The sequence below is a fragment of the Leucoraja erinacea genome, chromosome 22 (assembly GCF_028641065.1).
Source record: "Leucoraja erinacea ecotype New England chromosome 22, Leri_hhj_1, whole genome shotgun sequence".
Classification (NCBI taxonomy): Eukaryota; Metazoa; Chordata; class Chondrichthyes; order Rajiformes; family Rajidae; genus Leucoraja; species Leucoraja erinaceus.
In genome coordinates this window covers 19,610,090-19,682,178 of record NC_073398.1, presented here as the reverse complement: position 1 = coordinate 19,682,178, position 72,089 = coordinate 19,610,090, and positions in this window count along the sequence as shown.

Sequence of the window (72,089 nt, the reverse complement as noted above, 5' to 3'; positions counted from 1 at the left end):
AACTGCCACCATAGTCAGGATCAAACCCGGGTCTCTGGCGCTATAAGGCAGCAACTCTACCGCTGCACCACCGTGCTGCCTCTAGGTTGGTTGTGCTCCTCAATCATGTGTATCACTTTGCATCTTTCTTTCCCCAATTTGAAAATGGTGGCTGAGGTGATTTGTTCAAATCGCTGGAACATTTCAGCAATTTCCCCAAGTTTTAATGTTGCTCACATGCCTGCTGTGCTTTATTTGTACATGGATTTGCACATTCGCCTTTCAGCTTCCATTGTGAGGGTACTATACTACTATAAATGTGATGATATGGAGATGACAATTGTTAAGAGAGTTTAAGCAGAAAGAAAATGAAAGATATTGTAAACAGCAATCTACTGAATGCTACATGAAAACATATCATTAGGATTGATTTAGTTGCACAAGCTGAATGACAAAGGATGAGCAGCAAAGTGGGATCAGAGAGGTCGGTACTCAGCCCTGGTGTTTACAAGAGAGTCTTTTTTTACTCTTTGTGCCAAAGAATTTAAGGAATTCCAGTTATTTGCTGTGGGAAATGTGGTTACTTTTGCCCTGATGTTGTTCCCCATGATATGATAGTGAATGTCCCAGTTGTGCGATAATTTCTCCAAATGTGACCAGATCTATATAATAATTTAGCTCAGTAGCGTTTTGCTAAAATAATAAACACAAACAACAAAGTTCGGAACATCTGTTGTCTATATTCGGAGAAATTGAGCTCAATTCCTTGATCTGGAACTTGATTCAACTTGTCACTGTAGTACTGAACTGTATGAACCTTACATTAAAATCTTCAATTACCACTTCCAGTGAATTCGTAGCTTGCAGACTGCACAGTGTTTTTTCTTGAAACTTGCCATGGGCACTCCAGGAGGCTTAGTTAGATGTGTTTTTAAATTACAAAGTAAACAGTACAAACGCAAACACTGTTTGTGTTGTGCTTCTCTTTAGAAAAAATCAAGCTTTTGTCAATTCGCAATACCCATGAAAAAAAGGGAAAATGAAATAATTCAGTTTAGTTTAGTTTAGGGATACAAAACGGAAACAGGCCCTTCGGCCCACCAAGTAGATGCCTGTAGTGGCCTGGTCAAGGTCAGGAAAAGACCAGACGTCAGGCAGATTCAAAAGAAGCTTTTTAATTCCAACAGTCAGAGTACACACCACGACACCCTTGTCAGAACCCCTAGGGAGTGTCGTCAGGAAACCCCGTGGCAGACCAACGCCTCTGTCTCTCAATCGGCGAGGGGGATGATCCAAGGAGTGGCCTACCCCCCAGGGACCGCCACACGCCAACCATTGATCACACGTTCACACTAGTTCTATGTTATCTCACCTGTTCAAGTATTCCCGGCAATTTAAAGAGGCCAATTAATCTACAAACCCACATATATTTGTGATATGGGAGGAACATGAGCAAACCCACATGATCACAGGGAGAACATGCAAGGTCCACACAGGCAACACCCGAGGTTGGGATCGAGATCCCTGGCACTGTGAGGCAGCAGCTCTACCACCTGTGCCACCCCGGTACCACTGTGCCACCTGATGGGAACAAAGTGCATTGATGCAACACATGAAATCTCAAAGTATTCCAAGGCATGTTTCATTACCTGTCTTCTCTCTAGCTACTAGATGTTGACCATTCACTGTTGCGCCCAGTCCTCTGGTGTGCTATATTTTTACATTGTAAATCTCCTTTAATCTCAAAATTATCTAAATCTAAAAAAAGGAAACTGTCAACGCGGAAGACTTGAGTAGCCACATGGCTTGTGTCTGCCTCTCCTTATAAACCATTGGTAACACTGCTGTAGAAACCACGATGAAATAAATTACAAGACCATTCCCAACCTTGCTGCCATTGTTTTTTACGTGAGTCGGGACTCTAACTGGGTCATGCTGATCACCAAAATTAGATGCTTCCATCTCTGTAACGTTACCCCTATGTTGCAGCCTCGCATCATCTGCTGCTGAAGGCCTTGTCCATATCTTTTGTTGTTTTTGCTCCTATCTCCAAATACTTTAACATTTGGAACTTACTATCCTTATTCAAAAAGCTTGAACACATCCAAAACTGTGCTGTACCCTACCCCAGCACACATCAAGCTCATTTCACCATCACTTCGATAGTCACTGAGTTACAGTACTTTGCCTATGAGTATTTAACAACATAACTTTAATATTATGAATAAGCAAACATACAATTTAAGAGTAGTAGGCTCCCAGGTCCATTGAGCATGCTCAGCAATTAATAAATACTTTGGCTAATCAATACAGTTCCATATTCATACCTACTACAGCTTATCAAACATCTCTCAAAATATTCAAAGCCTCGGCCTCTGCTACATTTTGTGGAAGAGAGTTCCAAGGTCTCAACTGCTGAAGGGAAAGAAAAAAAATGGTTACCTCCAGCGTTTAAAATGGAGAAATCTCTTCTTGCTGCTGTTAGGCAAGAGGTTCAGACGCCTGAAGTCACACACCACCAGATTCTGGAACAACTACTTTGCTATAACAACGTGTAGGAAGGACTTGCAGATGCTGGCTTGAAGAGTGGGGTCTCGACCCAAAACATCACCCATTCTTTCTATCCAGAGATGCTGCCTGACCAGCTGAGCTACTCCAGCATTTTGTGTCTATCTTCTTTGGTACAGCAACCATCAGGTTTTTGAACCAATCTGCCCAACCTTAATCCTACCTCGGTAATGGAACATGTCTTGCACTAGTATGGACTTGTTTTCTACTCATGCTTTGCGCCCATGCCTTACTTTTGTACAGTCTTTTATAATTTATGCATAATTTACATTTTGTGTGTTGTCTGAATTTATTTACATGCAATGCTGTTGCAAATAAAATTTTCATTGTATCTGTACCTCACCGTACATGGCGATAAACCCCGATGACAACTCAACCTATTGTTTTTAAACAATTAATCAAAGCTCTAGATTCTCCCAGAGGAAACGTTTTCCTCTACATCCGTTCTCTCAAGGCTTCTGAGGAATTTTTATGGTTCAATTAAGTCCACTCTCACTCTGTTCCAGTGGCTTCAAACCTTGCCTGTCCAACCTTTCTTTCCTCTGTAGACAATTGACCCATTCCAGATATTAGATTATTTGTCCCCACAGTCGTATCAACATTGTAAGGTATACGAGTGCAAGCATGGATTCAAGGAATGAGTATACCATGTTGTAAGACTAGTGATTCACTATCACAGCTACCTCTGCTGATACTTGAGAGTTGATTGCCTTCAATAAAGATATGTTTCAGTGGCATTACCTGGTATGTGTTATCTTAGCAGAGGCACACTTCTCTGTGGATTGTCACTTTGTCGTGGTGGAGAATCTTGTGTGGATCCTGAAAGCGATGCCGTCTGGAACTATGCTCCTGGGAGGGCCACTCATGGCAGTAAGGTCGAGGTTGAGGTCTCTGACAAAGAGCAATCCAACCAAGACAACGGTGGAACAGGCGGAGGATGATGGCTGACCTTGGTGGAGCATCACAACGGCTGAGAAGGCTGGTGAAGGCTGCAGCAGAAAAGAGTTTAAAACTAAAACATAACCTATCCGTCCTCCAGAAATGCTGCCTGATCCGATGAGGTTTTTTTTTTGTAAACCAGCATCTGCGGTTCCACCTGTCTACAAAATAGTGTGGTTACGTGAGAATCACAAATTTTCCCAAAACAAAACTGCTGTTGGTGAGCAGTGCCTGCTACCCAGCTTACAAGACATGAATTTGGCAATGACTTACCACTAACAAGCTGGACTTGTCCCATTCCAAGATGCAGTTGAACATGGATTCAGCGTTAATATGCACAAGGTTTGTGCACCTACTTTAAGTTACCAAGTGAAGTTCAGTCAGTCCTTAAGATCTTTTAGTTCATTGTGGACAAATGCTACAGGGGATCCAAACGTATACATGCAAATGGCAGAATATCCTCAATGCCACAGGAAAGTACAGGAGTACCTGAATGCACTGGGAAAGCTCAGCATCTTACAGAAACACAATGTACAGCCAAACCAACACCATATGGTCCAAGATTATCGAATTAGGGTTAAGGAATCTGGGCACAGACTAGATAGGAAACGATGGTGACTATAATAACGTGAGCTTTGAGTTCCTAGGCATCCTTATCATTAACAACCTAACTTGGTCCCTTCCAACTGCTGGAGTGATTGGGAAAGAACATCAGTGTATTTACTTTCCTAGACAGCTGGAAATATTCAGCATGTCCACAGAATTCTCTCAAACTTACACGAGTGTGCTATAGAAAGTATTTTGATGGGATGCATCTCAGCCTGGTGCAGCAACTTCTCCGTTTTTGACTGTTTGAACCTGCAGAGAGATTAACCAGTGTAGGCTTGTCACTTACTCCAATCCAGTCCATCTTTACGGTGCGATGCTTCAGGAAGGCTGGAAGTACCGTCAAGGATGACTGTCACCCTGCCCATTTGCCTTCCTCTCTTCTGCCTTCCAGGGGAAATACAAATACTTGAAAGTTCAGATATCCCAACTAAGGAACTGGTGGTACCTGACTCCGAAACCAATCACCTCTTTTACTGCATACTCTTACTCTTATCTCTACCTTATTTAGTTATTCCGTTATTGTACTTCAATATTCTTTATCACTACTCAGATTTTGAGTATTATTTTGCATATTATTTTGCTGCTTTACACTCATTGTTGTATTTATTATTACTGTATGTATCATGTTTACTACATTCTACTTAAACTTCGCCCCCTTTGATCTCTCGTTTTCACAACATATCCTTCCATATCTCTCTGTCTCCCTCTCCCCTGACTCAGTCAGAAGAAGGGTCTCGACCTGAAATGTCACCCATTCCTTCTCTCCAGCGATGCTGCCTGTCCCGCTGAGTTAATTTGTGTCTATCATTGGTGTAAACCAGCATTTGCAGTTCCTTCCAACACATATCCTGTTTACACTTTGAACTTCATGTGAATAAGGAACTTCATTGCACCCTGGTGTATATGGCAATCAACTAATCTACCCTATTCTAACATTCCCTGCAGACACACTCACTGGGCTTTCAAGCTGTCTGATTATGGAACGGAATGGAATACTTTACTTTATTGTCACGTGGCAAGGCACAGTGAAATTCTTCTTCTCGACCCGAAACTGCCAACTCCTTCTCTCCATAGATGCTGCCTCACCCGCTGAGCTATTCCAGCATTTTGTGTCTACCTTCGATTTTACCAGCATCTGAAATTCTTTGTTTGTATGTCCAAAGTAAACGAATAGCGACCACCTATGGTGCTGACAACGTTACAAAGCACGCCGGCTTCTCCTTTTGTTCTCCCCCCCTCCCACCCCACTCCCCATACAAGGTCCCCATTGTCCATTGTTTCCCCTCCCGTCCCATTGTCCACTGTTCTTGCCCCCCCTCACAGCAGTCCCTCAACGCTCTCATCGACTGTCGACCGTGAGTGGACCTGCGAGGCATCGCCACCGCCGCCGCCGCGAGGCTTCACTTTATCCTGATGTCGTTCCTGAGTTCTGTAGATCGGTAGAGCCACACCGCCCAGGGATCCCCGCCATTGTGGTGCACACAACATCATCTTGAAACAGTGGTCGTGGTTTGCAGTACCGTTTACTATCAAAGCCTTACATGATTACTGCTAAGTCCCCGCTCGGCTGCTGTCAAAATTAAATGGTGAAGAGTGCTGTTTGCTGTTTCCAGCTTCACAAAGTAAAGCAAGTGAAGCTTTTCAAAGTGCTCTCCACGGGGAGCTCTGTAAAACTCTGAAACATAGGCTGTGCTCTGAAACATAGTTATATCTGCTGATTGCTTCTATGATTCTTTGATGTGTAATCATGGCAGCCTATCAAATTAGCATAAGCGTGGCAATTGCTGCTCAGCATTTTTTTAAGTGATTGCCTGTGGGGTTAGTGTTGGAGACACTATTCATCTCTACTTTGCAGTTGCCCTTCATCATTTGTTGCACAATCCCTGTTCAGGGAGTATTCATTAATACCCGATTTATACTGAGATGTTTTACCCTGTTCCTGGTATAAGGGGGAATGGTAGAAGCATAGGTATATGGACAGAGGAAGCTTGGTGGTACAGTACCCACAACTACATCTAGAAGTTCAGAATTGGAGAGTCCATGTTGCATGCAGCACACTAATACCCTCATTGATTAACAAAACGTGAGGAGCAGAGTTCACATGTTCACAAATTACAGGCATAGAATTAGGCCATTCGACCCTTCGAGTCCACTCCGCTCTGCCATTCAATCATGGCTGACTTCTGCCTCCTAATCCCAGTTTCCTGCCTTCTCCCCATAACCCTTGACACCCATCCTAATCAAGAATTTATCGATCTCTGGAGTAAAAATATCCACTGAATTAGCCTCCACAGCCCTCTGTGGCAATGAGTTCCACTGATTTACTACTTTCTAACTAAAGAAGTCCCTCCTCATCTCCTTTCTAAAAGAGCCCCCTTTAATTCTGAGGCTATGACCTCTGGTTCTAGACTCTCTCACCAATGGAAGCATCCTTTCCCCATCCACTCTATCTATTCCTTTCATTATTCTGTAAGTTTCAATGAGGTCCCCCCTCAACCTTCTAAACTCCAATGACTAGAGTCCCGGTGCTGTCAAATATGGCAGTGCCACAAACATCAATTAATAAATAACTCAATCATTTGGATTTGTTTCAGAACAAGGAAAATTACTCCGGGCTGGGATTTAACCTCAGATCTATTTTAGATGTAAAATATTAGTCTGTGCAACCAAAAGGGATTAGCTAGACTTTAAACACATTGTCTTTGATATTGAAATTAATTTCAGCAGCCTTCAACTCAATAAAATGTGAGGTGAAGGTGCTTTATGGGTAGTGAGTCTCAATAAATAGCCACAGCAATATCATTAACCCTTGAAATGTACAATAATATGAATTAAAGTCAGATTGGAGTAATTCTGACAGGCCCATGAACTTGCTCCTCTACTGTTGCAGAATCCTGGTTTATTACATCATGGTTTAATCCAATCAGTCTGTTCAAGAAAATTGTTTTATTAAACAATAGTAAAAAGCAAAAATAGTTTTCCCTGTCAAAGTAAAGAGTTCTGTTGTTGGGGACCCCTGGCAACACCAAAGGTAAAAGGGCTTTGTCTGTTTATGGCCCTTGGCAACACTCACAAAACCAATCCACATAGCTTCAGTATAAAATGCCCTTTATTATACGATTATACAGCTTTCTGTTGTCTGGCAAATCATTGTACACAGTGTTTTAATCAAGCTGTTTAACACTTTTTAAACCAATTCTAAACCAATGGTTTTAACAATGTTAATCACACAAGTTCGGTAAACTAAGTACAACACGTGATAACTCTATTCTAAATCTTTTACAAAGTTCTTCTTGTCTTCCAAATCACACACCGCTCATATGATCATGGCTCGACACAAAAAGCTGGAGTAACTCAGTGGGACAGGCAGCACCTCTGGAGAGAAGTGATGGGTGACGTTTCGGGTCGAGACACTTCTTCTGAAGCTGCCTGTCCCGCTGAGTTACTGCATCTTCGGTTTAAATCAGCATCTGCAGTTCCTTCCTACACTTATGATCATGGCTGTTTTTTTTTCCCAATACAGGTGCACAACCTTTTATCCGACGATCCAAATAACGAAAACCTCCGAATAGCGACATTTTTTCGGTCCTTGAAGAAAGGTCCTTGAAAACGTTCACCGAGGGCGGCCCGCAGAGGTGACAGCGGAACCTCTGGTCGGTCCTCGAAGAAAGGGGAACTAAATCCCCATTCATAAAAGAGAAGATGAGGGTATATTGCGCGGGAGGGTTAATAATTGACAATATGCTGCTACCTGCCAGCTGCGTTAAAAAGTTCCCACGGTAGACACGATACACAGTGTATCGTGAGTCTTGCGTGATAACTTTTTAACTCAGCGTGCAGGCAGCAGTAGATTGTCGCTCCCTTCAGTTTCACCCCACCTACACCCCTCTGCTTCCCGGCCATGTGTGTGACCCCTTCCCTCCCCTCTCCAGCTCCCCGCCCATTGCACCGGCGCGGGGGCTTTGTACTGTCTTCACGTCGCGATGCTAGCAGCACAGTGCAGTCACCGGAGACGTCAGGACCAACGGAACACCGACCCCCAGGCCCACTGCAAGCACGGAGATCCCAGATCAGCAACTCCAGCCCAGCCCCGTTCCAACTCCAGAAGAACACGCTCCCCGTATGGGCAGAAGCTGATGGTGTGCAAGAATAACGTCTTGTTCTTGGGTCGCGCAGCTCGGGCTGTGGGCGAACTGCCACTTGTCGCCATAGCGGCCCATCGGGGAGCGGATTCCTCTGGAGTTGGAGGGGGGTATTGTGCTGTTTGATCGCCCCCTACTATTCCAGGGACAGGGAGACAGGACGTTCACCGAGGGCGGCCCGCAGAGGTGACAGCGGAACCTCCGGTCGGTCCTCGAAGAAAGGGGAACTAAATCCCCATCCATAAAAGAGGTGAGGGTATATTGCGCGGGAGGGTTAATAATTGACAATATGCTGCTGTCTGCCCGCTGAGTTAAAAGTTCCCACGGTAGACACGATACACAGTGTAGGCAGCAGCAGATTGTCGCTCCCTTCAGTTTCACCCCACCTACACCCCTCTGCTCCCCGGCCATGTGTGTGACCCCTTCCCTCCCCTCTCCAGCTCCCCGCTCATTGCACCGGCGCGGGGGCTTTGTACTGTCTTCACGTCGGCGATGGCTGCCAGCAGGTCAGTGCAGTCACCGGAGACGTCAGGACCAATTGGACGTCGACCCCCAGGCCTACCGCAAGCACGGAGATCCCAGAGACCCACAGCGAACAGCAGCCCAGCCCAGCCCCACTCCAACTACAGAGGAACCTGGGTTGCGGATGATGGGGCGCAGCTCGGGGCGTCGTAGGGGCCCATCGGGGAGCGGGTTCCTGTTGGTCCTGACGTCTCCGGCCACCTGCTATCCTCCGGGAACTGTACTGCCCTTGCAGGAGAGTGGGGTTGTTTGCAGTTGCAGAGGGAGGGGGCAAGGGCGGTACAGTTCCCAGTCTCAGCTCCAGTCCAGGGGGGTGGCCGGAGACGTCAGGACCAACGGGACAGGGACCCCAGGCCCACTGCAAGCACGGAGATCCCAGAGACCCACAGCGAACAGCAACTCCAGCCCAGCCCCGCTCCAACTCCAGAGGAAAACGTAGGGGCAGAAGCTGATGGTGTGCAAGGTGTTCTTGGGGTGGCGCAGCTCAGGCTGTGGGCAAACTGCCACTTGTCGCCGTAGCGGCCCACCGGGGAGCGGATTCCTCTGGAGTTGGAGGGGGAGGGGAGTATTGTGCTGTTTGATCGCCCCCTGCTATCCCAGGGACAGGGAGACACAGCGGCTTTTTAGACTGGTGGGCAATCACTTCCAAAGTTCTGCCCACACAGTCAGTACACCTCTCCTACACTGCATTTCATACAAACATTTATTCTGCAAAAAAAAAACACATTGAAGACTCAAGCTCGCGACCGAGTAACTGCCGGGATCAAGGCGCAAACTCGCGACCTTGCGGATATGAGCCGAACACTCTACCACTGAGCCAGCCATTAAAATCTACGCAAAAAAATTTCCATTCCGAAGACCGACAAATTCTGAATTACGAAAAGTGTCTGGTCCCAAGGCTTTCGGATAAAAGGTTGTGCACCTGTACCATGTTCTTTCTCAAAAACTCTCAAAACCTTTGATGTTGTTTTGTATCCTGACCTGTGCCAGGAACGAGGGTGGCCATCATCAATTGTTCCTCCTTGGTGCATATGACTTGATTGGTATTCATATTATTGTTTTTTTAAATAGCTACTTATGCAGTTAATTTAAAGCTCCACTTTTCTGTGAAATCTAATGGACAAACCCGACTATTTATTAAAAATAACAAGACACCCATGCAGCCAAAAATTATGGCTGTGTCCAATTGATAACAGTTTTCCTGGCACTGTTTTATGAGCATGTATTGAACAGAAGAAAGACATAAATCATCAAAAATATTCTGGACACTTAAAATCCACAGTGTTTCTATTAACCTCGTAAAGTTGTTGGCTGCATTGTGCATTCTTTGTTTCCTGAAAATGCTCACTTTATTGGTCTTCTGTCACAAGTAAATATTTGTCAACCTCAAAACTCATTCACTAGCTAGGCTAACATCCTCAAGTGAAAGCTAGTCAGTGTTTCACAGGCCTTTACTTACAGCATCTGGAATAATTTCCTACATCCATTCAAAGCAATTGTGTGAATCTCTCAACCTTTAGACCTAACAAACAGCACTTGAAATACTATTACAACAAGATGTAGATTGTAAATGGATATCTTTAATGTATTGTTTTAAGTTAAATGACAATGCCGCCAAGTTGGCCAAGCTGATGCTTGAAATTTTAAAATCATTCAATGATTTTTAAAGTGTAGGAAGGAACTGCAGATGCCTCGTTTACACCAAAGATGGACACAAATTGCTGGAGTAAAGGGGCTGTCCCACATGGGTGACCTAATCCGCGAGCTCTGGCAAGTTTGCCCTTGACTCTTACTCGCAGCATGGTTGACACGAGGTCGTAGGAGGTCTTTGTAACTCTCTTTTCATGCTCGAGAGTAGTCCCCGTGTACTCGAGGCCTCAGCTCGGTCGCGGCAAATTTTTCAACATGCTGAAAAATGTCTGCGAGTAAAAAAAGGGTGCCATGGAAAAAATCGATACTTTTTTTACTTGTAGGTTTAGTCGTCGTAGGTCGTAGTAGGTTGGCATGTTAGTCGTAGGTAATCGAGGCTACTCAAAGGTAGTCAAAGGTAGTCGTAGATAGTCTTCATCATAGTTGAAGGGAGGTCAAAGGGAGGTCGAAGGGAGGTCGAAGGAGATTGAAGGAGGTTGACTTCCCTCTCCACTATTCGGTGTCCAATTTTCCCGAAGTTAGTCGTAACTAGTCGTAGCTAGTCTTCAACATAGTCGAAGGAGATCGAAGGAGGTCGAAGGAAGTCAAAGGAAGTCGAAGGAGGTCAAAGGAGGTCTTCAACATGACATTTTTTCAAACTCTCCTAAAATCTTCTAAACTCACCAATTAGGTAGCCCAAGTGGGACAGCCCCTTAACTCAACAGGTCAGGCGGCATCTCTGGAGAAAAGGAACAGGTAACGTTTCAGGTCAAGACTTTTCTTCAGACCGAGAGTCAGGGGAGAGAGAAACTAGAGGTATGAAAAAGTACAAAGAAGTCGTCAAGTCAAGTTCAAGTTACATTTATTGTCACATGCACCAATTGGTACAGTGAGATTTGAGTTACCATATAGCCATACGAATAAAAAGAATACAATACATGATAGAATTTACCAGGAACATCCCCACACAGTGGAATCATCGTATTCCTCTGTGAGGGAAGGCATTAAAGTTCAGTCAGCTTCCTCTATGTTCACCCGTGGTCAGGGCATTTGAGCCCTCCGTAGTCGCCGCTACGGCATTCCGATGTTCAGGCACTCTCGACGGGATGATCATAACTCCAGCCTCGGAACGGAATAACATACACGTGGCTTGGAGTTTCCGAATCGGCCGCTTCCTACCGCAGACAGCGGCTCCTGAGGTCCACAGGCTGAGCTGGGCGGAGATTCAACAAAAATGAATGAAAATAATTTTTAAGTTTGTGAGAAACGTTGGATGTTGCTGAGAACACCAGGTTTTCAACTTTAGCGTTGGTATAGAACATCATTACATGTCAGTACAAAATCAATATAAAAATATCCAGAGTCATTTTCATATAGGCTTGCTGAAGACAGTGATTCATTCTCCATCTGATAAAAAACAGTCTGCCTAAAATGCTAACATACAGTATTTAAACAACTGCAAAGAATTATGGCTGCTTCCAGCTGGTTGAATTTTCCTGACACTGTTTAATTAACATTTACTGGAAAAGGGAGAAAAATGTCCTTTGAAAATAACTGAGTGCTCCCATGTGATTTCATTGGGGAGTAACAGCATGCTGGATGACATGAAATCTTGATTGAAAGGAAATTGAAGATCTATTTATTACTTTGTACCAAATGACGAAAACATTGGTCTTGCTATTCCAGGAACCTTCAATTTACTTCACCCAAGGTTCCCATCATCACCAGTGTCCAGTAATAGTGTGTGGACGTGTGTGTGGACATCAAGACCAAGACAAATGAGTTTTCTTCCACACAAGGAAACAAAGATGGGAGCTTTTTCGATCGATATAGTTCATGACCATACAAGCAATATATTTAACAATTGATAAATTGGAGAAACATAAATTAAGTTAAACATGCAGATTTAATTTTTATGATTATTTACATTTCAGCAAGAGTGTTCAAGCATGATGACTTCACACAAAAAAGGGTGGTGGGTTTATGGGACAAGCTGCCAGAGGAGGTAGTTGAGGTTGGGACTATCCCAACGTTTAAGAAACAGTTGGACAGGTACGTGGATAGGACATGTTTGGAGGGATATGGACCAAACGCAGCCAGGTGGGACTAGTGTAGCTGGGACATGTTGGCCAGTGTGGGCAAGTTGGGCCAAAGGGCCTGTTTCCACATTGTATCACTCTATGACTATGATTTATGCAAGGTGGAATGCAGAATTAACTCAGCATCCAGACTTTTTGGACATTTAACAATACATTAATAGTTCATTAAATTCTTATCATATATAAGCACAAAATTCCCATGAGTGTAATGAACTATATGCAAACAAAAAGAATGTCACTAGACCTCGGTCCACATGATAATAAACCAATGAAACACAATGTGCCGTTAGAGTGGAACGGGTACACTATTCTATCCAAACCCCATTTTTAATTCACTTGGTATAAACATCAAGTGTTTGCACATACTAATCACAATTGATCAGATCAACCATGAGATACAGGTCCTGGACTCAGTTGTGTGGCTTGTCAAATGAACAAGAAACAAAAGTTGTGAGATACAGTCAGAGATTAGTCTCAGAATTGATCTGTGGTCAGGTAATGTTTGTGCAAATGGAAAATCTGCTGAGCACTTTACAAGACTTACTTACACTTTTTTAAACCACCCTAGGACAAGTCCACAGTTAGACAAGGCAGAGGTGTCGTTTTGGGTCGAGACCCTTCTTCAGTCTGAAGAAGGTTCTCTACTGGAAACTTCCCCTATTTCTTGTCTCCAGATATGCTGCCTGCCCCGCTGAGTTACACCAGCTTTTTGTGGCTGTCCATAGTTGGACAACCGTCTTTACTCTGGGTAACAACATACTGATTAAGGGCGAGGGGAAATGGATAAATTAGGCTAAAGAGAATGTTTAACCTAGAACTAAAACATGGCACTGTAAACAGGGTGAATACTGATGCCAGGTACCTACATCCTCTGATTCCAAGCATAGATTCCCACCTTTGTCACTTCCTAATTACCCGTTTTGTTTTTTTAATGTATGTTTAAAATTTTAGTGTGAGTCTGATAATTTAAAATGTGCTTTGTTGAAGGACCAAATGCTAATGAATGGAAATAACAGGTTAAATGGGTGGGGAACTGATTTGAGAGTGACAGAAGTGATGCTTTTGGATGGAACTGGACCGTCTGGAAGAATGGATTCAGGAATCAGGTCGATAGCCTGTACAGATAATCACGGAAATGGAATCAGACATCATGTGTGTTTGCGTAAGGGCGGGCGGAGCGGTGGTGCAACGGTAGAGTTGCTGCCTTACAGCGCTTATAGCGCCAGAGACCCAGGTTCGATCCCAACTATGGGTGCAGTCTGTATGGAGTCTGTACGTTCTCCCTGTGACTGCATGGGTTTTCACCGAGATCATCGGTTTCCTCCCACATTCCAAAGATGTACAGGTATGTACGTTAATTGGCTTGGTGTATGTGTAAATTGTCCCTAGTATGTGTAGTATAGTGTTAATGTGCATGGATCGCTGGTCGGTGCAGACTTGGTGGGCCAAAGTACCTGTGTCTCTAAACTAAACTAAACTAAACTAAACTAAACACATATATTCTCTCTGTTATCATGATGCACATTTGCATTATTGTCCTTCCCTGCGCCTAAGTGAGTAATTTTAACAGAAGTAAGCTATTAGCAAAAGTAAGAGCTTTAAAAACAGACTCATGTCTGGAACCTGATTATTTCCACACGAGAATTTGTAAAATAAAAAGTGGGTGAGGAAATTGCAAGTATCTTATCGAGGAGCTTCAACTATTTTAGTAATTTAAAAGATGTCTCAACTCCACCTACTCAAGTTCAAGTAGAGGTTGGCTAAAAATGCACAAACAGCAGGCAAATGAATCAACAAAAGCAGGAGTTGTCTGCTTGGAATGGAAAATTGCAAATATAACTCCATTGTTTTCAGAAGTTAGATAATATATTACAAAACCATAAGCCTCTTGTGACAACTTTACTATAGCAGTTATTTCAATCTATAATCGAAAACAGAGTGAATGTGCATGTTAAGAAAATTGAGCTGATTAAATAAAGCCTCGCTAGGCTTGCAAGAGGCAAACCCTTCTATTAAATCTAATTTCATGTTTTGAGGAAATAACTAAAATTAAAAAAATAATACAACTGGTCAGTTAAATCCCTATTAAGTGTAACGTCACTCACTCTAGTCTGTGGACTCTCTTTTCCAATGCTTACGTTACAAATGTTCATTCATGTTTTCAAATCCGTATTTAAATGATTATTTAAATTAATTATTAAATTATTAAATTATTTAAATAAATTCAATTATGTTGATATATTGCATGTTGGGGTAAAGCAAGCCAAATCACTTTAAAGCTGAATATCCTTGTGAAATAGCAGAACAAATCTTCAACCTGAGTATTTAATAAACGGATCTAAAGAGCTTTTTACCTGCAGTAATCGTGCAAGACCTACAAGATTTATTTCAATGCACTTGAATGACTTTCCAGTAATACCAATATGTTGTCCAGGGTCTGCAGTCCTGCCAAACTCCGTACGTATTGGTTACTAATCCTTGTCAATGCCGGGCTAACAGAAAAATCTCTAAACTACTGCCTTCATTATAACAATTCCCTGATGTCCACCTCAATTATTTTCATTATTCTTCCTTGTAATTCCTGGGTAGTATTGTGCAGCCCTGATTTGTGGGCAGCTCATAACATCTGTAGTGGAAGGATTTTACATTTGCATCTAATCATGTGTTGAAGTAAGCCCAGTCACTCAATATTGCCTCTTACACTTGCCTCTGTACTTGGTCATTCTGTATCAGGCTAGACCAGGCTAAGACTTTATTCCTTGGAGCACAGAAGGCTGAGATGTGGTGTTAAGGGGACTGCAGAGTCTTTTACATAAGGTTGGGATATCGAGAACCAGAGGACATAGGTTTAAGGTGAGGGGGACAAGATTTCATAGGAATCCAAGAGGCAACTGCTTAGTGGGTATATGGAATGAGCTGCCACAGCAAGTCATTGAGGTGGGTATTATAACAGCATTTAAAAGACGCTTGGACCAGTACATGGGTAGGAGAGGTATAGGGGATATGGGCCAAATGCAGGCAAATGGGATCAGTTTAGATGAGGCATCCTGCTTGGCATGGATGAGTTGGGCCAGAGGGCCTGTTTGCATGCAGTATGACTATATCTCTCAAATGGGGCTGTGGTTGTGAGACCGGTTGAAGTTAACCACTCTTTCTCTGCCTCTGTCAAGGCTGGAAGGAGGCAGATGAGATTCACATTTCATATTTTTACTTTTTTGCCCAGCGGCCGTTCTTTGCGGTTGAAATGAACTCTTAACTCTGTCACTCTCTCCACAGATGTTATCTGAAAGGCCACAGAACTGCCATTCTTTTTGCGCACTGGAATTAGTAACACAACTATGCTAATTTTACAGCCAACAAATTTTAATGATCAATAAATACTTGTTAACCTCAATCACTGCACATCATTTCAAATCTATTTTATAAAATCCGTCATTTATTATTTTCCCTCCGGCTGTGGTTCATTTTCATGTTAAAATATTGCACGTTTGGCTTATAAAAATAAAATTGAATAGTAATAGTTTAGCATATTTGTTTAAACTCAGGCACCTCTTTATCACTTATCTTAATTCTTCTTTCCAATTCACACGATTTCAAATTGTAGTTGGTTCATATGTTTAGTAGATATACCGGAGAAAAAAAACATTAAAGTGGTTTAATGAAGTTCACAGTAAAATACTATTTGCATAATTCAGTCTCAAACTTCCAAAAGTCCTATCACATGACCGATATTCATAGTCAAAGACCACATCAACAAAATTGAGAGAGAGAGAGAGAGAGAGAGAGAGAGAGAGAGAGAGAGAGAGAGAGAGAGAGAGAGAGAGAGAGAGAGAGAGAGAGAGAGAGAGAGAGAGGGAGAGAGAGAGAGAGGGAGGGGGGGAGAGAGAGAGCAAAGAAACAGGTCCTTTGCTGTTTATGATGTACAGTGGATGCTGCCATTCTGATTTGAAACTAAAATGTTGGAAATACACCGTAGGCCAGTCAGCATTCATGGGGAGAGAAGATAGACACAAAAAGCTGGAGTAACTTAACAGGACAGGCAGCATCTCTGGAGAGAAGGAATGGGTGACGTTTTGGGTGGAGACCATGGAGAGAGAAGCAGGTTAACATTTCAGGTTGGTGCCTTTCAGCTGAACTAAGAAAAGTGAGAAATAAAAATTGAGCTTTAACATTGAGGGAAAGGATGAGGTGAGTATATGGTTCTTGAAAGGCATGAGAAAATAAATAACAACAGCTGAGGTGGTTTACATATGAGGTGATATACATATGAAAGAGAGTGGTAAAGACAATAGTGAATAATAAAAGGTCAGGCCAGAGGAGGAGTAAATGGGACACAAAGTGCTGGAGTACGGCAGGTAGTGAAGAAAGCGAATGGCATAATCATAAAACCATAAAACAATTACAGCTCGGAAACAGGCCATCTCGGCCCTTCTATTCCGTGCCGAACACTTACTCTCACCTAGTCCCATCTACCTGCACTCGGACCATAATGTCCCTGTCCCACTTAGGAAACCTGAACGGAAACCTCTGGAGACTTTGCGCCCCACCCAAGGTTTCCATGCAGTTCCTGGAGGTTCCCGGAGGTTCCCAGAGGGTTTTGTCAGTCTCCCTACCTGCTTCCACTACCTGCAACCTCCGGCAACCACCTGCAACCTCCGGGAACCACACGGAAAATTTGCCACAGAAGGCTGTGGAGGCTGTCAATGGATATTTTTAAGGCAGAGATAGATAGATTATTGATTAGTACAGGCGTCAGAGGTTATGGGGAGAAGGCAGGAGAATGGGGTTAGGAGGGAGAGATAGATCAGCCATGATTGAATGGCGTACTGATGGGCCGAATGGCCTAATTCTACTCCTTTCACATGACCTTATGAATAGGTGATGTTACTGGTCGAGACCCATCTTCAGACTGAGACTCAGAATAGTTAGACTCTCTCTAATTCAAGACAGTCATAATCTGGCACTTTTAAGGTGCAAGTTGCACTTGCCACTTATCTATCCATGCCCGAATGGAAAATAGAGAGGTGAACTTTATGACCCAAAATATAGGTGCATGTTTTTGCATGTACAATACACATATAGATCTATGCACACACACACACACATCTTTTTAAAGGGTTCAAAGTTTCAAAGGCTATTTTATTGTCACGTGTACCAATTAAGGTAAAGTGAAACTCAATTTAACATCGAGTAAATTTGTGATTAAAAAATAACCTTTTCTAGAACCAAACAATTTAAATACATAAATGTAACCATGACTACAACTTTAAGAATGACAACAACTCAGATACGTAATATGTTTCAAGCTTCTGAGTTTATACATAGTGAGTGGCTTGAGAAAGGTCGGTCTGATTGAATGTTGTCACACATATGTTTCTCTTACGTTCCCTGTCCTCCTAATCCGATTAGAGGTAGAATCAATGGATGCTGCAATAAATCAATCTGATTGATCATTTAGAAGTAGACCAATTAACTGTAATCCAATTTCATGAAAAAGTAAGTAGGAAGGAACTGCAGATGTTAGGTTTAAACCGAAGATAGACACAAAACGATGGAGTAACTCAGCGGGATAGGCAGCATCTCTGGAGAGAAGGAAACATCACTCATTCCTTCTCTCCAGAGATGCGGCTTTTCACGCTGAGTTACGCCAGCATTTTGTGTCTATCGTCTGTGAAAAACTAGTTTATTTTCTCGGGAGAGTTTCTTGGGAGAGTTTTCTCACCCTTTCTAAGCCCTATTAGAATGCATCAAGTGTGAATATAGCATTTACGGAGGAATATTCTGCCCCGTGAGCTGTTACACTGAGGTACAAAGTACCGGAGTAACTCAGCAGGTCAGGCAGCATCCCTGCAGAACATGGATAAGTGACATTATGCGTCGGGATCGTTCTTCAGAACCAGCATTTGTAGTTTTTGCATCTTCATGATAAACTGAGGTAATGGATAGTTTAGTTTAGTTTAGAGATACAGTGCGTAAACAGGCCCTTTGGCTACCGGGACCACACTGACCAATGTCATGTAACTAGGGGACGATAATATTCCTTGTTCACATGGAGTTCACGGAATAAACAGTGTGTATAAATACAATAATAGTAACAAATATAGCTTATGAATAATGCATTGGTAGTCTGATACTGTTGTATGATTCTCAAGACTACCTTGACGTAAACATACAAACTTAAAGGAAATTGAGTATGTCCACGTGCATTAAAGCAAGTTATTTTAGCTTTAGGTTTATTAGTGTTATGTGTACCAAGGTACAGTGCAAAAATATGTTTTGGTGATATCCAATCAGATCAGATAATACTCTACACACATACAATCAAGTGAAACTCAAATACAATAGGTAGAGCAAAGGGAAAGATAGAGTGTAGAATATAGTTCTCAGCATTGCAGTTCGCCAATTCCATAGACAAAGCGTAATGTCCACAATGGTGTAGAAGTGAATCGGACAGTACCCTTACTTATGGAAGGATGTCTGAATTTCGATAACAGAGAGGAAGCTGTTTCAGAGTTTGGTGGTACAGGATTCAAGCTTCTGTACCTTCTGCCCAATGGGTGCAGGGAGCATGAAGAATGACCGGGATGGAACAAGTCTGATTATGTTGGTCTCTTTTCCAAGGCGGGCTGACGTGTTGATGGAGTCAATGGTGTGAAGTCTGATCTGTGCAGTAGACTGGACTAAATCTTGTGGTCTTGGACAGAGCTGTTTCCAAACCAAGTTGTGCTGCAACTCAACAGTATCTTTTCTATAGTGCACCTGTAGATGTTTGTAAGAATCATTGGAGATATGCCAAATTTCCTCAGTCACCAAAGGAAGTAAACGCATCGGTGTGCCATCTTGGCTGCTTTCATCAATGTGGTTGGGCCACAACAGATCAGTTGTACTATTAATGCCATGGAAGTTGAAACTCTCAACAATTTCCACTTCAGCAGCTTTGATGCCGATTGGGGCATGTACATTACCACTCTTCCTGAAGTCGATAACTAAGTCCTGGCGTACTCTTCTTCCTGATGTGTAGACCATTCTGTAAATGCAATGTGGTTCTGTTTGTATCTGGGGAAAACATTAATATTTTAGATGGGTGCAAACAGATTTGTTGTTCATGTGCCTTTTATTTTTAATGAAGAAATCATCCTGTGGTATTTGAAAGGTTAATGCATGTTGCATTCTTTAGTGGTTATAATATTCTGCAACAGAGAAACTGTTATGGAATCACAGGAATTATGTTGTTCCTGCAAATTGCTAATTCTGAACATTGTAGCAGAGTTTGTCTAAAAGTCTTCTAATAATATTGACAGGCACACTTATCCAGCAGTACTTCTCCTTGGCCTTGACATGAGCATAGTTTGCAAATGAAAACAAAGTGTGAAAAGTCCTATCGGCAGCCAGTCCAAACCAGCTTGCACTGGATAAGAGAGCAAGGACAGCCTGGTGTTTTATAATAAAACACAATGAACCACAAACTTATGTTATGGAAGTTATTTAATTTTACAAAATTACGCATACATTTGTACCTTTGCATATTTTTAATGACAAGTGAATCTAAGTCACCAATTCATTGCACTGGTTTTTTAGAGTTATTTAGAGTAATATAATTATTCATCAGGGATACAGGCCCTTCGGCCCAATTCGGTCATGCTGACCTAGAACCCCCATCTAAGCTAGTCCCATTTGTTAGCGTTTTGGCCCATATCATGCAAAATCTTTAATATTCATGTACTTGTCATAGTACCTGCCTCAACTTTCTTCTCCGGCAGTTCGTTCCATATACCCACCACCATCTGAAGAAAAAGTCGCCCCTCAGGTTCCTATTTAATCTTACCCTTCTCACCTTAAATCTCTGTCCATTGGTTCTTGATTCCCCGAGCCTGGGTAAAAGACTCTGCACAAACACCCTGCCTGCCTACTCATCCTCCCGCACTACCTCATGTCCTTGAGTCCTGGCAACATCCTCGTGAATCTTCTCTGCACTCTTTCCAGCTTAACAAAGTAAATATTTGCACATTCATCTTATTTTGTCGACAATTTGTGCATCCAAGAATTAGTTCTATTATCCAGGAATGAACACGTGGTGTGTCATACATCCTATAAGGCCAGTAGTCGGCATGGAGGAATTTGTTCATCCTTGCATGAATTACACGCATCTGGCACTTCAGATCTCCCAGTGTTTACAGACATACTTTTTACTAAGAGGAAGATAATGGTAATGACAACATCTATCCTCAAACAGCAGTAATGTGAGAAGTGATCAGATAATTTAGATTTATTTTTATGGTACTGTTGAGGAATGAATGTTGGCCAGACAAATGGCACGTTATATCTCTCTTTATTTCCGATGGAAATTTTTGGAAACTGCAGGGGCTTTGGTTTAATATCTCATTCAAAGGATGTCTATTCTGACAGTGTGATCATTCCACATTCAAACTGAAGTAGACACAAAATGCTTGAGTAACTCAGCGGGTCAGGCAGCATCTCGGGAGAAAATGAATAGGTGATGTTTTGGGTCGAGACTCTTCTTCAGTGATGGGAGTGTCAATTTCCCTCTCCCAGACTCTCAGTCTGAAGAAGGGTCTCGACCCGAAAAATCACCTGTTCCTTTATCTCCAGAGATGCTGCTGAGTTAACCCACTGAGTTACTCCAGCATTACGTGTCTATCTTCGATGTAAGCCAGCATCTCTGGTTCCTTTGTACACATTAAAAATGTAGTGTCAGCCTTGATTATTATCTCACTATTAAACAATTGTTTGCATTACGTTCACTCTGTTCCTCGTGTGTATTGATCTTTATTTTAATGCAATTAACTTTACAACAACTACCGATATATAGACACGTCTTGCTTGAGCATCTCACATGGTTTATAGAGCAAAGTCCACAGGAGGAGTCCAATTGCACGACTTAATTGCTCGGTTGCACAATTGCTCACTTACATCCAATGTGCAGCATATGGGAGAGTTTAGATGACTTTATATTCTGTATTAATTCGATTAATCAGAGCCAGCCAATTGAACGTTCAAGAGATAAATCCGTTAAAGGCAGCATTACACATTCATCACATAATTCAGCATTGATTTTGAACTTGGTATTACATCTATAAAGGACGTAATTCTTAAAATGGTTTTTAGCTTGGAATTACAGTGTGACCCTTTTAGAGACAGAAATGACGTAATTGAGTCGTATTACCTAATATCTACTGATGCAGTAGTTCTGGAAGAATAGGCGGCATAACCATATAACCATATAACAATTACAGCACGGAAACAGGCCATCTCGGCCCTACAAATCCATGCCGAACAAAGTTTTTTGCCCCTTTCCCAGTGCTTGCACGAGTACCATACCTCCATTCCCCTCATCCATATGCCTATCCAATTGGGTTTTAAATATATAATGAACTTTTCCACCACTTCCATGGGAGCTCACTCACTTCACCACTCTTGCGTAAAACAAGTTCCCCCTCATATTACCCCTAAACTTCTGTCCCTTAATTCTCCAGTCATGTCCTCTTGTTTGAATCTTCCCCATTCTCAAAGGGAAAAGCTTGTCCACATCAACTCTGTCTATCCCTCTCATCATTTTAAAGACCTCATCCTGCTGCGCTCCAAGCATCACACTGAATCAAGCTTACCTGTAACTTATTTGTTGAAAACCCAGGCAACATTCTAGTAAATTTCCTCTGTACTCTCTCTATTTTTTGACATCCTTCCTATAATTGGGGCGACCAAAATTGTACACCATACTCCAGATTTGGTCTCACCAATGCCTTGCCAATTTTAACATTACATCCCAGCTTCTATACTCAATGCTGATTTATAAAGGCTAGCATACCAAAAGCTTTCTTTACCACCCTATCTATATGAGATTCCACCTTCAAGGAACTATGCACGGTTATACCCAGATCCCTCTGTTCAACTGTATTCTTCAATTCCCTACCATTTACCATGTACGTCCTATTTTGATTTGTCCTGCCAAGGTCTAGTGGTGCAGCAGTAGAGTTGCTACCTTACAGTGCTTCCAGGAGTTTGTACATTCCCCACATGACCTGCATGGGTTTTCATATATAATACTTTTAATCCATAACTCACTTCACCTTTCACAACCTGGACACACTTTCCACAGTTGTAGAAGCAGAGGCACCAACAGTGTCCCTGACCTCCCACATCCTGCAAGCATCACACTGAATCAGCTTACCTGTCATTTCTTCACTGCGTCTCACCCGCTCCAACTTTTGGTGTAGTCTCCTCACTCAGCCTCCTCGCCGAAGAATCTCGAGCCAAAGACTCGCACTTTTCTCAAAAGGCCGCTCCTCGACAGGCCGCGCCTTGCTTATATTATCTGATAATTTGACTAATTCGCTAATTTGACGATTTGCTAATTAAATTCCTCAGCCACTCACACCTTCCCCTGCCACTCCTCTACCGACCTTGAAGGAATGAATGGATAAACAGCCGTGGATGAGACAATGATTTAAGACACCCGCAACACATTTATTGTTATAAAGTGCAGAAAATTCACGCAATTTGATTCAAAACGCATGTAGTTTAATGGTCAGTTAAATGTTCCAATGATATTCTCGAATTTGAACATTGAACTTTTAATGTTTTGCTTGAATACAAACTTTAAGTTTCCACCCTGTGTGATTATTTAATTTTCCACCTTCCCTACTAACTCTCATGTAGTGTTCCCTGCACAAGAAAAGTGCAATTAAAAAGATAGACACAAAAAGCTGGAGTAACTCAGTGGGACAGTCAGCATTTCTCAACCCAAAATGTTACCCATTCCTTCTCTCCAGAGATGCTGACTGTCCCGCTGAGTTACTCCATCTTTGGTTTAAACCAGAATTTGCAGCTCCGTCTTGCACAATAAAAAAAGATGCTGTTTTACTTTAACAATGTTTATACTGTTTTCTCATATGGTGTCATTGATTTACTCATAGCTGCAATTTCTGTTATGTCAGTAGTTATAAAGTCACACAATAGGATAAATTGACCATTTTACGCTTATTACAGCTGAAGATGTGCACTGTGCCCAATAGAACAAGGATGCATTGTTCTGCACTCACGTTTATGAAATACTTGAGCTATCATTCTAAATTGTATGTGGTAGCTACAGTTAACTTTGACTGATAAGCACAGTACACAATGTCTATGAGCCAAAACAATTCACAGAATTTTTTTTTTCAGATCTCAAAGCTCAGAGCAAAGCAAAAAATAGAAAGGATTCTGTGAAAAACAGCAATCTCAATATTACACTTTTACCTCTTGAAGCCCCTGATAGTCTTTAATTTCCAAACAAATCCACACAAATATTCCCCTTCTATTCTTAAAATGGGTTTAAGCCTTTTGTTGACTCCGATATCTGCAAATTAATTGCCGTGATATTTTAAAATTTCCCCTCATACCACGCACATCTTAGGCGTTTAGTGCGGGCCACATCATGTTGACGTGGCCCACACAGCAAAGTTTGCTGCTACTGATTGCAACTCCCACCACACTCACACTTACTTGAGCACCAATGTAAAACTACTGTTTATTGAATATAACTCTGCCTTCTGCACCACATTTCCAACCGAACCCACCACCAAACACTTGGCCCTTGAACTGAACCCCCTTCTGCAACTTGATCCTTAACTAGATCCATAGAGCACAAAGGACAGGTGACAAAATCAATTCCCACAAAAATTCCCAACACCCGTGCCCTGCAAGGATGCATTCTCAGTCCATTACTATTACCCATCTACACTCGTGACTGTAGCCAAATTCTGTTCTAACTTCATTTACAAATTTGCAGATGACACCGTCGTAGTGGGCTGGATCTCAAACAATTGTCAAGATGGATGACAGAGAGAAGATGGAAAGTTACTAACATGGTGTCAAGACAATAACCTCTCCCTTAATGTCAGCAAAATGAATGAGCTGTCATTGACTTCAAGAAGTGTGTATCTCAACCCCGCTTCTTGAGATAGATTAGAGCTTGGTTGAGTTACACGCTCTAGTCTATATCAATGATGCTGAATTAGAGATGGTCGAGAGTTTTAGTTTCCTCAATGTAAATATCACCAACAAATTCCCTACCTGTTAGAAATATAGAAACATAGAAATTAGGTGCAGGGGTGGGCCATTTGGCCTTTCGTGCCAGCAGCAATTCAATATGATCATGGCTGATTATCAAAAATCAGTACCTCATTCCTGCTTTCTCCCCATATCCCTCAATTCCGTTAGCCCTCAAGGCTACTAAACTAAGTGGGACCCGTTGGGTCCCAGGTTCACACGAGAGGGCTGCTCCCCCAACACAATAATCCACTTCTCCACCAATTCTAATATTGGTGGCAGTGGGGAGGGGGGATGGGGGGGGGGGGAGGGGGAGGGGGGGGGGGGGGGGGGGGTAGTTATGGAGCACTAGAGTGGGTGTTGTGGGTCAATTCAAGTCAAGCACAGTAGGTGCACGACCAACAGTCCATTTCAATCCATTTCATGTCAAGTCAATCCATTTCAATTCGTCAAGTCAACCACATGGCAGCCAACAATACAATCCATTTGCTTTCATTTCAGGTGCGCTCAAGCAAAGCAAAGGCAAAGCAAAAGCACAGGACAGGCCAAACAACTCATTTCATTTTGTTTCCATTTCCATTTCAATTTCAAGCACAGGGCAGGCCAAACAACTCTTTTCATTAAGGGCTATCAAATCATTTATTGCAAGCACGTTAAGGGTTAACAAATCATCATTCATTGCAAGCACATTGCTGGCTAACAAATCACTTATTGTGAGCACTTAAAGGGGTAACCACATAAAGCACATAGCAACATAAAGCACCTAACCACATAAACCACATAACCACATAAAGCACATAAAGGGTAGACTCACAGTTCAGTAGACTCACAGTTCAGTAGACTCACAGCAGAATCAGAGTTGTGGCCTCTCCCCCACGATCATTCAGAGTGACTGACACGTCCAGGCAACTGGGGTTTTATAGACCTGCCCTCCTGTGGAAGGGGCATTACCTTCATCATGGTAGGCGAGAGGACCAATCAGCTGATCTCAAGATTTTTTAAAACACTCATAACTTTTTTATGTTTCATTGATCGGAAAAATCCTCAGGACTGCCTCAGCGAAGGAGGACTGTGAGTAAGATGGCCCAAAATCATAGCGATATAGTGTAGCATTTTTTCTAAAATCAATATACAGCGCAGACAGGAAGTGGTCAAGATGAGACTTTTAGTTATATAGATCAATATCTAACTCACTCTTGAAAACATCCAGTGAATTGGCCTCCACTGCCTTCTGTGGCAGAAAATGCCACAGATTCACAACTTTGTGGATGAAAAGGTTTTTCTTCAGTCCTAAATGGCCTACCCCTTATTCTTAAACTGTGACCCCTGGTTCTTGGCTCCCCCAACATGGGGAACATTTTCCCTGCATCTCGTGTATCTTATTTGATGCACGACAGGTTGATTGCATTCGTCAAAACAGGGTGGACCACGTAAAGGTTGCAATCTCCTACCCCGTAAAGCTCACTGAGTAAACAGTATAGGGCAGCACAGTGGCACAGTGGTAGAGTTGCAGTGCCATAGATCCCGGTTCGATCCCCACTACAAGTGCTGTCTGTATGGAGTTTGTGCATTCTCCCCGTAACCACGTGGATTTTCTCTGAGATCTTCAGCTTTCTCCCACACTCCAAAGATGTACAGGTTTGGTTAATTGGCTTGGTGTTAATGTAAATTGTCCCTGGTGTGTATGTAGGATAGTGTTAGTGTGTGGGCATCGCTGATCAGCGTGGACTCGGTGGGCTGAAGGACCTGTTTCCGTGCTGTATCTCTAAAACTAAAACTAAATAAAGTAATAATAAATGTGACAATAAACACAATGAAGGCAAAAGAGCAGAATGGTGCAAGTTTGTAGTTCAACATGAATGAAATGCAAAACCATTAACGTACAATTGTAATATCCAAATGAGGTAGTAAGAATATGTGGGGGATGTCCTCTGTGGACTCATTTTTCCTGTATCCAGATTGCAAGGTGTAGCTTGTCCAGAAGACTGGACCATCTCCAGGAAGGGTTTTGAAAGAGGTGATTGGTTCAGGAATATGATAGCTGTGAGGAAGAAGTTATTTTTAAGACTGGCCAATTTAGATATCTCGGAGTTTACGTGACTAGAAAATACACCTCTCTATTTAAAACAAATTTCACACCACTAATTACTAAACTAAATGCCCACATTCAATTCTGGAAAACACTCCCTATTTTCCTTATAGGTAGAGTAAATGCCATAAAGATGATCTTCCTTCCACAACTCCTATATTAATTTCAATCCATACCGATATACCTCCCCAAAGGTTTTTTAAAAAACTGACTCTATTATTACAAACTTCATTTGGGACTACAAAACCCACAGAATACACAAAAGACATTTGTGTAAATCCAAAGAAAATGGAGGATTTGGAAAATGGAGAAACTTTCTTTTCTACTACTGGGCGACTAACATCAAAAATATAATATTCTGGATGGACGATACATGTCAACAGGTAAATTGGTTAAAAATGGAGTGGGAAGATTGTTTGCCTTTTAACATAGGCTCGATTCTTCTATCTCCAATATATCTGAATAAATTAACATGAGCAAAATCCGATAATACACAGTACCTTACGTATCTGGAAACAGTTGAAATTAAATCTTAAACTGAGAAATTTATCTCTCCTTCTGCCTATTGCTAACAATCCCTCATTTAAACAGTCTACTTTAGATAAGGTGTTTGCTCAATGGAAAAACCTAGGAATTAAAACTGTGGGAGACCTCTATAAGAAGGGGACTTTCCTCTCTTTTCAAGAACCACAGGAGAAATATCATTTGAAAGCAAGCAATCTCTTTAGATATCTTCAAATCCGCGATTATATGAAAACATACACAAGATGTCCTTTTATGGGTCCAGATATATTAGACAATTGTTTGAATAGACATGCCGGCACAAGTAAGTTGATATCTTACATTTATAACACTCTCTTAAATGCGGATACCCCACCTTCTGAGATGTATAGGCAAGCATGGGAAGGCGAGTTGGGTTTATCAATGTCGAAAGATATATGGGGGGAAAGCCTACTATACATACATTACTACTCTCTCAATGTCAGGCATTCCCTGATACAATTCAAAATACTGCATAGGCTCTACTATTCAAAGACTAAATTGAATAAGATCTTCCCAACTGTATCCCCGATCTGTGATAAATGTCACCTCCAAGAAGCTACCCATACCCATTCCTTTGCATCTTTTATAAAGATATCGTAACGAATCGTAACGTATCGTAATGAAGCTAGCTGCAGATGGAGGCTCCAAGGCCAAGGTCCAGAGGTTTAGGGATGAGCTTACTTTGCATTGTGATGTTGAAGGCTGAACTGCTGTCAATGAATAGCCTCCTAATTTTGGTGTTCTTATTGTCCAGAGCTGAACAGTGCAAGATGGGGGGGATGTCCTCTGTGGACTCATTTTTCCTGTATCCAGATTGCAAGGTGTAGATTGTCCAGGGAGAGATAGATCAGCCATGATTGAATGACGTAGTAGACTTGATGGGCCGAATGGCCTCATTCCGCTCCTATCACTTATGAACATGAATTTATTACAGGTTGAAGTTGCTGAAAGTAGGCTCAGAACTGTTGGCATTAGAAAGTGATATTGGCCTTCATGATAACCATTTAACATTTCCATCGTGTTGGAAGATATACATACAAATATGAGGTGGAGCGGGTAAACTATGGAAATGTTATTCAGTTTTGTCTTACATAATTTAAGATTTTTAGGTTAGAAATTCATCCCAAGTCACTTGTGCTAAATGTACAGTCGGGTAGCAGCTGTTTTTTGCACTCTGCTTTTAAAATACAGTTCTATTAACTTCATTATTATTGAATTTTGAATGCCCTGCAGCATGCTCAGGCATTGTTTTGTGTGTTTAGTCCCAGCAAAGGAGGATGGATTTCTGTATTAACTGAAGGACGGGATCATGCTGACCAATATAGAATGTCCCTTCCATTTTTTGTTATTCTTCTAAGCCAAATTAATTTATTGACTGCATTTCAAAGAGGAGGGTAATATGTGGTAAAATAGTTATTGCAGGATTAAATTGCCACAATTAATTTCAACTGAACTTAACATTTGTAAAAATGTTTTAAAATACTAAACTAAAAAGCATAGATGTGGCCCCTAAAACACCTCTATGGATGGACTATAGAAAGTATTTTGATTGGAGACATCAGCCTGGGATAGCAATTGTTCTGCTCCCGACTGCCTGAACCTACAGGATGATGTGAATGCAGCCTTGTCCATTACTTGACATCTTTCCACCCAGTCCATTTCCACAGTGCATTACAGTGTCACGAAAGGCAGTGAAGACAAATTCACAGGATGTTTTCAAGAGAGAGTTAGATATAGCTCTTAGGGCTAACAGAATCAAGGGATATGCAGAGAAAGCAGGAACGGAGTACAGATTTTGGATGGTCAGCCATGATCATATTGAATGGCGGTGCTGGCTTGAAGGGCCGAATGGCCTATTCCTGCACCTATTTTCTATGTTTCTATGTTTCCATTACATCCTAAAGACTAGAACTATCTTCAAGGATATCTGCCACCATGGCTACATTCCATGAGAAAATACAGGAACTTGAAAGTCTGCATGTCTAAACTTCTCCCCATGGCTAATATCCCCTTCCTGGAGGTGCTGCCATGTACTCAACTCTACATCAATGATTATTTTGTGAATGCACTTCATTATTTTTTGGCATTACTTCAAATGCCACTACCATCTGTATCATTCTGTTGCTCTGTATTCAACATTCTATTTATCGCCATGTCGCTCATTACTGATTACTCCACGTGAACAAGGAATTTCACAGTTGTTTTGAGATAAAAATTGATCAGGGTAAAGTAATAACTCATCAGTCATTCGTTAAACAATTCTGTGGGTTCATTTACAGCTCAACAAATGGAGCTTTAGCTGTATATTTCATTTTAACTTTCCCTCAGTACTGTTCTGGGTATTGGGCTCGGACACCATAAGCGGCACAAGTATCTCCAATATTCTCACTCAGACTTTAAAGTGTGACCAAATGAAATTGACAGGCACTACCAGAAATCATGCAACCAACCCTCTATCATCAGTCTATCGACAGAGGAGTGGTCAGTGTAAGACACTCTTTGTTTTACCCAAAACTTGTTGGTCTTCCAGCACAGTGAAATGTCTGTAGTGGAACACTTGTGACTGGCCCATTTCAGACTTCAGGAGTACCTGCTGAGGGATTCACTGCAGATTGGGGCAGCCAACGCCAAGGCTCTTTGGGGGAAGGACCACAGTCTAGGGTGGACAATGCTGGTCATTGAGAGGCGGAGTCGGATGAGGACACTCCCCAAACAAGGGAAGGGACATAACCCGAGGGGAGGCACATGAATAGCAATGTGGACATCTGCTAACATTGGAAGACCAATAGGCATTGTCTCAGCCAAAGTGTGTCTTTTACCAAGTTGAAGATCTTTCAGCACAAGTCGCCGTAGATCACATAATCTTTTATTTCACAACAGATTTTTTTGTATCAAACTAAACTTCATTGGTAATAAAAAATATACAAAACAAAACCACACAAAACACAATACATTCTCAATGTCTATACATTCAGTATTGCCATAGTGTTATATCTTTGTCAGAAGATCATCAACCTGGTGAAAGACACACTTTGGTCTGCCCAAAGCCTATTTGTCTTGCAGTTCAAGCAGATGTCGACAATTGAATGCTGCTGACTGCTGCAGGAGTATGTGGTGAAGGATGCACTGAAGCCCCATTGTAGGGGCTTTGTGGAGAGACATCACACTCCACGGTCATTTCAAAAGCTTCACAAATTGATTGTTTAAGGAGTGGCATTGAACAATGGTACAAAAAGAATGCATCAATTATTACATACAAATCAATGGCATTCTCTGTATATACAGTGTGAATAAAGTCATTTTTTGAACCAGAATGTGTGCTCAGAAAGGAATCAGACCCATCATTACAGCATCCCTCAGACACCCAGCATTAGTATCAGCTATCACAATCCAGATGTTAAAAGCAGCACAGGGTGGCACAATCGTAGAGTTGCTGTCTTACTACACCCGACACTCGGGTTCGATCCTGACTACTGATGCTGTCTGTACAGGGTTTGTACGTTCTCCCTGTAACCATGTGGGCTTTCTCCGGTTGCTCTGATTTCCTTCCACTCTCCAAAGACGTGCAGGTTTGTAGGGTTAATTGGCTCCTGTAAAATTGTAAATTGGCCCTAATGTGTAGGATAGTGCTAGAGTAAGGGGCAATTGCTGGTCGGCGTTGACACAGTGTGCTTGTTTCCGCGCTGTATCTCTAATGTCTAAAAGCTGTCAACTCATCGTCTTCAATAAACAATTCCTAAGGTTTTGGGGAGGAGTGGGAATTCAGTGGACCAAAGGTAAAGGTAACAACTGCCCAGAGGAAGAACATGTCATTAAACCAGGAACTGGAGTAGGCAGTGGAGTCCAATGAAGGGAGCATTGGCAAACTGAACCAAAGTAAAGGCAGAACACCAGGACTGAGGGCAGCAGGTATTGTAACTGATAGGAACTAAATATAACATTCAACAGAAAGATTTAGCAGAGGTTGCAAAACATTGGAAGAAACAGGGGCCCAGCAGGTCGAGAGAGATTAGTCAAGTGTTTTTTAGGTCATATGTCCCAGGTCGAACAATTAAATTTTTACTTGCAGCAGCACAACAGAATATGTAAACATAGTACACTGTAAACAATATAATAAATGTGAGAGAAAAAAATATATATATACACATACTCAGAAATCTTTAGATCATGTATATAGATATACACACGCACACATATGTACGTACACACAAAAAGGCACCTAAATATCACACACTAGGTTTAGAGGAGCACTTGCAACTAAAGGCGCGCAAAAATCAAAAAGCATAATTATTGAATTCCGTGGTAAGATTACTCAGGAACTGTTAACCACTAAAAATCAACACAGCCTCAAAATGAAATGGCTGCCAGGTTTCCCCTGCTTCATTACATTCGCTCCAACAGAAACAGTTTTATAGACTAAAGACTTTTTTAAGACGCTTTGCAGAATATCATATAATTGCAAGTTCCTTTCCTGGAATTTAGTCAATTTAAGTCACAAGGAACACACCCTCAAATGTATCCAGTGTGAGGAAGCACGTCCGTGAATGTTTACCAATTAGTTTCCACTTTCCGCAGAAAAACTGGGAAAATACATTTGCTAGGAACCTTGAAGTAATTGATAACATAGCTGATAAAAATTGAAAATAGTTTTCAAATGCCTGTTTCTTTAAAATGAAAAGACAGACTTCCTCTTCAGTTTTGAGAATGAAAGCTATTTACTGAAGCTTCACATAGCGATTTGCAGATAGATATTTCTCTATCAAGTTGCTTGAGAAAATAAATATAGAAAGGACAAAGGACAAAGGATATTTATTGTCACATACACCAATTGGTGTAGTGAAATTTGACTTGCCATTGCAGCACACCAATAAAATAAACACAACATTTTAGAATTAAACATTAAAACATCCCCCCACAATGTTTCCCACTGTGAGGGAAGGCAGCAAAGTTCAGTCCACTTCCTCCATGTTCACCCATGGTCGGGGCCTATTTGAGGCCTCCGCGGTCACCGCAATGGCGGACCGATGTTTCAGGCCCTCTCGCCGGGATGATGGGAACTCCGGCCTCGGAAGAACACTCTCAGCGGCTTGGAGTTTCGAAAAACGGCCGCTTTACCGGAGACCGCGGAGACCAAAGTCCACAGGCCATGCTGGTCAGAGCTCCAACACTGGCAATCTCGGCGAAAGATCCTAGGCTCCGCGGTGTTCAAAGTCAGCGCCGCCCACAGCTGGACGCTCTGCAACCACATCTCCGCAATGTTGGAGTCGGCAGTCCCAACACTCCGGAGCTTACCTCACGGCAACCCTCGGTAAGGCATCGCCCGTTTCGCGATGGTGATTCAACGCTGCCGCAGAAGCTGAAGTTCTGGCCGGTCCCAGCAGGAAACGCCACTCCAGTCCAGTTGGTAGGCCGTGAGGAAGGGGCGAAGATGCGGCTCGGAGGAAAGACGCATCTCCGACCAGGTAGGGACTGAGAAAAACTGTCCTCACCCTCCCCACCCCCCACATAAAAAGACTAGAAGAACTTCAGGACAAAAACTTTTAACACACTAAAAATAAAAAAAGGGTAAAGGATGAACAGCTGCAGGCAGGGCAGCAATACTCGACGGCGCCCCCACTTAGAAGTAACCAAAATAGTGATTGCTCCCAAATACGCCTGAAAAACTTTGGCATGCACCCTCATTTTCTTTTAAACCGAGCTAGGTGGATTTTATTTTGTGGTGCATTGTAACCAAATGCTATTACGTAGTTTATAAAGGACCTCATTCATAAATAAAAACCTAGGCTTATTTTCTCCAAGGTTACTGAGATTTGTTGTGATACCTTCTAACTAAAGAGATTAATTCGATATAAACCTGAAAAGGTCACAAAGTGATGGAGTAGCTCAACAGGTCAGGCAGCATTTCTGGTGACCATGCATAGATGACCTTTTGAGTTGGGACCCTTCTTCAGGGTCTGAAGAACTCCGACCTATCCATGTTCTCCAGAAATGTTGCCTGACCTGCGGAGTTACTCCAGCACTGGGTGTCTTTTATTGTAAATCAGCATCTGCAATTCCTTGTTTCCTCAATATAAACCAGGAAGGTTTACTGCCTTCATACAGGTAGTACTTTCAACTCTGGACTACTGGGTGAGTTTATTCCATGTATTCCCTTTGCCTTATAACATGATATGTAAAGTGTGGTGCAGTGAAGATCTCGAGGAATCACAAATGGCAAAATGGTTGACAATCAGTAAAATTATGTCTAAAACTGGTTTTCATCATACAGAAAATGCAGATGTGAATTGTTAGGATTAGCACAACTTTCTACACTCAAACTCTTTTCGAATGAAAGCTAAAATTATATTATTCTAAAACTTTATACTGAAAAGGGGAGTGAAAGAGCTGCTTGAATAGAGTGCCCAACCCAACCCTTTCTGGACACTTCACAGCCAATGAAGTGTCCATTGAAATATTGTCACTTTTGTAATCTAAGGGCCAACCAGCAAACAGCAAACCTTTACAATAATCAATTCGAATATGACAAAATAATTGAGAATGAAGAATAATTATTGGCAAAGTTACTGGGAATAATCCCTCTGACTTTGTGCAACATTATCTCAAGGAACATCTTATAATCACCTGAGCAACCATGTGAGGTTGTGATATAATGGCTCCTTTAGAGCAGTGCTCCCTCAGTGTTACACAAGATTGTCTGACAAGAGCTTCCTACTTAGGTCCCACAATCTAAACTAGACCCTTAAGAGCCAGAAAATGATCATAGCAGCAAGGTTGAAAAGGGACGCTGATGAAACGATAGTTTAGTATTGCCATACATTCCATAAGCAGCAGCAATGACATGTCCTCAGAAGAGAAAATTGAACAGATAATTTGGAGTGCACTAATTCAAACAGTAAAAAGTGAATATGGGAAAAAGATGCGAAGGGTAGAAGACATATTGCACAATGCTGACAAAAAGATTGCTTTATTCAGGCAAACATTTGGAGGAAATAGGAGAAAATATATTTTTTTCTTTGGGATGTACTTTGGCAATGTTTATTTGTTTCAGTTCCAACTCACTGTCTTTCTTACATTGATGGAGAGGGTTTTTTTAGGTTTAAATATGCAGTCATCAATCTCTGGATTGGGAAGAGTCCCCATGCATGTGTGAATGTGCGAGAGATATTTGTTGCAAATGGAGTGGGAACATTTGTGGATTTGGTGAAGGTTCATTTCTCATTAATGGCTCAGGCTCCAAACCATCTTACTCAATGGAAACTTTCTCTGAAGCATTTAACTTGTGAACATTACCTCATCAGTACTCACTAATTCAAAAGTAAAATGCGAGTTTGGTAAAATACTGAATACATCTGGAATTGGTTGGATGTAGTTAAATATTAAGGGTGTTGGAAACAAGAGTCACAGACATAAAGTTATACAGCATAGAAACAGGCCCTTTGACCCAACTTGCCCAAGTTGACTGTGGGCTAGTACCATTTGCCTGCATATGTCCCACATCCCTCTAAATCCTTCCTATCCATATGTACATCCAAATGTCATTTGAAAGTCATAATTCTATATGTTTCAATAGCTTCCAAGTCCATTCTTTTGCCCATCTACACTAACCCATTTGCTGGCATTAGAATCATATCCTTCTATACCTTGTCTATTCAAATGCCTTTCTAAATATCTCCCAAACATAGAGATGGCATCTGAATGCAACATCTCCTTTGGCAGTCCATTCCCAGACTGAAAATGCTGCCCCTGAGCTCCTTCTTAAATATCCCTATCACCTTAAGCTTATTCCCTTCCATTTTAGACTCGTCAACACTGCTAAAAAAAGACTGTGAGTGTTCATTATATACCTCATGCTCATGATTTAATACGCTTCAATAAGGTCACTCCTCAGCTTTCTATCCACCAAATAAAAAAGTCCTGGCTTATCCTGCTCTCCTTATAACTCAAGCCTGCAAGTCCAGTTAACATCCTGGTGTATCCCTTCAGCATCTTTTCCAACTTAATAACGTCCTTCCTATAGCCGGGGGTCATGAAATAAAAATCTGAAATTAAAAGAACATGATAAATTCTCAGCAGATTAGCCGGAACCTATGCGTAAAGAAACAGAAATAATGTTTCAGGATCAGATCAAAGTTCATGATCTTGTTCACATATCCATTGGCTTGCACCATTTGTATTTTCTCTTCCTGACTCTTTTCAGTTACCCTAACAGTTACCACAGCAAAGCAAAGTACTGGAAGAAGGAAAAAAAGGTTGGTCTTGGTGGTACTGCATATTACCTCCAGAGCAGATGGGCAACAAGGGAAGTTGAGGAGTGAATAGGTATATAACCGTGTTATAGGAAAGATGTTGTCAAGATGGAAAGGGTACAGAGAAGATTTACAAGGATGTTGCTAGGACTAGAGGGTCTGAGCTATAGGGAGAGGTTGAGTAGGCTGGGACTCTATTCCTTGGAACACAGGAGGATGAAGGGGGATCTTGTAGATGCGTATAAGATCATAGAACCATAGAAACATAGAAAATAGGTGCAGGAGGAGGCCATTCGAGCCAGCACCACCATTCATTGTGATCATGGCTGATCATCCCCTATCAATTACCCGTGCCTGCCTTCTCTTGACTCAAGAACTCTATCTAACTCTGTCTTAAATCCATCCGGTGACTTGGCCTCCACTGCAATAGATCAGGGAGAAGCACAGTCTCTTGCTCAGAGTAGGTGAATCAAGGACCAGGGGACATAGGTTTAAGGTGAAGGGGAAAAGATTTAAAAGAAATCTGAGGGGTAACTTTTTCACACAAAGGGTGGTGGATGTATGTATGGAACATGCTGCCAAAGGAGGATGTTGAGGCAGGAATGATTCCAACATTTAAGAAGCAGTTAGACAGGTACACGGTTAGGACAGGTTTGGAGGGATATGTACCAAATGCTGGTAAGTGGGACTAGAATAGCTGGGACATGTTGACCGGTGTGGGCAAGTTGGGCCAAACGGCCTGTTTCCACACTGTATCACTATGACTCTATAACCAAACGGCCTCCATCATCATGAGAAAATGTGGAAACAACTGTTGGAAGAAAGTTAATTGGAGTCTCTCTTCTTTTTGACGAAACAAGGAACTGTAGGTACTGGAATCTTGAGCAAAACACAAGGCGCTGGAGTAACTCCACGGATCGAGCAACATCTATGGTGGGAATGGATAGGAACCATAATTAGCAAAAAAAACAATGCTGGAAATGTTCAGAAGGTGAAGAGAGCAACGGGTCAAGAGTGTTTAGCTGCTGTAACTGCTGACCACAGAACAATTAAATTCTTACTTGCAGCAGCATAACAGGCCAGTAAGTGTAATACACATAGATAATATATAATAAACAACAATGTGTTAAATTAATAACCATGGTACAAGTACAAAAACTTCAAAGACCTGAGTGCAACCAATGACAGTTCATAGAAATATATGTTTGAAGTTAGTTTTGTGTATCTTCAAGAGCCTAATGGTTGTTGGGTAGAAGCTATTCTTGAACCTGGTGGTCACAGTTTTCAGACTCCAGTACCTTCTTCCTGGTGGCAGGAGTGAAATGAGAGCATGGCCATGGTGGTATCAGTCTTTGGTGATGATAGTGGCTGCCTTTTTGAGGCAGTGTCTCATCTGGTTCCCTTTGATGGTGGGGAGATCAGTACCCACACTAGACTGAGCAGTGCCCACCACTCTCGGTAATCTCCTTCATTCCTGGGTATTTGAGCTGCCCAATCAGGCCATGATGCAACCAGCCGCCATGCTCTCTACCATAAATCAGTAGTAGTTCAAGAGAGTATTCATCGATGGACTGAATCTCCTCAATGTTCTAAGGAAGTAGAAGTATTGATGGGCTTTCTTTGCGATTGTATCAATTGCTGGGTACAGGGCAGATCTTCAGGGATATGCCCAGCCAGCAATTTGAAGTTGTTTACCTTCACTACCATTAACCCGATGAAGTCAGGTTCGTGGATCATTCGCTTTTCCTTTCTAAAGTCAATAACTAGCTCCTTGCTCTTGCTGACTTTGTGAGCAAGATTGTTGTTCTGGTACCAATCAGATTTTCAATCTCGTTCCTGTACTCTAACTCATCATTATCCGTTATTCATCCAATGATGGTGATATTGTCAGTGAATTTAAAGGTGGTACTGGAGAAGGCAGCATCTGTGAGCAGAGACACAGAATTAAAGATTTCAGGTCAAGGACCTTTGCAAAGCCTTTGACCTAAAGCATTAATTTTGTATCACTCTATGCTGATGCCTATTTATTGGATTTTTGTTTCATTTCAGATTTACAACTGCCAAATTCTGCTTTCAAATAATGTTAAAATAGGTTATAACAGGATAAATATTTACTCAAACACTGAGCAAATCCCACTAGTATTCTTCAGTTTAAAACGTTTCCTCACCATTTGTCCACTAAGTGAATGCATGATCAAATAATACACGGTGCAAAATCTCTTTGATCCTTCATTAACGTAGATTCTAACAGCATTCACCTCTCTACAGCAACCTTAGAACTGATTAAATTAGAACAGGCAAAATGAATGCATGCAATGAAAAGGAAAAACTGGGAAAATTAACATTTCGCACAATGTTTCTATATCATTCTGCAACAATGATGAGCAGTTTGATTATATTTTTAAATCTTTTTTTTTTCTCTGCTGAATTCTATAATATTGACCCACCATATTGTGGAAATTTCACAATGAACACGTACGGCTCCATACTGGCAAATATACTCAAAGCTTCCCAGAAGATGGAATTTCCAACTCTCTTCAAAGGCCGTATTGAAGAAAAGCCGAATGAGAATTCTTAAAGGAAGGTCTGAAAACAACCGATACCAAGGGAATCGTGCATTATGTAGCCTGTTCCTCGGTACTGCTCATCACTGATGTTGACGCTCGCTGCAGCTCGGTGAATTCATCAGGGAAATGATAATTGACACTTAAAATTATCCCAAGCTCCAGCAAAATGAAAAAAAAATGTCCGAGCACATGACCATGCCTCTAGGCTGAACATTTGAAGGAGTAATGTGTTGAAGCTGGGGGAAGGAATACTTTAAAGAGAATATAATCGGAACCCATGTGACTTTGCCCCCTCCAATCCACTGCACCAAGAAAGTTTTGTGAAGTGAGAAGTTCACAGGAAATATTTATTATTATGGTTGTGTGGGAATTTGGTAATGCTTGCCTTACAATTACATGCTGTTTTACAGTAGTTATTGACTGAAAAAGGCCCTTCTCCAGAACAAAAAATCCCAAAGTCTTTAAAGGTTGCCAAACATCAGAGCGCCACCTTGAATTTGAAGGATTCCTCAAACTTAATCAGCACTGACTACTAGCATTGGAGATTAATTGGGTCTTTGCTAAAAGGTCCATTTTGCAGATGGAATCCACTTCCAACACAATTGAAAATAATACTATAAGTTGCTGAAATTCTGGTGATACTTAATGAATTTAGAGACAGGTTTGTGCAGCACAAATAAAGGCCCTTTGGCCCATCAGGTCCCTCACTATCTTTTTCCCCATCTGCACCAATTCTATTTGTCAGCATTGGGATCATATCCTTCTTTGCTTTGCCTATACACGGTGGTGCAGCGGTAGAGTGGCTGCCTTACAGAAAATGCAGCACCGGAGACGCGGGTTCAATCCTGACTGGGTGCATTAGTACCCATTAGACTCCAAAGAAAAAAATATGCTTTTTGGGGTTGTCTATGTGCCTGATTGCCATTGTGCCTATACCTCACTGTGCTTGTGTACATGAAAATAAACTTGACTTAACATTTTTGCATAGCAAATAAAAATTCTATAATATCTACACAATCAGTTCTCATGAAGATGTACCAAGAACAAATGCTGGGCAGGATTTTGGGCTGAATTATTTGGGATATCCAGTTGAGAGGAGAGATAAATAGCTGTGGTTTAATGTTGCATCAAATTTCACAAGTCCTGAAGTAGTACATTTGAATGCCATCCTGGATTACAGATAGACAGTTTATCTGCTATCTTCACAACAGTGTTTAGTTGCATTTCATTGTCTGCAAATTGCTTTGCTAGATCCCAAACAGTAATAGATAAATACTAGTTTATTCCTTCATGTCTCTGAGTTGTATTATCGTGTGATACATGAGAATCTTGCAGTTCCTAACTCTAAACCTCCAATCAAGTTTGCCTGGTAAATAGAGGTCACTGTGTTACAACATTTTCCTTGGGGTTTATTATGGACTTTTGTTAAATGTTATCTAACTTTTATCACAAACACTGTCATGAAGTGCATGGTGACAGTTTGCCATATTAAATATTTGATGCAAATGCAAATTGACGTTGAGATTATTGGTTCTTTGACTTAATGAATGACATCAAGGGGACTCTTAAAATGAAGGTCAATCTCACAAGAGAGTGAAAAATCTCCTATGGATTTGATAAACATTCTTACAAAAAGCCTTAGTGGGAAGTATTTTCCATAGAAGCTGTGGAATGCACTTGTTGGAACAAAATATATTTCTTGAATGCTGGACAACTATTCCTCATTTGGGACACAGGCAATCCTTCTGTCCCTATTCCCTTCTATTGTGAGTAGTGCAAATGCCAGTTATTAGCATTATTGGATCATCATTCACCCAAATAATAAAACGATTCCAAAGGTGCTTTTAAATTGCAAACAGCCAAGATTAATTCTAACAGGCAGACAGAGAAAGGAGCATTCTTACAAGGATATGCATTCATTTCTCCCCCCTCTGTAGAACAATTTATAACAATACTGTTAATTCTGTCTGGACAATGGTCGACTCTAGAGTGCATATATCATGTGCTGTAATGAAGTAATTCATAATCACCACTTCAAACCAATAAACTTCAACTCAGTTATTGCTGACATGGTCTTTGTGCAAAGAGGGCTTGGTGAACAGTTGCAGTTGAAGTCTCATTACTGGTTACTTTAATCTTTGTGCTTCTTTCACTGAGATTCAGACCAAATAGTCATCAAATACCAACTTTGGGAGGAAAATCTGCGGAACCTTGTTTAATGCCTTACTGAAATCCATGTACACAACATCTACAGCTCTGTCCTCATTAACCTATTTGGTCACGTTTTCAAAAAAATCAATCAGATTTGTGAGACATGACCTCCCATGTACAAAACCATGCTGACTATCCCTAATCAGCCCTTGCCCATCCAAATGCCTGTATATCCTATCCCTCAGAATACTCTCTAGTATCTTTCCAACTGCAGTTCCCAGTATTTTCCCTGCAGCCCTTCTTGAAGAGATGCACAACATTTGCCACCCTCCAGTCTTCCTGCATCTCTCCTGTATTTAAAGACGCCTTGTAAATTTCAACCAAGGCTCCCGCAATTTACTCTCAAGTTTCCCGCAATGTCTTCGGATATATCTGATCAGGCCCTGGAGATTTGTCTACCTTCATACACGATAGGACCTTCAGTACTTCTTCAACGGTAACACTGATTGCTCTCGAGACACTTCCATAGACTGCTTCATGTTCCTCCGTCCTACTGCCTTTCTTCTCAATATTACAGAGGAGAAATAATTGAGGACCTTGCCCATCTCCTGTGGCTCCACACAGCGGTGACCGCTTTGACTCCTGAGATGTCCCTCTCTCTCTCTCTAGTTACCCTTTTCCCCCTTATCTATATATTATTACGTCTCATCTTGTTTGTCTGTCTGTCTGTGAGATCAAAGAACTATGCCAAAACGGTACACATAAGCGCAAAAATCTTACTCAACTTTTTTCCATGGTTGTGAGTATCAAGTTTCTTCACAATTGATGTTATATTTCACAAATTATTGATATTTAAAGTTTGGTTCCTGAGATGTCCCACTCTCTCTCCCTACTTACCCGTTTCCCCTTTATGTATTTATACAATCTTTTGGGATTGTCCTTAATGCTACCAGCCAGAGCTAACTCTTGGCCCCTTTTTGCCCTTCCGATCTCCTTATTCAGTTTATTCCTTAGTTCCAGAAACTCCTCCAAGGATGCACTTGATCCCAGCTGCCTATACATGTCCCATGCATCCCTTTTGTTTTTGACCAACGCCTCAATTTCCCTCGTCAGCCAAGCTTCCTTGCGTTTGCCTGCTTTGCCCTTCGCTCTAACGGGGATGTACACACTGTATCCTGAGCTTTCGTCAGCACACTTTTAAAAACATCCCTCTTGGCTGATGTTCCTTTCCCCTCAAATAACCTGTTCCAGTCAACTTGATCGAGACCTTCTCTCATACCCTCAAAGTTGGCCTTACCCCAGTTGAGCATTTTAACATGTGGACCCTCTCTGTCCCTATCCATAACTATCTTAAACCTAATTTAACTGTGGTCACTGGTCCTAAAAGGCTCCTCCACACACACTTCATTAACTTGCCCTTCCCAATTTCCCAATACTGGGTCAAGCGTTGCCCTCTCATGTGTGGGGGCCTCTACAGACTGCTTAAGAAAACTCTCCTGAACAGTTTTGAGGAATTGCACCCCATTTAAACCCTTCACAATATGATTTTTCCAGTCTATTTTAGAAAAGTTAAAATGCCCTACAACAACAACCTTATTTGACCTACAGTTGTCTGCAATCTCCTGGCACATTTGTTCTTCTAAATCCCGTTGCTTATTCAGGGGTCTGTAGTACACCCCCAACAAGGTGGCCATCGCTTTCTTGTTCCTCAGCTCCACCCATATAGCCTCACTAGACGAACCGTCCGTAATGTCACCTCTGACCACTGCCGTGACATTCTCCTTAACCAATAATGCAACCCCCCCCCCTCCTCTTTTTCCCTCACCTGTGTCTCTTCTGAAGCTCCTGTACCCCGGAACATTGACCTACCAGTCCTGCCCCTCCCTTAACCAGGTTTCAGTCATGGCTGCAACATCCCAGTCGCTCGTACATATCCATGCCCTAAGCTCATCTGCCTTACTCATCAGGGCCCTTGCATTAAAATACATGCAGTTTAAACCAACCCTCCTTCCTCGCTCTCTGCCTTTCACCTGCCTATTCTGTCCTCTAACCTTTCCCACACCACCTTCCATACCCACTTCTAGCCTCTCACATGCCTCTGTCCTGTATAAGATCCCAACCCTCTGGCAATCTAGTTTAAACCCTCCCGTGTGGCATTAGCAAACCTGCCCGCTAGGATGTTGGTCACCCTCCAGTTAAGGTGCAACCCGTCCCTTTTGTACAGGTCATCCCTGTCCCAGAATAGACCCCAATGATCCAGAAATGTAAATCCCTGTCCCCTGCACCAACTCATCAGCCATATTTCAATATTTTAAAAGCTCAAGCCAGGATCAATGGAGCTGACTTGCTATCCATGTTGTACTAATTCTTAGACCTTGGTGCTTGAAGGAGTAATATATTAAAGCATTAACTGAAAAGAGAAATCATTAAAGAAATTAACATAGGTTAACACTTAATGATTTTTGAGAATAAAACGTGTAGAAGAATGAACTTTGGTGAATTGACTGAACCAGCCCTTTGCTGCTTTGTTCCCTTTGATTCTATGATTCTCATTAGATGATCATTCAAACCTACAATCATTATTCTTTCAGTGAGAAATATTTCTGAATGTCAATCCCATTCTGCATTTATTGTGACTATGGTTGCTCTTTGAAACCCTTTGAAAGTGGTTAAATTCAAAAAGATGTTTGGACAAAATTAAATTTCAATTCGGTAATGTTAGCCACCGGCTTGGACAACCTTAAATTGCTTCAATTTGGTTTCCCATGAGTCCAGCTGCGATGTAATTCAGGACAAGCATGTCAAACACCTCCAAAGCCATCCTGAATATCTGTGACTCTACTTTCAGGGATCAATGTGCCTAGACCCTTGGGTCTCTCTGCCCTAATAATAATAATAATAATAAATACTTTATTGATCCCCTCAAGGAAATTCAGATGTCCAGAAGCCAACAACCAACAAACCCACACATTCAGAACAAAAGCAGACAAAAAATATATAAAATACAATATGGACAATACCTGAAAGCAATAAATACTTAAAAAGACCCAATAATTAACTATTAAAAATGCAAAAGCACCCCCATACAGCCTAGTGGGCAGCATTATTAATGGCTGCTGGGGTGAAGGATCTCCTGAACCGCTCCATTCTACAGCGCAGGGAGAGGAGCCGGTTGTTGTTCCGTGTGCTCTTTTGACCCTCCAGAATTTCATGGAGGGGGTGCCCGGAGTTGTCGAGGATGACTTGCACCTTGCACCTCATACCCCTCTCAAGCACATTCACCACAGAGTCCCTGTAGTTTCTCGACCTGTTCATGCAACCCTTTTGAAATCAAGGATGTGGAAGCCTTTCTATTAATAATTTGCTTGACAGCAATTCTAGGAAATTCCCATGGCAGTCCCAAATCCTGAAAAGGAGTGAGCAATGATATCATCCATCTGAAGTGCATGGGTACTGGGAGCAGTGCAGTAGGGCCAGAGAGTGGGGGTAAGACTCAAGCCTTCCTCCCAACTCCTCCCACCGTTTGCATGTCCCCATGACCCACCTAATACTAGGCCCAGATAATTTCTCATGAAAACCCAATTATGAGTTGAATTGGCAACTTTTCACTGCACCAAATTGCAAAAATGCTCAAATGATTATGAACGTTTGAGTTGCAATGGCACCAACCTATGCAAACACCTTGTTGACTCATGTCGAATATATTGCCATATGTACAAGTGCATTGATGTACAGATACAATGAAAATCTTACTTGCAGCAACACCACAGGCACATAGACTCAGATAACACATAAACAAACATAAATTACACACTTCAGCTCAGCACATCAACTCCCCCTCCCATTCCAAATCTGACCTTTCTGTCCTGCGCCTCCTCCATGGCCAGAGTGAGGACCACCATAAATTGGAGGAGCAGCACCTCATATTTCACTTGGGCAGTTTGCACCCCAGCGGTATGAACATTGACTTTTCTAATTTCAGGTAGTCATTAATTTCTCCTCCCCTTCTCAGCTCTCCCTCTGCCCTCTGGTTCCACCTCTTCCTTTCTTCACCCCCCCCACCCACACATCAGTCAGAAGATGGTTTCAAGCCAAAACGGTGCCTATTTCCTTCACTCCATAGATGCTGCATCACCCGCTGAGTTTCTCGAGCATTTTTGTCTACCTTAAATTACACATCAGTTCTGTGAAACAGTAAAAAGACTGCACAGAAATCATTGGTGCAGAATACAACTAGAAAACTAGTCCATGGAATGCAAAAGGCAGTCCGTAGTACTCTGTGGCTGAGGTAGGATGAGAGATATGCAGGGTGGCTCTAGAACCTGATAGATGTAGGAAAGCTGTTTGTTTTATTTTTTTAACCACTCTGCTCTGCACAGCCATTTTTCTTCTCTAACTCGGTTTCCCAAAAGAACTGACCTCTTGATGAGGCACAGTTCAATAAGCACTAAGCATCCTGCCGTGCAGATCCCCAGAGGTCATTATTCACAGGCAAATCTTGATAGTGAGTGTCAGCAGGCTATTTAGGCAGGGGGGGGGGGGTGGGGGAGGAGTAACACAGCCAAGCTTAAACCCTGACCTCATGCAACATTTAGAATTGCAAAGGCACTAGACCTCAGGGCAGCAGTCAGCCTGCTGATGTTCCACCGAGCAATAAGTCAGACTGACCCTCCGATATAGAAATGGAAAGCTTCAATTTATGCAGGCAATTTTCATAACCCCAGCAGCATGCTAAAGCACCTTGCAGTCAATAAATTATTTATTGAAGGCAAGTCTGTTGAATTCAGATCACAGTGGGAATCGTCTACAATGCAAATCATTGGTGCAGGAAAGATGAGGTGCAAGCAGAAAGAGTTTCACAAGGAAGCTGACAGGGTTGGGAAATTTTGTCAATGAGGAAAGATTAGCCGGGTGGGGGGGGGAGGTTAATTTATTTGTAGCCTGAGAGGAGACTTGGTGGAACTATTGCCAAGATACTTAATAGCATTGAGGTACAACGAGATCTTGGATTCCAAGTCCATAGCTCCCGAAAAATGTCAACAGCAAATGACAGGGTCGTAAAAAAGACCTATGTTATGTTTGCCTTAAATCAATCGAGGCATTGAGTATAAAAATCCAGAAGTCATGATGCATCTTTATAGGTTTGGTTAGGCCATATTTAGAGTATTGTTTGCCGTTCTGGTCATCCCATTATAGGACAGATGTAGATTGGAAAAGATGCAGATGTGGATTACCAGAACGCTGCCTGGATTGGAGGGCATTAGCTCATAAGGAGAGGTTGGACAAACTCGGATTGTTTTCTTTGGAGTGTAGAGGTTGAGGGGAGAACTGCTAGAAGTATATAGAATTATGAGAGGCACTGATTGGGTAGGCAATCAGAACCTTTTTCACAGGGTGGAGATGTCAGATTAGAAAGCATAGCTTTAAGATAAGGAGATGTGGGGGATAAGTTTTTAGAACACAGAGAGGGCTCCTTTACTTCCTTTTTTGTCCCTCAACTACTTTTCAATGACCCTCATTTCAACTTAATTTTTACAACCAAAAGTGTTCCGAAACTCCAAGTACTTCTTATCTACTGGTTCCCCTTTACCTATTTTACCAGAAAAGGGAAGGGTGCAGAAAAGATTTATGAGGATGTTGCCAGGACTTGAGAGCGTGAGCTATTGGGAGAGGTTGTGCAGACAAGAACTTAGTTCTTGGACAGCAGGAGGATGAGGGGTGATCTTATAGAGGTGTATAAACGCATGAGAGGAAAGTTAGGGTAAATGCACAGAGTCTTTTACCTAGAATAAGCGAATCGGGAACGGAGGACATTGAAGGAAGATTTAATAGGGGCAACTTTTTTTTGCACACAAGGAGAGGTAGGTATATGAAATGAGCTGCCGGAAGAGGTAGCTGAGGTAGGTACTATCACAACGTTTAAGAAATGTACACAGGTACATGGATAGGATAGGAGTAGAGGGATATGGGCTAAATACAGGAAGGTGGGACTAGTGTAGATGGGGCATGATGGTTGGCAAGGCCAAGTTAGGCCGAAAGGCCTGTTTACATGCTATATGGTTCGATTAACTCATTTTATTTTATAACTCATGGCTTTGATGTGGAATATTTGATTTTACTTGCCAAGACACTGAATTCAAAGTAAAATATGTACAATCCTAATGCATTTATGGCAAGTTAGCAAGATTTATTAATGTTGTTTGCATTTACACATAAATTATTCTATTCTATTGTTTATAATTCCATATTTTATTTAAATTTTTTTAACATTTTCCTCTGCCTTTCTATTCACATTTGTTTGCAGCCCGCACATCATTCATAACAATTTCCGTCTGCTTATGCGTGCCTTGAAAAATGAGAATGCATTGTTCTATTAGCTTGACAATATCAAATGGAAATGTGCCATAAATGTCACGTGAACCACATGTAGAAATCATGGCCAATTTCTATCCTCCCCACCTTCAGGTGAGAATGCAGCCTTGTGCATTGAAAATTGCCCAGTCAGTGACAGTACCTGGTTTATGCTAAAGGATATTGTATGTTACACAGAAAAGCTGGAGAAACTCAGCGGGTGCAGCAGCATCTATGGAGCGAAGGAAATAGGCAACGTTTCGGGCCGAAACCCTTCTTCAGACTGATCGGGGGCGGGGGTGGGTGGGGACAAGAAAGGGAAAAGGAGGAGTAGCCAGAAGGCTGGGGGATGGGAGGAGACAGCAGGGGGGCTGAGGAAGGGGAGGCATATTGTATGTTTAGGTCTGACAATATCACCTGGCTTAACTGATTCTCCCTCTGCTGCCCATTGTCTCTGCTTGCTCATGATGACAAAAAAATATTTAATTTTGGCCAGGATTCCAATAGCTTTATGAATTGTGAAAGGCCTGGATAGAGCGGATGTGGAGAGGATGTTGCCACTAGTGGGAGAATCTTGGGCCAGAGGCCATAGTCACAGAATAAAAGGATGTACCTTTAAGAAAATGAGGAGGAATTTATTTAGTCAGAGGGTGGTGTATCTATGGAATTTATTTCCACTGAAGCCTGTGGGGGCCAAGTCAATGGATATTTTTAAGGTGGAGAAAGATAGATTCTTGATTAGAATGGTGTCAGGGGTTATGGGGACAAGGCAGGAGAATGGGGTTGGGAGGGAAAGATAAATTAGCCATGATTAAAAGGCTGAATAGACTTGATGTTCCGAATGGCCTAATTCTGCTCCTACAACTTATGAAAAGAAAGGGAGAAAAATTTCATCCACCCAAGACATTGATTTTTCCATTAGAAATACATTGAAACCAGTTTCAGTTTTAGAGATACAGCATGGAAAAGCCCTCTTGGCCTAACAAGTCCACGCCAACTAGCAATCACCCAATCACACTAGGTCTATGTTATCCCACTTTCGCATCCACTCCCTACACACTGAACAAAGCAATTGAGTGTGGACAAGGGGTCACAGTTTAAGGATAAGGGGGAAATATTTCAGGACCGAGATGAGGAAAACATTTTTCACACAGAGAGTGATGAATCTCTGGAATTCTTTGCCACAGAATGTAGTTGAGGCCAGTTCATTGGCTATATTTAAGAGGGAGTTAGATGTGGCCCTTGTGGCTAAAAGGATCAGGGGGTATGGTGAGAAGGCAGGTACAGGATACTGAGTTGGATGATCAGCCATGATCATATTGAATGGAGGTGCAGGCTCGAAGGGCCGAATGGCCTACTCCTGCACCTATTTTCTATGTTTCTATGATAAGCCTCAGACACAGGGATATTTTAAAGTAATGAGAAAATGAGGATAGATGCTTGACTTTTGAGCAAGACCATGTTACCTATTTTTTTTTCTCTATCTTCATCTTGTCAAACCTAAAATCAATAGTAAATTTGAATATAAAAAAACATGGCACGTAACCTGAACCATTCTACCAACAACTAGAGAGCAGTCCTGAGTTAATATCTACCTCATTGGAGACCCTTGGACCATCATTGATCGGACTTTGCTGGACTTTATCTTGTACTATTAATTGTATTAATGTTATTCCCCATCCATGTATGTACACTTTGGATGGCTCAATTGTAATCATGTATTTTCTTTCCACTGACTGGTTAGCACGCAACAAAAGCTTTTCACTGTACCTCGGTACATGTGACAATAAACTAAATTCATACTCAAGGATATGAGTTGATGTCAGCAAGTCTGTGTTAACTACACCAATCCGAGATTGCTGAACAGCGACCCAACACATGGCAGTAACAAAATGTGTTTAAAAAAAAAACCTCACATTCGTGCGTTTCAATAAAATGCTGCTATTTTCATTCTACCAAGAGCTGATTGCTTCTTAGGCTATAAAAATACCTCAGCTGTGAAGTGGCACCCTCAACTTTCAGCAGAATTAGACATACTCTGCAATTTGTGGTGCAGTTTCAATGCAGCCTTCAATTACTGTCAATATTTGTAAAACGTGTTAAATGTGTACAACTAATTTTTTAATTAATGAATAAACTTTTCCTGCCCCAGTAAATATCTCTGCACATAAATGAGCCGATTTGCGCCAGCCGACAGCTTGCACTACATTTCTTTACATTTATTATTGTATCTATTTCTTTAATAGTTCTGACCACATGTTGTCAACACCAAATGGTTTAGCCAAATGGTTCAGACATTCAATCAGTGTAATATAAGCAATCAATATCCTGTTGAGCTGCATTTAGTTCATTTGTGGTACCAAGAAAGGAATAGTCAGACTTCAAAAGAGGCAGAGTGCCCGATTTTGTTGTTATATTAACTATTTATTGATTTGTGGCATTTATATGCAGTTAAAATCAGAAGGTTTCACCACAAAATTAGGTTGTAAATTCTCGTTCACTAGTTCATAAGTGATAGGATCGGAATTAGGCCATTTGGTCCATCAAGTCTATTCCGCCATTCAATCATGGCTGATCTATCTCTCCATCTTAACCCCATTCTCCTGCCCTTCTCTGACTTGAATAGTTCATAACTATACTTTGTAGTAATTTCAAAAAGTACAAAATGGATTCCAATTTTTTCTTACAGATTTAAATGTTGCCCACTATAAGGATGCGAACTTTCAGAGACAGGTTCTTCTTGATTTATTAGCAGTAGTGTAGTTTATTGTCATTGGCAATTTGTATTTCATAAACAAGAGCTACTATATCATAATCCCAACAATTAAAATGCCCAATTTATATTCATTACCTCAGGCAAGTGAAAGCAACTGCTCACAAGTTATGTTAGATTGCTGCTGCTGCTGCTGCTAACACCAACCAATTCACTTTGTTCAGAAATATTTCTCATCATGCTGTATGGAAGCAATCATTGCAACACCAACTTTGCTGAAACACTTTAGAAGCAGCAAAAAAAAAGCCAAGTAATTGTTTTTAGTTAATTGGGTACAATAACCAAACAACAAAGGAAAAACACAATGAACACAACTTATCTAGTATCTAGAAACAACAAACTGCAGACACCATTCTTCAACCTGAAACATCACCTATTCCTTTTCTCCAGAGATGCTGCCTGACCCACTGAGTTATTCCAGCCTTTTGTGTCTGTCTTCAGTTTAAACCAGCATCTGCAGTTCCTCCCTACACACAAAGTGCTGGAGTAACTTAACAGGTCAGGCAGCATATCGAGCCAACATGGATAGGTGACATATTGGATTGGGACCCTTCTTCATTCTGGTTTTTCCAGCACTTTGGTGTCTTCTCATGAAACTCCACATCTACTCCTCAATACCCCTCATTCCTTACCCCATCAGTCTATTCCTTGAAACCCCTAATCTACCTAACTCCTAAATGTACTCATTTTACTTGCCTCATTCTCTCCTTCTAGTAGCATATTTCACGTCATCATCATTATGGGTAAGGACGTTTTGCTTGAATTCCCCAGTTTATTCTCACAAGTTTAGTTTAGTTTAGAGATACAGCCTTGATATGAAAAAAAGTGTTGTCAATGGAAAGGAAGTATCTTAGCTTAAAAAATACTTTGAGTGGAGCTAAGTAGTAATAAGAGGCAGAATAAAATGGTGGGAGTTGTACACCAGTCCCAGAGACTACTAGTAATGTAGTCAAAGTATAAATTAGTGAAAGAGGTGCATATAAATAAAATAAAACGACAATTTTAGAAGGGTCACAAACCGAAACGTCACCTATCCATATTCTCCAGGGCTGCTGCCTGACCTGCTGACCTACTCCAGTACTTTGTCCGTTTGGCTATTTTAGATCTTGTACTGTCCATTAAGAACAGTTTATTAATGTTCTGGTAGTTGGAGGGGCCTTTGAAGGACAATGAACATAATATATGTGAACGTTATATAACATATTCCTTTGAACTTTTTTTTTCCATGAGGAAACTACGTTGCAAATTTCCATGACGTTAGAAGGCAATAATTGAATAGGATTATGTTGGTATGGAAAACAGAATTTGTAACCTTTCCGACACTCACGGCCAATCGCTGTTTCCATATCTCCTGATTATTAAGGCTAAGTTGGAAATCTCATATTTATTGACAGAGCCAAGGTTACCCGAGTTAAGGACTAAATAGTGTCAAAGATTTAACAAGTGAAATTAGAAAGGTCCTGTGGGCTAGATAGAATAATAATTACATACAACATAGTGAACCTCATAACCAAATTGAATTGAATTGAATTGAATACTTTATTGTCACATGTAACAAGTCACATTGAAATTCTTAGCTTGCATACCCAAGGAATGCAAATAGTCACCCATAAAGGGCGCTTACAAAGTTACAAAGTACCTCAGCGCCAGGTCTCCCTTTGTTCTCAACCCCTACCCTCCCTCATGGCGGTTCCCCCACACCCGGGTCCCCATTGTTCTTATTTCGACATTTTTAAGTCTTAGTTCTTGGTTCATCATTTAAAAATTATATTTTTATGAGAAAATAGATGCTGATCAGTATTGGCACAAAAAATGTATCTTATGGAATTTCTGAATGTATTTTCATATTTATTTCTGCATAATAGTATGCGGTACCTCTCTCAGACTTGGGCTGAAATCCTGGGGAGGACGGGGAGCTGTTAACCCCATGCTTTGAGAGGAGGGGGACAATCACCCCCATGTTTTATGAAACATGTTGCTGCAAAACTGCCACCACAGCCTCCGAAGTCAGCCAGCTCCGTGATGGTAGGTCCACAGGCTCTGCGACCGGAGCCCTCAGGTCGATTCCAGTTGGAGACTGTTAGCTTCCAGAATCTAACAGCCTGGGACTAGCTGCAGTTCCCAGGTCAGTTCACCTGCCTCAGAACTGGCTGCAGCACCCAGGTTGCTTCACCTGCCCCGGGACTGGCTGTAACACCCAGGTTGCTTCACCTGCCCCGGGACTGGCTGTAACACCCAGGTCAGCTCGCCTGCCCCATACTCCAAAGACGTGCTGGTTTGTAGGCTGAGTGCTTCGGTAAATTGTAAATTGTACCTAGTGTGTCGGATGGTGATAGTGTACGGATGGTGCTGGTTGGCACGGAAACGATGGGCCAAAGGACCTGCAGTTCCCAGGTCGCCTGTGCGCCCAGGGACTGACTGCTGTTCCCAGGTTGGTTTGCTTGCCCCAGGTCTGGCTGTAGCGCCCAGTTTGCCTGCGTGCCCCGGGACTGGCTGCAGATTCCAAGATGCAAAAACGAATTGAAAAGAAATAGGCCTGCGGGCCGGATGATTTTGGGTTATGGGCCAGATCCGGCCCATGGGCTGTAGGTTGCCGACCCTTGTCCTAGATGTCAGGTCTCATTGTTTCCCCCCCCATGTTTTAAAAGCGATTTCCACCCTTGGTATGGTCGCTGCATCAAAGCACTTCATCAAAATGCTTGGCTGTAGGAAAGGAGTGTTCCTGAAGATGGTGGCGTGGGACCTCAGGCTTCTGTACCCCATACCTGAGGATAGCAACAAGAAGAGGACTGCTGTCCATGATTGTCCATCTCCCTCCACAGATGCTGCCTGGCAAATGGAGTTCCTCAAGCAGCTCTACAATTGTTGCGACAGATTCCAGCATCCGTGGACTTGTACCTCCAAAGAAATTAGGCAGTTACGATATTTTAAAATAATGAACACAATTGATCAGGAAATGGAAAACTTTTCCTTTCAATAACAAAATTCACAAGAAAAAGACATGGTTGGATCTTAAGTAATAATAGTTCAACACCAATGCAGAAGAATCTTTGCTCCATCGGGAACGTGTTGGATGAACTTCAGATAATGATGGGTGAAAAATAGGAGCTGGCTGATGCATGATTGATAGGAGATAACAAAAGTGTGGATAAAACAGTTGGGTCATTATACTTGATACAATGATGGAGGGCGAGTAACGACAACTGGTTTACTCATGTTGTCCCCCGGTCCACAATTCTTGGTCTGCCCTCAAGTCCAGAAAAGGGAAAGTCATTAAATATGTGAAAAGCAAATTCTGTGCATCCTGTGGAGAACTTGCATTCAGTCTGCAGCAGTGACCCTGAGATTTCTGTTATCTGCCAGTGTCACCACCCCACTTCCCCTCTGACTTCTCAGCCCGTGGCCTCCTGCATTACGACAACAAAGTCCAATACAGGCTGGAAGAACAATGCCTCAAAAACTGTCTAGGCACATTGCTGCTTCCCAGACTCAGTAATGAATTCTCTTACCTTAGGTAACTCACTGTTGTTCTGTTTGCATTAGAACTGGCCATTTATGCCTGTAGTCATGTGCGTTAAGTTGTTCTTATTCCATTTGTGTAGTCTGGCTTGTTGGACATGTCCCAGTGTCTCATTGTTTGCAAAAAAGTACATGTAAAGCTGCTTAATGTGCTAGTAATGCTCCTAGTAATTCCAACCTATCGAATCTTAGATATTCCTTTTAGCTAATGCACCACTATTCAAACTTTTTTTCCCCAACTTAAAAGACACTATTTTTTTCTCTCTCTCCTAGATTTGATAAAGGGATCTAGACCAGTGTCTAGTTTAGAGATACAGCGCAGAAACAGGCCCACTGTATCCATGCTGCCTCGCTGTCCCACCACGCTAACACTATCCTACACACACTAGGGACAATTTGCATTTACACCAAGCGCTGTGAGGCAGCAACTCTACCACTGCACCACCATGCCGCCCATCATTGACAGTTTCTCCTTCTACAGATGCTGACTGACCCGCTAAGTGTTTGCTGCATTTTTCTCTTTTTTGTTTCAGATTTCTGGCATCTGGACATTTTTTGGGAGTTGTTCCACATGCAAGGATGATTTGTATTGGTCAATTGTTAATGCTGAAAAATCAGCAATAACATTTGAGGTTTAGATGCAGAGGCGATGTTTGCTTGAGTCCCACAAGAAGAAAGTGAAAAGCAGAAAATTCCCTCGGAAAAGAGAGGGGGTTGGGAAAGGAGTGGGAAAAGAGAGGGTGATGAGATATGGGGGGGGGGTGACAAAGTGTGAGAGATGGACAAAGAGGGGGAGATGAAGTAAGGGGGAGGAGTTAGAGAGGGTGGGCGTGGAGAAAGAGACAGGTGTAATGGAACACTTGACTTTGGTTGGGTGAAATTATTTTATATTATCACATGTGGTTGACTATTAAGAACTGACAGCCTGCTTTTTTAAACCATCTGTGGTACTGCTCTAAAGTTTCCTCAAGAGAACTCAAAGGAATTAAGGAAGAAGAATGCTTATGTTTAAGAAACAATTAGACAGGTACATGGATAGGACAGGCTGAGAGGAATATGGGCCAAATACAGGTCAGTGGGACTAGTGTAGATGGCACATGTTGGCCAGTGTGGGCAAGTTGGGCTGAAGGTAGACAAAAATGCTGGAGAAACTCAGCGGGTGAGGCAGCATCTATGGAGCGAAGGAAATAGGCAACGTTTCAGGTCGAAAAACCTTCACATCAGTCTGAAGAAGGGTTTTGACTCGAAACGTTGCCTATTTCCATAGATGCTGCCTCACCCTCTGAGTTTCTCCAGCATTTTTGTCTACCTTAGATTTTCCAATATCTGCAGTTCCTTCTTAAATAAGTTGGGCTGAAAGGCCTGTTTCCACGCTGTAAGTCTCTATATTGCAGTGGAATGCCACCGAGAATAACATCCCGTCTTCGTGTTGTCTGGAATAGTAACCCCTTCAGGTGACATGGTGGCGCAATGGTAGAGTTACTGCCTTACAGCACTTTCCGCACCAGAAACCCGGGTTCGATCCCAACTACGGGAGCTGTCTGTACGGAGTTTGTACGTTCTCCCCATGACCTGCATGAGTTTTCTCCGAGATCTTTGGTTTCCTCCCACACTCAAAAGATGTACAAGTTTGTAGTTTAATTAGCTTTCTATAAATATAAATTGTTCCCAGTTTGTGTATGATAGTGTTAATGTGCAGGATCGCAGGTCAGCGTGGATTTGGTGGACCGAAGGGCACGTTTCTGCATGGTATCTCCAAACTAAACTAAACTAAACTAAAAATGTGAAATGGGCCTCTCCTGGACAAGAAGCACCCCTGGGTGCCACTCTCCTGAGCAAGGGGAGTTTTTTTTTGCATCACCTCAGCTCACTGTGAAGGGCTCCAGGCTGCGAAGGGCGTGATGTTTACCTGCACCTAGCCTGATCAAGCAGCAGCAGCAGCTGGCCTGGGAACAGCCTGGCCTGGGCTCTCTGCAGGAGCAGTGGAAAATCAAACAGCCCAAGATCAGAAAGCAACTCCTTAGCACAGATGACAGGGTTCTCACAGAGTGGAAACTGGGAGAAGGCTGATGTCAAATTAAATGTTGACACTTAAACGATTGCGGTGATATCGATTTCTGATCCAGCTGTGGCAGTGCACTCGCTTCCGAACCAATTCAAACTCTTCACCATTAAAGGGACAGTGCCATGAGGTGCATAGGAAGGAACTGCAGGTGCTGGTTTAATCCGAAGATAGACACAAAATGCTGGAGTAGTTCAGCGGGCCAGATAGCATCTCTGGAGAGAAAAAAATGGGTGACGTTTCGGGTCTAGACCCTTCTTCAGGCTGGCTAGGGATGAAGGGTCTCGACCCGAAACGTCACCCATTCCTTCTCTCCAGAGATGCTGCCTGTCCCGCTGAGTTACTCCAGCTTTTTGTGTCTATCTTCATGCCATGAGGTGTCACAAGCATCAATGGTGATTGGCAAAGAAATGGAATAGCACTTTAAAAATGTCAAGCACGGAAAATATTATTATCAGCAGGGAAACATTTAACAACTGTGTCATATGACATGTTGATATGGATCACAGCTATGCCATCAGGGAAATTTTAAAGAAAATCTGCGAGAAAATGCTACCACATATTTACTCAGAATTTACATTTTGTAGCTTCACAATTTAAAATGAAATATCAGGAGTAATTGAATATCAGGAGCATTAGTGCAATTTATACGATGTCCAAAAGTATATTTTTTCTCCAGTCTAATGCAAAAAGCGTGTGCGGTCCTGGTGCCGTCTCTCCCCTTTCCGCGAACGGAACGCTCCTTCCCCGGAGTCCAAGGGGGGGGCCGCTTGCGTCTGGACTGGCACCGGCGCAGCTCCCTGTTTGTGGACCACAGCGTGTGCGCTCCTGGTGGCGTCTCTCCCCCTTCAGCGAACGGAACACTCCTTCCCCGGAGTCCAACGGGGGCCACTTGCGTCTGCTGCTTTGCTCCACCTGGAGCAACAAACAGACGCAAGTCGCTGGTTAAAACTGAAGGTAAGTACTTACCTAAAGCTTCCTCCTTCAGGCTTGTAGCGGGAGCGCCAGACTCCTGCCTGCCGCTGAATGTCGCGCATGCGTGCTGAGCGGGTTCTTCACGTAGTCACTCACGTGACTCCGAAGTAAAATTAAAAGAGTCTCTACCCAAAACATCACCAATTCCTTCTCTCCAGAGATGTTGTCTGACCTGCTGAGTTACTCCAGCATTTTGCATCTATAAATGGTTTAAACCAGCATCTACAGTTCCTTCATACACATTTAAAATGTGTGAACTTGCTATCTGCTGGCGATTCCATTCTTCTGTAGCCTGTGCTTGGGGAATTGTGATCCACTGCAAATATAAATAACAGTCCAGGCATTGTTGTCCTGATTAAGAAGCCATGGCTATAATGATTGGTCCAAATTTCAGGATGAATCCATGAAAAGTCTTCTGAATCACATTGACAATTGTCAAATCATGACCGGCTTGATAAACACAAAATGAACTCCAAGAGTCTAACTCATAACCTTGCGCAGGGTACATAAAAAAATAGCACTGCAAAAATTATCCAAAAAACAATCTCCTAATGCAATATCTCATTTGTTGATGCTCAATGAAAATATTAAGAAATATCTATTCGCAACCTACCTCTGAAATTCATTATACTGCACAGGCATAGGCTCAGCTTAGCAATGAGGTGACTGAAACATAGAAACATAGAAAATAGGTGCAGGAGTGGGTCATTTGGCCCTTTGAGTCATTCAATATGATCATGGCTGATCAACCAAAATCAGTAACCCGTTCATGCTTTCCCCCCATATCCCTTGATTCTGTTAATCCTAACTCTCTCTTGAACACATCCCGTGAATTGGCCTCCATTGCCTTCTGTGGCAGAGAATTCCACAGGTTCACAACTCTCTGGGTGAAAAAGTTTTTCCTCATCTTAGTCTTTGCTTTGTGAAATACTAAATTATCAATCTCCATTCCCTATCTCCCTTATCCCACATCACAACCAGCAAAAGTTGTACTGCTGCCCCATTTACCGACTTCAGTCTGACCGGGCACAGTGGGTCTCATCTCCTTGCTATCTTTTTTAAACTATCACTCAGAGAAATTTAAAAAAATGGCAGAGGATCCAAGCAGATCAAGTGTCTTGCAGACTGAGAGGAACAACATTTCTCATGAGAAATGCCATGACCACTCAGTGAGGCAGCAAGTCATCGCTTCTGCCTCAGCTCCAGAGACCCAGGGTTAAATATTGAATCTAGGTAATGCCTGGTTAGTTTAGTTTAAAGATACAGCACGGAAACAGGCCCTTCGGCCCACCAGGTCTGTGAAGACCAGCGATCCTCGCATATTAACACAATCCTACACACACTAGGGCCAATTTTTACATTTATCAAGCCAATTAACCTTCAAACCTGTATGTCTTTGGAGTGTGGGAGGAAACTGAAGGTCTCGGAGAAAACCCACGTGGTCACGGGGAGAACATACAAACTCCGTACAGACAGCACCCGTAGTTGGGATCAAACCTGGGTCTCCAGCGCGGCAAGCGCTGTAAGGCACCAACTCTAATGCTGTGACACTGTGCCGCTCTCTGTGAGGAGTTTGCACATTTGCATGCATGTTTCCTCCAGGTGCTCCAGTTTCCTCTCACATCCCAAGGTCATGCAAGTTGGTAAGCTAGTTGGTCACTGTAAATTTCCTCTAGTCCATATGTGGGCGGTAGAATCTGGGTGGAATTAATAAGAATGTGGGAAGAATACATAAATGGGATTAATGCAGGATCCGTGTAAATGGATGGTTGATGGTTGGCATGAAGTCGATGGATTGAATGGTCTCAAAGACTCCAGAAAGTAAATGAAATTCCAAGTTTGATCAAATTCAACGCTAAGAAATAAAACATTCCTATCATTGCCATCTGTGTCACCAGTTTTATTGGCATAAAGTGCCAAACTCGAGAGACTGCAAATAATGCTCATGCCGAACGTGGATTGAAATCTTCATAACCATTGAGAAAATCTAATGACATATTATAACGACTTTCTAAAAATCCGTGAAGATCTCAATCATCAAAAATCAAGAAGATGTTATACCAGGGGATTAGGGTTAGGTTGGAAAGGGAAAAAGTCTCCATGGAATTAATGCCAAAAGAGAATTTAAAGTCATACACTGTTTTGAGATTTCATATTCCAAGCCTCAAAACTAGTTCAGGAAATAGGAATTCAAACATTTATGCAGAAGTAACATCAGACATTAAAGATGGCAGTACGGGGCGCAGCGGTAGTGTTGTTGCGTTACAGCATCAGAGACCCCTGTTTGATCATGACTATGGGCGCTGTCTGTACGGAGTTTCTACATTCTCCCCATGACCTGTGTGGGTTTTCTCCGAGATCTTCGATTTCCTCCCACACTCCAAAGGCGTACACGTTTGTAGGTTAATTGGCTTGGTGCAAATGTAAAGTTGTCCCTATTGTGTAAGTAGGGTTGTGTTAATGTGCGGGGATCTCTGGTCGTTGTGGACTCAGTGGACCGAAGGACCTGTTTCTGCACTGTATCTCTAAACTAAACTAAACTAAACCACACAGGAACAGGACTTTTAACCCATGATTTAACCTATGGTGACATTGATGCCAATCTAACAGCATTCTGCACATGATAGGCAGGCTCATGTGCCTGTCCAAATGCCTCTATTTTTTTTAAAAGGACAATGGGCATATTTGAGTGAATAAGTTGCAAGAGTATAGGAAAATAAAGAGAGGCGATGAGTGATTGTTTACAAGTGCGTGGCTTTGACCAAATGGGCTGAATAGCCGCCACTTGTATTGTTATATGTATAAAATAAGGCAACCATGATACATTCAGGTAAATAGAACATTTTAGCACAAAGTATACATTAAGGAAAAGTAAATTGAATCAGTATTACAAGCAACAAATGCTATAAAAATGGCAATCATACTCTTTGCTGCTACCACATGCAAATATTTTAAAAATAATAGACAATTAGACCCAGAAGGCAAATATAACTGCTCAATATGAAATAGCAAATCTACTGCACATAAAGGGTTAGGGCAGTATGATGGAAGCCAATGCATTGAATTGATGAATAAGAAAATTAACACCAGCATTCTACAAAAAGGGCAATGAAGAAAGTGAACTTGGATTGTTGAGAAAGTACACTTTTCAAAGCCACTGTCAAGTCAAGATAGTGAGGTGGTGCAAATATTAAAGTTAAAATCAACATTGAAATCAATGCTAAATCAAATGGAATCCACTGAAGAGAGAGCAACTGTGACCATTGCAGAGATGATAAAAGGATTATTTAATCCAAGAATAGTTTCTGAAACAATTGAATGATCAGATCAAGAAAATGACGCTAGTTATGAACCCTAATATCAAAACCTAACATGATACAATTATTAAAGATAAAATGCAGGACAGTAAAAGGCAAAGGGACATCTGGATAATTTACTGACTATTTGTTTTAATCTAATTCTTTACCTAATTTGGCAAAGTATAATATTTCACACACCTGTGATTATGATTCACCAAAATTCTAGTTAAATTCAAGTCACTTTTATTTCTATAACACATTTAAAAAACAACTCTCGTTGGCCAAAGTGCTTTACAATTGGTGGAGGTACTAACGTTATACAACATTGGTTCATAGATTAGGTACATACATAAATGCATACATATAGCCCTCCCTCAGAGGATGTCAAGAAAGGCTTGAGAGTAAAGATGAGTTTTAAGTCTCGACTTAAAGGCGTCAATGGAGCGGGCAGTTCTGATGGGAAGAGGGATGCTGTTCCAGTCTAGGAGTCTCAAGACTTAAAGGCGTCGCCCTTGAGAGTAAAGATGAGTTTTAAGTCTCGACTTAAAGGCGTCAATGGAGCGGGCAGTTCTGATGGGAAGAGGGATGCTGTTCCAGTCTAGGAGCTGCAAACGCAAAGGCGCGGTCGCCCCTGAGCTTATGCCTAGACGTGGATGTTCAGTATCCCCAAGTTGGCCGATCTTGGTTTCTTGGTTTCTTGGTTTCTTGGTCCTCCAAAATATTCCAAATGGAATTTAAACTGGAGGTGGTGAAAGGAGGGCTTAAGCCAGAAAGGGTTATTGGGAAGAAAGAGCTACTTTAAATTTAGTTGCATCTGGTTGGGTAACTATAGTTGGGTGGAGATTATTCCATGCTTTAATTGTGCGGGGGAAGAACAAATTGCTGTATACATCTGTCTTTGTAGCTGGGATCACAAATTGGATCGAATACCCTCGTCTACTCCTAATTGGTTTGGGTTTGGTGTAGGTCTTGTAGTCTATGTCGAGCTGACCATTTAACATTTTGTAATAACAGGTCAAACGGTGAGCTTCACGTCTGTCTTGGAGAGGGTTCCACCCCAGAGAATTCAGAAGTTTGGTGACACTCGCTTTTCTCTCATAGGTGTTAGTAACAAATCGAGCTGCCTGTCTTTGGACACGTTCGACGGAAGAAATGTTTTTATTTGTGTATAGGTCCCATGCTGCAACTGCGTAGTTCAGATGAGGTCTAACGAGGGTGAAGTATAGTTTCTCCTTGACAGAAGTTGAACAATGATAAAAGTTGCATCTCAGAAAGTTTAGGACACCTGTTGCTTTCACCATTGCATGATGAGTCTGACCATTCCAATGCAGATCATTCTGCAATTTGATGCCAAGATACTTCGTTTGTTTGGATTCTTCAAGGGTGGTACCAAGATCTGAGGGACCTGGAGGTGGTGTGGTGGGTAAGCAGACTTTTGATGTAGGTGGGGGCAAGCACGTTAAGGGCTTTGTAGACATAAAGGAGGATCTTGAAATTTATTCGGAACCGCACAGGGAGCCAGAATCATGGTAATGTGGTCCCTTTTTCGGGTGCCTGTCAGGAGTCTCGTTGTGGCGTTTTGGACCAGTTGCAGGCGGGACAGGGAAGATTGGCTGATGCCAGTGTAGAGGGAGTTGCAGTAATCTAGGCGGGAGGAGATAAATGTGTGGATGATCTTTTCAAGGTCATCAACCTGGAGGAATTGTTTTATTTTAGCTATCGTCCGAAGCTGGATGAAGCTTGCTTTTACCACGGCATTTACTTGTTTGTCAAATTTCAATGCTTAGTCAAATATCACGCCAAGGTTTTTGATGTGAGGTTTGAGTAATGGGGTAAGGCTTCCAAGGCTGCCTGCTATCGTTTTGCTTGAGTCCGAGAAGGATGACCTCAGACTTACTCTCGTTTAGTTGGAGGATGTTCTGGGCCATCCAACACTTTATATCCTGGAGGCAGTTGAAAAGGTTAATCAGATTTGATCAGTTTTTGGGCTTCAGGGGGAGATAGAGTTGTGTATCGTCTACGTAGCAATGAAAGGAAATGCCGTGCCTTTGAATGACTTGGCCTAAGGGGAGCATATACAGGGAGAAGAGAATGGGGCCAAGGATGGAACCTTGGTCCACTGGTTGCAGAAAGTTAGTATATTTTAAATGTCTGCCATTGAGCAAGGATGAAAATTTAATATCAATACTGATTTATTTATGATTCATTCAAGTGAGAATGTTTGTTGTGTCAGCATGTGCAAAAATCCAAGTCAAGTCAAGTATAAGCCAAAACAAAATGCAACCATTACAGTCTCTGTCTAGTGTGATTTATTTTAGAATCATGGAACTAAGATCTACATGGGAAAACACAGCATGTGGTGGTAAGAAAGGATAACTTTGGAGTAAGTGACCATCTTATATGTGACAATTAAGACAATCACACCATTCCATCATTGGAGGCAACCACAATGTCCAATGCACCAATATACAAAATCATGGCAGGAAAGGTGCAAGATTTGTACTGCAAGGTGTTAGATAAAAATGCCAAGTATTAAGGGATTGACGGGAGACCTGGTAGAATGATATAACATTATGACATGCTTTGAAAGGGTAGAAGTCAGAACCTATTCCCCCAGAATGAAATGCCAAAGACCTGTGGGCATTACTTTAAGGTGAACGGGGCAAAGTTTAAAAGACATGTGTGGGGCAAATTATATTTTACACAGAGGGTTGTGGTGTCTGGAACACCCTGCTGGGAGGGGTGGTGATGGGGACAGATACAATAGTGGCATTTGTAGAGGCCTTTAGATGGGCAGGGACTGGAGGGTGTGGATCATGTGCAGGCAAATGAGATTAGTTTAGTTTGGCATCATGTTCAGCACATAATCATGGACTGAAGGGCCTTGTTCCTGTCCTGTACTTTTCTATGATCTATAGTTTTTATTTGCATAACTCATTAAAGTAATTTTGGAAACAAGACCTTTATTAAAGATAAAGGCAGCAATGAACAAAGAAATGATACAAGCCAAAGATCTTGTCTGAATATCCACTCAAAACGTATATCTCTTACCTTCACAGATGCTGTTAGATCTGCTGAGTTTGGCCAGTGCCTGTGGTGCAAGTGGAAACAGATACAATTGTGGCATTTAAGAGGCTTTAGACAGGCACATGGATATGCAGGGAAAGGAGGGATATAGATCATATGCAGACAAACAAGATGCATTTGGCAGCATGTTCAGAACAGACATTATGGGCCAAAGGACCTGTTCCTGTGCTGTATTGTTCTATATTTGTTTTTTCTTGATTCTAATCTTTCTTTAATTATTAAAATAGGCCTTATTTGTTAGTTGCCTACTATTGTAATAATCAGGCAATGTAAATATGTTGTGTGCACAAACACAAATAAAAACTAGAGAAAAGTAAATTAAGAATTAAGTTCCAAAGGATTAAATATTAAATGATCATATGAGGATAATATAATTGTCCCTACTACTGATACATTTAAATTCCCAATATTATAAAATGGGATAGAGAAAACCTTTAACTTTAATGGAAGCCATTTGTATGTTGTTCAGTTGGAGTTTGCAGAATGCACAAGTTTACTCTTCTCAATTTGAATTATCTATTAATACAAATAAAAATAAATTGAATATAATACTCCAGCTAATTCAAATGGCCAGGAACTGTAATAAAAAAAAAAAAAATATATCACTTCCCAACTAATTAAAAGGGAATATGTTTTTTTTTTAATCAATGTTCCATTTCTAATTGCTTTAAATGGGTAAAGCTGTCCTTAAATATTTTCTTTAATCTTTCAAGTCATTTGTCAATAATACGGATGTTTATTGTTTAAGTGTACCTTTTGCTTCACTTGAAATAACGGGAATACAAATTCCCCAAAGCAATTGAAGTGGTAAAAAAAAAAATGTTAGCTTCCCAGGAGGCAATGTTCCTTTAATTGATTTAAATGGGTAAAGCTGTCCTTAAATATTTTCTTTAATCTTTCAAGTCATTTGTCAATAATACGGATGTTTATTGTTTAAGTGTACCTTTTGCTTCACTTGAAATATAACGGGAAAGTACAATACAAATTCCCAAAGCATTGAAGTGGTAAATGGTTAGCTCAGGAGGCAGCCCTAGTTCAGAAGATCAGGATGTCATCCAGCCCACGATGTTTAAACTACCAGATTTTTTACAACCAGGAGAATGTTAACACTCCTCATCGGCTTTTAAAGGCGCTGTGTGATATTCTGGGAAAGGAGGTGGGCGGTGGGAAGGCAGTGGGGAAGAAAAAGATAACTATCTTTCGACCCTTCAAAGAGAAGGCAGTTCTTTTGGAAATGGAGTCCATAATGATTAGTTACGGAAACAAACTGAGAGCAGAATCAATCATCTGATGCAGTAGGCAAGAACAAAAGAAAAAAGGGAATATGGAGTCAACACTAATGAACGGGGTGAATAGCTATTAATGCATTGAATTGTGAGGAAATATAAAAGGTTTCCTCTGTAGGATTATTGGCACAGGACAAATTACTGATGATAACACCTGCAATTCTCCGCTATTTTAACACACCAATGAATCAGCGGTTCGTAGGTTAATGGAAGGCATCCAGAACCACGTGCAATTGGAAAGGCAAGGATTGGTTAGGGATATGCTGGAGTAACTCAGTGGGTCAGGCAGTATCTCTGGAGGAAAAGGATGGCTGACAGCAAGAGGCAGGGCATCATCATAGATCCCAGGTCATTATGGATGCCTTTTGTGACAAATGCACGGCATGGTTACAGTTCATTCTTAATTAGCTCTGCCCTTCAATATCTTTATCGTAAAACTAGGAAGTGCCCATAGAAGTTTTTCTTTAAAATATCTGTACACTGGAGAAGGGTCTCAACCCGAAATGTCATCCATTCCTTCTCTCCAGACATGCTGCCTGTCCCGCTGAGTTACTCCAGCATTCTGTGACGATATACATTGACTGTATTGTCTTCTACAAGACATTCTATTACTACAAGACTCTTCACTGGAGTCGGCCACTATCGCCAAATATGAACAGATACAGTGATTAGTTTAAGTTGGGAATATGTTTGGCCCAGATATTGTGGGCCGAAGGATCAACTCCTGTGTTCTATTTTCTATGAATTCCTATGCTGATTGGCTTGGTCTCAGCCATGGGGCACCTCGTGTGATTTTGTGACATTACACTTTTTGCCCATCGTTTGTAAAGATCCAAAGTGAACAGAGAATGTCACTTGTGTCAACCTGTGCAAGACGAGCCTATTAACTTTGCCTATTATGAAACCAAAAAAAATCGACAACAATGTATACATTGTTGGAATATAGTTCAAAGCCAGTTTATGGCCAATTTGCAGGAACCCTTATTTTATTAAAGTTAATTGCAGAGTAACTTAATCCTTGCAGGCCGAGGTTGTACTCAATGATTGCTCAATACACGGATATTGCCAAAGGGCTCAACCTGTTACTTCTGAATGAACTGTGGGGAGGTTCCCTAGTGAATAGCTGTGCACTCTGATGTCCACCTACACTGCTGCCATCCAGAAAGCAAATGTGTTTTAAAGGACATGGATTACATTTTCATATTAATTCAGAATCAAGAAGATAAGCCACATTTTCTGTTATTAGATTGCCATCTTCCAAAAGATTACTATTGTGAATACTGAACCTTTGAAATAAATTAATTGTTTCATTTTCAAACCTCCAAATCAGGAGCGAGTTCATACTCCAGAGATATGAGCACATATGAATGAATGTAGATGACATTCCAGTGCGGTGCTGAAGGCCTGCTGTACTGCCTGAGGTGCCACTGTGAGATTCAGTTTTATATCTGACAAGTATAAAAGATGCCTCTCCACTTTTTTTGAAGAAGGGAAGTGCTTCTTGATTCGTGCTTCGTGTAGGAAAGGACTGCAATGCTGTTTTAAATCAAAGGTAGAAACAAAATGCTAGAGTAAAGCCCCTGTCCCATTTAGGAGACCTAAACAGCAACCTCTGGTGACCTTGCCCGCCACCCAAGGTTTCCATGAGGTCACCGGAGGTTTTGGTCACTCTCCCTAATGGGCGAAAGTGGTTTCCACGTGGTCGAGGTTTTATCTAGGTTCCGGCTATTTTTTCATCATGATTAAAACCGGCCTCGACTAAAAATAGGTTGCCGTTTTAAAAATCGATCATTTTTTTGTCGCCGGTCTAGTCGAAGCCGGTTTTCTTCATAGTCGAGGAAGGTTTTCAACATATGCGTGGGAGGGTGTAGGAAGTTGCAGGCCACCTCGACCTTGATTTTTTTTTGGGTGGCGTGCAAGGTCACCAGAGGTTGCTGTTTAGGTCTCCTAAGTGGGACAGGGGGTTAACTCAGTGGGACAGGCAGCATCTCTGGAGAGAAGGAATGGGTGACTTTTTGGGTCGAGACCCTCTAATTCTTGATTAGTACAGGTGTCAGAGGTTATGGGGAGAGCGCAGGAGAATGGGGTTAGGAGGGGGAGAAACATCAGCCATGATTGAATGGCAGAGTAGACTTGATGGGCCGAATGGCCTAATTCTACTCCTATCACTTATGATCTAATGAGTTACTCTCTGTCCTAGACAAAGATTATCCCTTAATCAACATCAGCACAAATTATCTGATCACTAATCATACTATGTTTTATTTCCCCCAGAATTCTGGAGTGCCCCTTCTCATCATGAGGAGAGAAGTCAAAGACATGGAAAGATATCATTACACAACTGCCTCTGGCCATTTCACAGTGGAGCAGATACAATGTGTAGGAAGGAACTGCAGATGCCGGTTTAAACCAAAGATAGACATTATCATGGGCTGCTGTGAACTTATAGAGGAAGTGAAAGCCGTCACATTTTCACAAAGTATTTTATTGGTGCGAGATACCTGGGAGAATCTGAAGATTCTGTAGAGGAGCAAGCATTATCTCGCGGTTGCCAAACATTTTAATTCTCCTTCACATTCCCACACTGACCTTTCTGTCCTAGGTCTACTCCATTGTCAGAGTGAGGCTAAACGCAAATTGGAACAGCATCCCATATTTTGCTTGGGCAGCTCCAGTGGTATGAATATTGATTTCTCTAACTTACAGTAGCCCCGGCATTCCCTCTCTCTCCATCTCTCCTCGACCCAAGTCGCACCAGCTTCTCATTTTCACCCAACAAACAGCTAACAATGGCCCGTTTCCTTTATCCATTACTCTTTTGCATATCTTTCATTCATTGTTCTTTATCTGTCTACATCATCATCTATATCTCTTGTTGCCCCTAGTTTCTCTAGTCTGAAGAAGTGTCTCGACCCGAAACATCACACATTCCTTCTCTCCAGAGATGTCACCTGTCCCGTTGAGTTACTCCAGCTTCTTGTGTATGTCTTTGGTTTAAACCAGCGTCTGCAGTTCCTTCCTAAGCATTATATTTAATTCAAAGTGGAGTATATGTTATGGAGGAATTGGATTTACATCCTCTGCTGCCTGAGCCCAGCTAGTTCCTGGTGCCCTATTGTTGGAGATTTGATGCACCAATATGAAAGAGAATCACCCCTTTACTTTTATTTTAGAGATTTAATAAGAAAGAATGAGAACGTTTTTACAATATTTACCTTTTTTTAAATTATTATCTATTTCATTCCTACTTCATCAGTAACTCTAATGATGTAGATTTTACTTCACAATTTCTTCACCAAACAATCTTTTACTAAAAAGCAATTAATTTCATCATTTAAATCTGTAATTGAAAAAGTATTCCACAATCCCTTGCTTATTTTTTTTGTGTTTGAGCTGTCCTATCATTTGCCACAAATGCCCACATCTAAATATTTTGCTGGGATGTTATTTCAATTAGTAACCTTCAATAAACATCATAAGAATACAATTTTCCTTGTCCCTTGAAAATGAGTTTCCTATTGCAATATCCTAATTTCCCCACTTCATGTGTTTACGTTCTTTTGGGAGGCCCATCTAATGTAAACAGTCCACTGGGAACTTTGATGGTGCCAAGCTACTGCAGATTTTCTGAAATATTGGTAATTACACCTATAAATAAAAAAAGATCTATATTTCCTGTGGGTTTTTTTAATACGTTACTTAATAATGCAATATTATTTTTCAAGTTAACCTGATGAGTTTAGCAGAAGCTGGGAAGAGCTACATTTCTGACCTCTGGCATTATTGGACCCCACCCCTGGCTCCAAACCCCACACCGGACTCCATCTCAGGCTCCACACTCTGCTTGCTCCCTGTACGAATGGCCACACATCCTATACTAATGTGTGACCCAAATGACATGCCTTCAGAATTTCTAAATAGCCAGATATTTGGAAATTTCCTCACTATAAAAACTGGAAGTATAAGATATGCAAGGGCTCTGTAGGTTATAGATGACCTGACTTCGAGAAACCAGTCTTTATGCAAATTCTGGAAGTCATTTTTGAAATAATTTTATTATAATTGTATAATAATAATAATAATAATAATAATAATAATAAACAATCATGTTTTGTGGTGCTCATTAAGGATTGGATACAATATATACTTCATTATTTAAATTACCAATGGTGTTGGGTGAATATTTGATGAAATGAAATGATAGCCAGGGCAGATAGAGCTATGCAGATAGAGCAGCTATAGAGAACGGTCATTTCTAGCTTAAGGAGGGATTAATTTACAGACAATTTTCAGAATGTATCCCTTACATGTCACAGTAGATCAAGCAGCATTTGTGGGTATAGGAACAGAGTTGCCTTTTCTGGTCAAGAATCTCGCCTCAAAACCAGAAGATTCACGTTTTAAATGGCAAAGAAAAAGAGAAGTGGAGAGAGGAACAAAAGGAAAGGTCTGCAGCAGAGAAGAGATTGAGTGACAAGAAAGATGATTGTGCAAAAGATGGTTGGAAAGAAAAGAAAAGATCAATCTGATTGGAGGCGTGAATGAAATATATGAACTGAAATGACAAATTACAGTAAGTTCTGCAAATCTGAAATAAAATAAGAAAGTGCGGAATGAACAGGTAAGTATGTTGATATCCGAAATGTTTCAACTTGATGTTGAATCAAAGACATTGTTACTTTCCTTGTCACAATGTGAAGTTGCATTCATCATTGAATCACAGGTTAGGAGCCGAAGCAAGAATGGGAGCTGAAAGCTAGCCATGAGTGTGGGATGAAGGAGGTGTTCTTCAAACTGGTCACCTCACCTACCACTGATCTCCCCAACATGGAACACCAAATCCAGAATTTAAAAATACCCAGTCTCTATAATGGTAATTATGAAACTGCAAGAAAGTGGACACTGGTGGTGATCGTGGTGTGAACAAGTTACATGTTCACAAGTTATAGGAGTAGAATTGGGCCATTCGGTCCATTGAGTCTACGCCATTCAATCATGGCTGATCTCTGCCTCCTAATCCCATTTTCCTGCCTTCTCCCCATAACCCTCGATTCAAATTCTAATCAAACACAGTCTATCTCTGCCGTAAAAATATCCGCTGACAGCCTCCACAGCCTTCTGTGGCAATGAATTCCACAGATTTACTACCCTCTGACTAAAGACGTTCCACCTCACCTCCTTTCTAAAAGAACACCCAGACCTGTGACTTCTGGTTCTGGAATCTCCCACCAGTGAAAACATCCTTTCCACATCCACTCTATCTATGCCTTTCATTATTTGTAAGTTTCAAAGAGGTTTCCCCTCAACTTTCTAAACTCCATCGAGTAGAGGCCTAGTGCAGTCAAATGCTCTTGATATGCTAACCCTCTCATTCCTGGAATCATTCTTGTAAACCTCCTGTGGACCCTCTCAAGAGCCAGCACACCCTTCCTCAGATGTGGGGCCCAAATTTGCTCACAGTACACCAAATGTGGCTTGACCAGCACCTTATAGAGCCTCAGCATTACATCACTACAGTCTGTTCAGAGGGAATGATCATGGGGAATTGGAAAGATATATTAAATGTTGGCATCACATTGGACGTTTTGGAAATAATTGTGGTTGAACTGGAGGGGAGGAGCAATGAACAGAGAGAACAATCTGGAACCTATCATACTTCTGGAAGATAGGGAAAGAGTAAGCAAATAAGTGCGCTGTTTCCTTGTAATGTCCCTGATGTTTTTCATGCAATCTTTGAATTAAGTATGGTTTATCAGCCAATCCTATCCAAAAGTCAAACATTGATGTTCTAAAGAAAAGCTAATTATATTCCTGATGTTTTTGCACACCTGAAACACTGATATGTTAAACACAAGGAACTGCAGATTTTTATTTACAAAAGGTGTTGCGTCAGGGAGCATCACTGGAGAACATAGATGTGATGTTCCAGATCGGGGACTGATTGTAGTCAGGAGGGTGGAGGTGGAGGGGAAAGCTGGAAGAGAGGTGGGAGCTGGACAAACCCTGGCAATTGATAACTGAAATACAGGTGAATGGGGGGGGGGGGGTCCAATTGGCAGATGGTTGAACAATGGCCAGAGATGAAAAAGGCAAAAAGGGTGAGATAAGGAGACTAGGATAGAAGCGTGAAACATGAAATGCAAAGCCAGAAGATGGAATATAGGTGGGAAGGGTGGGGGAAGTGGAGAAATGTGTGTGAGTCCAGGTGGGACATAGGAAAGTGGAGGTGGGGGAAGGAAGGTTAGTGAAGGGGAAAAGATTTAATAGGAGTCTGTAGCTGGGACATGTTGGCCAGCATGTGCAAGTTGGGCCGAAGGGCCTGTTTCCACACTGTATGACTATGATTCCATGGCTCTATAAATGGAGAATTCAATGTTCATACTGTTAGGTTGTAAGTTACCCAAACAAAATATAGGGTGCTGTTTCATCAGTTGGCCTCACTCTGGTAATGGAAGAAGCCTATGACAAAAGGACAGTATGGGAATGGTAGGGGGAGTTAAAATGGTTATAAACCAGGAGATCAAGTAGGCCTTAGTGGACCGAGTACAAGTGTTCACCAAAACTGTCATGGAGGCCACATCTGTAGATGCTGTTGTGTTTAATAGCCAGTGAACGATACCCACAGCACCCCCATCTTTTGCAAGTATAAAACTAATCACATTGACTTCAATGGAATAAATATTGTATCATTAAAAAAAAAAAGTTTAAATGTATATTTATGAAAGGAAGGGACAATCTTGCATACTGACACTGAGGTCTTGATTATGAAATTACAAAACACACATATAACAGATTATAGTATGTGCATTCCAAAACGAGCTCATACTTCAGACATACTGAACAGAAAGTATTTCATTCACTTTTTATTAAAAAAAACGATATTTCTCAAGAGTACTATTTTAATAACATTAACAGCCAAGGCAAAAATGTTACATTTGTCGATCAGTGGTGAATCGGTAGTCCATTTTGTACTCTATTTGATTTTTCTTTCCATTGCCTTCAAGGTGAATTCATGTTCACAATTATCTCTATTGTTCCAAATTAATTTATCCTGACTTTATTGACTCAGGAGTTTTATGTTTTAAGAACCAATTTATTACTTAATTGACACCAAGCAGATCAATGCATTTGTCCTTAATTATCTTTAGAATGAGTACAGCTAATCTACCGTTCATGAACGTGTACTTTATTTTGTCTGAACTGTACAGGGAGACTGGAATTAGGTCCTTAAAATTATGAATAACATTACACTCAAAATAATTAACATGATAGTACAGATCTGTAAACTGATAACTGCAATGAATAACAGGGATAGGAATAAACATTTCTTCCTAAAACTACACCCTATTAGGCAAAGTTTAAAATGTTAGCAGATGAACATTTTCATATCTATATGAGACTTTATATAGTCCCCTTCCAGATCAAGGGGTCACAGTTTAAGGATAAAGGGGAAATCTTTTAGGACCGAGATGAGGAAAACTTTTTTCACACAGAGAGTGGTGAATCTCTGGAATTCTCCGCTGCAGAAGGTAGTTGAGGCCAGTTGATTGGCTATATCTAAGAGGGAGTTAGATATGGCCCTTGTGGCTAAAGGGATCAGGGGGTATGGAGAGAAGGCAGGAACAGGATACTGAGTTGGATGATCAGTCATGATCATATTGAATGGCAGTGCAGGCTCGAAGGGCCGAATGGCCTACTCCTGCACCTGTTTTCTATGTTTCTATGTTTCTTATGTGCTACATTTAATTATTTAATTAACCATTTGAAGGGATTAATTTACGGTATGTTAAGATCAATTGATGCCCTTGAGAAACACAAGTCTAAGGACATTGAACAAGCTTAGGAAATAAAGCGTGTGAAGGAGACAATAATGTAAGACCCAACTTCAAATCTAGATCTTAGCTGAAGCGCTGAATTTCAAGCAATGTGGACTGGATAAATATTTGGCCTCCTCTCACAAGACGAGGCCAAGGAAAAATGGCCTGAAGGTTTTTATGTTCTTGTATAATTGAAGTCACCCAGTCAGATGTGCACGTGTCGATGTCAAGTGAGGATAGAAGCACATCTGTGATGATCCTCATTGGTCATAATCAGTCTCTGCAGACTTTACCTCCACATGAAAAAGAAGAGCACTTGGGGGGGGACTAGTGCAGTGCAAGTGACTTATATGGAAGCACACCCCAGCAGGAGTAAACTCTTTCAGGCCAGGAATAAAAGCGGGAAAAGGGAGAAATCTGAAAATAAAGAAAATTATCAATTCTTCTTCCTTGTTACTTTCACTATGGATTTCACCATTGACATTTTATATATCGTAGTTTTGGTTGGACACTTAGTAAATATAGATATGGACCTTATTTTTTATTGAGCAGTCACCAACATCCATGCCATATAGTCATTACAGTGAATTATAGACCTTTAGTTTATACATCTTTGCTGAGACAGAAAGTGGCTGTTGTGTTATAACATGCCCTGAAAAAGAGTGAGAGGGGGCTGCAATGTAATCACAAGTTAAAGTTATAGGAGTAGAATTAGGCCATTCAGCCCATCGAGTAGTCCGGTCAATCATGGCTTATCTCTGCCTCCCATTTTCCTGCATTCTCCCCATA